Source organism: Xenopus laevis, chromosome 1S, assembly GCF_017654675.1.
Source record: "Xenopus laevis strain J_2021 chromosome 1S, Xenopus_laevis_v10.1, whole genome shotgun sequence".
Lineage (NCBI taxonomy): Eukaryota > Metazoa > Chordata > Amphibia > Anura > Pipidae > Xenopus > Xenopus laevis.
Genome location: NC_054372.1, coordinates 69,085,969 through 69,158,057, shown reverse-complemented (window position 1 = coordinate 69,158,057; position 72,089 = coordinate 69,085,969).

The window sequence follows — 72,089 nt, the reverse complement described above, 5'->3', positions numbered from 1 at the left end:
TCAGGATCAGGCAAGAGTTCACAGGCAGGCAGAATACAAATAAAGTCCAAAGTCCAGGCAAAGGGTCAAGAAACAGATCAGGAACAAGATTTGGCAATAAGGCACACAGGAAACCCAGGATACACTTTAGGGAAAGTATTCCTATTCTTGGGCGCCATTCTGGCGTCTAGTTGGCGCTTTTATTTACAAATTTGGCGCCATTCTGACGTCATTGACGCTCTTGCGCCGACGTCGACGCGCTGACGTCATCGCGCCGGCGCCGCTACCCACGTGGCGGCCATGGGCGCCGCCATTTTGGGAGCGACGCCGGCAAGGAGGGACGCGCCGCCCGGAGCTCCGGGCGGCGATCGTGACACAGGACGAAAGGTGATAATAAAATTAAAACGAGAAAAGAAGAGTGCCCACCTGGCTTGCCGGGGATTGAGGCGCTTGAGGGATTGAATAAATTCAAGGTTCTTGTGGTCGGTAAAGATTGTCACTGGAATGGAAGAACCCTCAAGCAAATGTCTCCATTCTTCCAAGGCCAACTTAACAGCAAGTAGCTCCCGATTGCCTACATCATAGTTCTGCTCTCGGGAAGAAAATTTTTTGGAGAAAAAGGCACAAGGGTGGAGTTTACCATCAGAAGAAGATCTTTGGGAAAGAACTGCTCCAGCTCCTACATCAGAGGCATCGACTTCAATGAAGAAAGGTTGAAGGGGTTCAGGGTGTCTAAGAATTGGAGCAGAAGAAAAGGCTTCCTTGAGGGTCTTGAAAGTTTCGAGAACTGGAGGAGGCCAGTGTTGAGGTTTGTTCCCTTTACGGATCAGGGCAAGGATTGGATGGATCTTGGAAGAAAAGTTTTTGATAAATTGTCTATAATAGTTGGCGAAGCCAATGAATCTCTGAACTCCCTTGACGCTGGTAGGAAGGGGCCAATCCAAAATTGCAGAGACTTTGGCGGGGTCCATCTTAAAACCTTGTGGAGAAATGATGTAGCCAAGAAAAGGAATAGAAGAAACTTCGAAGGTGCATTTTTCCAATTTGGCAAAAAGATTGTTTTTCCTCAACCTGGAAAGAACTTCACGTACTTGGCAACGATGAACAGAAAGGTCTTTGTAAAAAATAAGAATGTCGTCTAAGTACACGACCACACACTGCCCCAAAAGATCACGAAAAATGTCATTGACCAGTTCTTGGAAGACCGCAGGAGCATTGCAAAGCCGAACGGCATGACGAGATACTCGTAATGGCCATCACGAGTATTAAAAGCGGTCTTCCATTCGTCTCCCTCACGTATCCGAATAAGATTATAGGCCCCTCGTAAATCCAGTTTAGTAAAGAAACTAGCCCCCTTGAGCTGATCAAAAAGTTCAGAGATGAGAGGAAGAGGGTATCTGTTCTTTACGGTGATTTTATTTAACCCCCTGTAGTCAATGCAGGGCCGTAGACTACCGTCTTTCTTTTCAACAAAGAAGAACCCTGCTCCGGCAGGGGAGGTAGAAGGACGAATAAAACCTCTCTGAAGATTCTCCTGGATATAGGACTTCATAGCAGAAGTTTCAGAGGGAGAAAGCGGATAGGTGCGGCCACGGGGAGGCATGGAGCCAGGTAAAAGTTCGATGGGACAATCATAGGGACGATGAGGTGGGAGGGTCTCAGCGGACTTCTTATCAAAGACATCGGAAAAGGCTTGGTACTCAGGAGGGAAAGAAGAACTTGAAGAAACTGAAGAAACTTTGACAACAGGAACAGCAGGCAAACAGTTGTGAACACAAAATGGACTCCAACGGGAAATCTGAGAAAATGACCAGTCAATGACCGGATTATGAACACACAGCCAGGGCAATCCCAGGACAACGGGAGTAGAAGGGCAGTCAATAAGAAGAAAAGACAGTCTTTCCAAATGCAAAGTGCCCACCTTGAAGGAGAGTTCCTGAGTAGACTGTGAGATGATGGCAGAAGAAAGGGGACGATCATCAATCGCCAGGACTCGAAGAGGGGTTGCCAAGGGTAGGAGCGGAATGGTATGCTTATCGGCAAAGGCACGATCCATGAAGTTGCCCGCAGCACCAGAATCACGGAAAGCCTGAGAAGATATTTTCTTGGAGCCGAACTGGATTTGAACAGGAAGAAGAAAGCGTTGAGCAGAGGAATGGGGAGGAGAACAAATTCCACCCAGGTAAGTCTCCCCAAGCTTACCTAGGTTTTGGAGTTTCCCGACTTCACTGGGCATTCCTGGGCGAAGTGGGCTTTTCCGCCACAGTAGAGGCATAACCCAGCGGACCTTCTCCGGAGCTTCTCCTGTTCGGAAAGGCGTGCCCGTCCGATCTGCATAGGTTCTTCAGGAGGTAATGAGGAAGTAGCCGGTGCCACAGGAGGAGGAGAAAGAAGGTTGGAAGCCGGACTGGGGAGTAAGGGTCTTTGGAAGCGTGGAGCCAGGGTGGGTTGGAACCTGGAAAACTTCCTAGCACGTTCCCTGTCAAGTTCGACTTGGAACTCCCTCTGTCGGGTGTCGACCTTCACAGCCAGCGCAACAAGGTCCTCCCATCGAGAAGGAATCTCACGAGAAACCAGATCGTTCTTGATGCGCATCGCCAGGCCGTTGTAAAAGGCAGCATGGTATCCGTCATTGTTCCACGAAGTCTCTGCTACGAGAGTTCGGAACTCGATAGCGTATTCAGGAACAGAGCGAGTCCCTTGCTGTAGCTGGAATAAACGAGCCGAGGCAGAAGTAGCCCGACCAGGAGCATCAAAGACTGTGCGAAGATCCCGGATGAAGGCCCTGGCATCATCAATTACCGGATCCTCCTTCTCCCAGAGAGGAGAGGCCCACTCCAGAGCTTTCCCTTGCAGGCGGGTGATAATATAGCCCACCTTTGCTCGCTCCGAGACAAACTGACCTGGAAGCAGGGTGAATTGGATTTCACACTGGTCAATACAGGCGGCAAGGATCAGAATCGATGAAACAAGCAAGAAGTCGGTACACGGTTATCAGAATATCAAGAATCACTCCCAGGAACTATACAAGATAGACCTATAATTGGGCAAAGACAGAAAGGGAACTTGGGAATAAATAGTCCAAAAGTTGGCGCCAAACTTGACGCAGTGATGTCATGACGCCGACGCCGGCGTCCTCACGTTGGCGTCCTGACGCCGGCGCCCATTCTGACGCCGGCGTCCATTCCGTCGCCGGCGACCAATCCTAGGGCGACACGTTTCTGACGCAGTCATACTGCGACCAGGAAGAACCGCATGGTGGAGCAGGAGGTCGCCATCTTGGATGTCCCGTGGGGTAAGTTCACTACTTTCCATTACACTGCTTACCCGTGAGCATTCTAAGACATGTAAGTATGGATTTAGCTACGCTTCTCCCAAAGCACACATTACATTTAAGAGATAAGTGCTTCTGGTGCCAAGAGTAAAGAGGAAGCAATGAATTCCACGTTCATTTATTAATATCTATCAAGACATATTATGCTCATTTAATAACATTGCAGCTTTCTTATATAACAATTGTTATTCTTATATATCTTATAGGTGCGGAAAGAGGATTCTGCATGATGTGTGTAATGCAGAACCATATAACTGAAGTCCTTGGTCATCCTGAAAGAGTTATCAAGCCACTTCCTGTCTACTATGGACTTCATAGTGAGTATATTTCTATGTCCCAAACAAATATAATTCTTTTAAAATTCTTTTAAAATAGTTTATTGTTAAAGGAAATCATTCTAAATTCATTCTACACTCTAAAAAGAATGGTATACATTAGATAACTTTAGTTTTTTTTCTTCTTATTAGACATTGCTGGGCATTTCGTACATGGATGCCAAGAAGATGCCCATGAATTCTTGCGTTATGCCATTGATGCACTGCAACAGGCTTGCCTGAGAGACTATGACAGGTACTGGTAATTGAGTGAATGTTCTGCCTTATTAAAAGGAAAACACAATAGAAATTTAAGCTGTGGCTGTATATTTGCTATTACTGTATCTTAATTTTTTTGTATTTGTTCTTTTAGCCTAGACTTAAGCACAAAAGGCACATCCTTAATTCATCAGTTATTTGGAGGATACTTGCGTTCTCAAGGTAAGCTTTAAAATTTGTTTTTGTAGAGTACGAAATGGAATATTTCAGAAAAGAGCATAGTTCTCAGATGATCATAAATTCCATTGATGTATAGTAGAGTTACTGGAAAATAAATATATTTTATATTTATTAAGATAACTAATGGGAAAACAGGGCTACAGCTCTGGTCTCTTTTTGTCAAAATACAGACAGCAGTATATTTAGATTGAAGTTATACATAATGTATTCTTCAAAAATAAAAATAGATGCACCATCATAATAATTTTTTTTGTACATTTTTGTTTTATGTCCATTTCAAAATATTGATTTAATATTTATTCTCTTGCATTAATGTGTCTCGACTGTTCAGGTGAATCTAACACCTTTGACCAGTTTATGGATTTACAGTTGGACATTAAGGTAAGGCACTTCTAACCATACAAGTTCCAGATATGATTAAATATTCAATATTGTAACTTGTCTGACAGGGTACTAATGTCCTATATTTTTTATAATTTCAGAATTCAAACAGTATTATGGAGGCCATGAAGGAATATGTAAAGCCAGAAGTACTCGAACTGTGCTATTAATGCAGCAAGTACGTTTATTTTTCTTACCATATACTGTATGTGACCCCTATTTTGGATGTCTTTTACACCATTCATAATTGTCTGTCCCATATCAACTTTTGTTTTCCAAATTATTAATGGATATACCAACTTGTATACCTTATTAAAATGTTTAAAATAGTATTGACTGAAAAAGACAGGACACCAATGGCTTTTATTATGAATAACAATTCGTTACAGCTAGCAGTGCCAGATTGTTATTGGAACTACAAGCTGTTAAAAGCCAATGATACAAAAGTTCCAATAATGAAAAAGCATGTCATTTTATAAGTATATGTCCGCATGTCTCCAGAAATGTAAATGTGAATAAACGTATTATATTAGCATCTGATGTCAGTAAATGTTTATACCAATCACATAACACTGTCACTAAATCCTTTTATAGATGCAATGAAACAGTGACGGCTACTAAGACATTTTCAATTCAGCGGCCACCCAATGTGCTGACCTTGCGCCTGAATAGATTTGATGTGTTCAGCGCTAACAAGATTTCTAAGGTAAGTACTAGCACTAGTTATTGCACTCTCAGAGATCAAAAATTGATCTGTCTAATGTTATTGCAGATGTAAATGATATGTAAAGACATACAGTATATACATATTATTGCTGAGGCAGAAACTTTTTGAGGAAAAATTATAAAGTGGCAAGAGGGTTGAAAAGCAGTGAGGGCCTAAAACAGAAGGAAGAAAATCCTTATGGCTTTTGAGATGATGTGTAGCAATATGATGAGAAATAAATGATTTGACTGCCAACATTTTACAACATGCATTACTGTCACTCAATTTTTAGAGTAGTGGTAGATAATACAGATTCTATACAGGTTTTGTTATTCTCGATATTTTATATATGTTGGGTATTCTTCGCTAACAGTTATTACTTTCATGCATAGGTTCATATTTTTACACATACTTCATTACACATATAGTATAGTATAGTATAAAAATGAAAAATGAGTCTGATAAAAAGAATAACTGGTTTTCTCTTATGCTTACATTTTTGCAGATGGTAGCCTATCCAGAGTGTATTGATATTCGGCCTTATACCTCTGAGCCAAATGGAGAGCCAATTACCTACGGTCTATATGCCGTACTTGTTCATGCTGGGACGACTTGCAACAGTGGACATTATTACTGTTATGTGAAGGTAAGATGTCAGATTGTAAATAGTAATGTATCTGTACTCAAATGTCAAATGCCAGCAAGGTGCTAAAACCTGTACAACTTAAATTGTATCTGAAGGATATAAAGATATTTATCTGTATCTGTTACAGGCTCCAAATGGCAAATGGTACAACATGAACGATCAATCTGTGACCCTTGTGGACAAAACAACAGTTTTGAGGCAGCAGGCCTACCTGTTGTTCTATATCAGGTATGTGCATTTTTTCTCTGTTCCCTCTAGAGAGGATATACAGATATGGGACATTTTATCCAGAATGCTTGGGACCTGGGGTTTCTGTTATGTGGATGTTCCTTAAGTCTACTAAAATCATTTAAACATTAATTAAACCCAATAGAATTGTTTTGCCACCAAAATGGATTAATAACATATTAGTCGGGATCACATACAAGGTTTTGTTTTATGATTACATAGAAAAAGAAAATTTTTTTTTAAAATTTGAATTATATAATTACAATGGGAGATGGCCTTTCCTGTTATTCTAAGCTTTCTGAATAAAGGATTCCATAACATTCAATTTTAAAAATTGACAAAAAGACTTTATTTTTATTCTTTGTTGTTTTAAAGATCTAGTAATGACCAGAGAAGAAAAGAACCATCTTTTTCCACACAAGCTACGTTGAATGTACAAAAGCCAATGATAATCAAATCAGCAAGCATTGGGACTGACACTATGTTAAAGGTAATGTTGACTTTTAATTTGAAACAATAACCACTTCCACATATTCAACAATGAGAGCTGGGTAGTGATGGGCGAACCTGTGCCATTTGCGAAACAAAAAATTTGCGAAACGCATTGAAGTTAGTGGGTGTCAAAATAATTTTGACGTGTGACAATTTTGATGTGCGTCAATTTTGCTGGGATCGACAATCACACGTTATACACACGACTATTTGGTCAAAATGCATTAAAGTCAATGGTCGTCTGAATAATTTTGATGCGCTAAGTTTTATAAGTTGTAGACGCACGTCAATTTTTTTTGATACAGCAAATTTTTCGCCAGCGAATTATCACCACAGTTTCACAAATGAATTCCCTTGCGGCGAGACATGGAGATTCACTGCAAATTCGCCCATCACTACAGCTGGGTTTTTGTTTTTAACTGCAAGCTGGGGAAATACAGCAATCTTGGAAACTTGATTATTATCCATTAAATCACTTCATTAAACTATAATAAACACTAATTAAAAAATTAAAAAATACATTCAGAGCTTTATGGACTCATTAATATTTGCATCAAGTTGTTATTGCAAATTGCAGTTTCTGTATCAAGAATATTGCTGGGGAACTAAGGTTAAATGCTGCAACGAACTTTGTTATGTTTAAGTAACTGAAATTTTTTCTATCATAGCAAATTCCCAAAAAAACTGACGTGAAGAGAGAAGAATTAATGGTACAGGACAAAAAAGAAGAATGTGAAAGAAAGGGCCTTAAAAGGCCATTCTCTGAAATTACAACTAGCAAGACACCATCTACTTTCCCCACAACAAGTTCAAGTGCTCAAAAGCCAAATAACAGCCAGCCAGAACCCAAAAAAAGGATTACTTATTAAAGGTAAGTTTGTCAAATAATCAGCACTTACAGTAATTTACTATTACTATTGTATTAGAATGAACTTCAAATGTATTTAAAAGCAATATATACTAATGATCTACAGTAAATAGTGTATCAAATAATTAATATTAATTATTTTGGGAAAGCTCGGTATACAGTATATGTTGCCAACAAATGTTTCTTTTTAATTATTGCAGATACCAAGAATGGACAACAAAGGAGATAATACATTGGTACCAAACAGATCAGGAATGGAAGGAAAAGAAAGAGTCCTAAAACTGTATGATATCACATACAGCAAATTACCATCTTATATTCCTAAAGCAACTTCTAGCTCCCAGCAAACAAATATTATCCAAACAGCAAAGTTTATGATTCAACTTTCCAAACCTGTGTTCCAGGTACTGACTATTTTTAAATCTTATTATAAAATGTATTTATTATATTAATATTTTTTATAACAAATCATCGTTACATTGGATTGTAAAGTTTTGCAACATTAGTAGTTCCTGTTGAACCATTTCTTAAATATTGTATAAATGTATAAAGTCATGACTTATAAATGTTTTTTTATTTATGTAGAATTCAGAAAACACAGATGAAAGATATGAGAAGAAAAAGTGCCTGAAAAGGCCACTGGTTGATGCAGAAGGTGAAGAAACACCAAAGAAGAAAATGTTTCTTACACAGCACTAAGAAAAGCCAAAAATGTTAGCAGCCTATAACAAATACGTGTGAAATGTGCCACAGTAGAAATACTAAGACCTATCGGCTGCTATATTTAATACACATGAGAGAAGGTAAGATATGAAAGATTACTTTTAATATTGTTGATGGAGGTTAGGAATATTTTTGCAAAGCTAATGAAAGTGCACTTTATCCTTTTCAGTTATCTTCTGAAGTCCCAATGTTTGAAATGTTCTATAATTGGACATTGGATGACATTTGTTAAGTGTAGTTAATACCTTTCCGACTAACTGGGCAACTGGTTCCAGACACTGGGCAGACATATATCTAACAGACATTACAGAAATTACAAAAGGCTTGGAATTTATTTTGACTGCCTATGCTGTCCATCTGGGCCATTAAACAATCTTGGATACTTTGGAGAAGCCTTTCATCAAATACAAAGAGAAACAATTTTGAACTTAATTTACCTTAGTTTAACTTAATTGAACTTAATTTAAATATCAGTTTGGAAGTAACCAATATATATTTTTTAGAGATCGTGATGTCCTGTGCCATGAAAGTGCTGATCATGAAATATCGTTGGTAAAAGGAACCAAGATTTGGAAGGAGCTTCTCTCTCTATTCTACAGCAACAGCAACATTTTAATGCTTAACTGTCTAATACATTTGTAATTTGTATATTTCAAATAAATAATTAAATACATTCTGTGTTATCAATCATTAATCATCCACTGTGTATATGCATAGAATAAATCATAGAGACAATTCATTGACCCATTTACAGTTTATATATTAGTTGATTTCAAATCAGAAAGGCTATTTAATTTGACCACAGACCGTAGTGCAATAGCACATGACTATCCAGGGTCTGTCTGCAATCTTTAACTTTCACGTCATTTGTACATGTTTAAGTGTTGTACTCAGGATAACTGATGTGCAATTTAGGTTCTGAGTGTTGGTGAAGGATCTGCTAATATACATTATGTAGTAGAGGATTACAGTTATACAAGCATAAGTGCAGTATTGTTTAAAAGTGTCCAGAGTATTTGTACTACATATATTTCTTAGTTGGCTCACTGTGTATTTTCCTATGGCTACACGACACATATTCATTGTTGTTCTTAACTTTGTCTAGGAAATGGTTGCAATAATAAGTGCAATTAATGGTAAAAGAAAATGGTCTTTCATAAATAGGTGACAGCAATGGTCTATAACAAGGAGATGAGCTGTTAGTGGGATAATATGCATGACACGTGCAATATCTAGCTGTAATTAGACAAATAGGTTATATTTCAGAATTTTACCCTGGAAGACTAAAAACACAACAATCAATATATAAGGGGTCATTCATTTACTGCACCACATTTGCAAATGCAAATTCTTCTGCAATCAGTTGTGTTAAAATCCCATTAAATTAATTACATTTGCATTAAATTTGCATCAGCATGCACTCTTTGCACTTCTGTACAGTTGCAGTCTCTGCTTCTGCCTTGCCCCAGATCAAGCACTGTTGCACTTATTTACATAGGGGAAGCTTGAAGCTAATGCATCCTCTGAACCAGGTCGAATTCCATGGTTCTTACAGTGGCCCGCTCAATAGGAGTAGCGCAAATGCAGTAAAGGAATTGGGGCACATGTCACTCTCACTCTAAACACAGAAATGACATCTACCAGATTTGAAACATTTTCAGCATAATTGCATCCAATTCACTTTAAAATGTGAGAATAATTGTGTCAATTTTGATGCATCAGTCAGATGCGAGTACACTAGTAAAAATGTTGAATTGTGGTAAAAACCACATGATGATTGCATTCAGAAGTGCACTTTGCACACTGTGTATGCAGTTAGTAAATAGGCCTTACTCTACATTCGCACATGGGATCCTCTTTTCAGGAAGGGCACAGCAATGCTCACCAACATTTCTTGGTCTACAAACTGAAACAAGAAAAGAATAACGTAGTTGTCATTTAATAAGTTGAAAACGTTATGATTACTTCAGAGTGCTGTAACATCTAGAGAACTGGAAACTGGGTTCTTCCTCTTTAGTAGCCCTTCCTCTCTCAGTTCCCTTTTACTCTAGGCCGGGTATTATATTCAGTATAGTACTCCAGTGTGTTTACTGCAGAATGTTTTGTAAAGTAAAGCAAGATGTGTCAGTGGTGGAAGCATGTACATAACTGCAGAACATTGCACTGTGATCATCTAAATGAACATCAGTAATCACTATTATCCTAGTATACTGTGACATCTACTGTATGTAGAAAAGACCTCTAGTTTACAAGTGGATTTGAACTGTTGACCAGTAAATAGCAGCCCAGCACTGTCTGCAAAAAAAATTCAATGGATTATGTTTCTTTATAGTTCCCATTATTCAGAATTGAAATATTATAGCTTGGGGAAGGATGTTGTTCAGTTAATACAATACTGTAATGCAAAGAAGTCACAATTTCCATGACAGCCTTTAGTGGCCATTTAAAGTTTGGTACCTCTACTGTATTGGCAACTGTTATACATAAATAATGTGCAAAATAATACTTACTAGAGTGCTGGAAACAGCACATGTGATAAAATACAGGTACAGGATTTATTATCTGATTTATTATCTGGGGTTTTACAGATGTTTCTGTAATTTGTATATCCAAGTCTTCTTAAAAACATGAAATCATACAGAATAATTTTTAAAAATTAGAAATATTTGCTTATAAGAAACTCTGTGGGAGTTAGCCTTCACATAATTTGGGATTTCTAAATGACCAGTTTCCATATAAAGGATACCATTAGCTGTGTACTATGGAATATGTAATGTTTAAACTGTTTTTAATATATACACTTCCCTGTGCAAAAGCACGGTTGATGATTATCAGTGTCACGGGGCCGATTCACAAAAGGTTGTTATTCCTTAACGCACAGTTTTGCACATTAAAAAACGTTGTTTATTTAAGGAAGAATTCATCAAAGTATTTTTGAATGCGTTAATAGACTTATCCCAAGTGTTAAGTCTACATTACTGCAAGGGGGTATTTTAATCGCATTGCAATTCTTATAGAGTAGAATTAATCCTAACGCCTAAATCACAAACATCTTTTAAGCAATAAAAGCATAAAATAGAGAGATAATTTAACACCTCCCAGGAGAAGACGTTACTAAACAACATCAGCTGGATTAATAGAGGAAAATGTATTGAGGAGCTGTAGGGCAGCAATTAAAGGCCTTTATGAGATGCTGCAGAACTACAGCCACTAACACATTTTCACGGTGCCTTGGGCAGGTCCAGAATGCACTAAGTTTTGTGTCGTGGAATTATATCAAGTTTCCCAGGAAACATAATGACTGGAATACTTAAATGGCTTAAAATAACGTACACAATAATGCTATAAAATACCACACAATTCACATAAAATTAACTGGGAAAAAATTCTTCTCAAGTCAGACAAGTGAACTTTAAGTGAATCAATCGTTAATTCTAAAAATATAAGTATGCTATAAACAACACTCACTTTCTCAAACTTTTGTAAATCACCTCCCAGTGTGTTAATAAATATTTTATGACATATTTGTAATGCATATGTATTGTATTCACTAAAAGACAGGCCCAAATTATATTCATTTGATTGGGACTAATACTGTACCAGCAGTGTTATGATTATTATTACTGCTATTATTCACATTATACTACAGTATGGAGATTTCACACTTTCAGCACAATATTCTGTATTTATCCTACCTACTGTATCTTCCCAAACACCTATCCAGTTAAAGGCTCAATGGAGATACCAGACAGATAGGGATGTAGCGAACGTCGGAAAAAATGTTCGCGAACATATTCGTGAACTTGCGTCAAAAATGCGAACGGTTCGCGAACGTCGCGAACCCCATAGACTTCAATGGGAAGGCGAATTTTAAAAGCTAGAAAAGACATTTCTGGCCAGAAAAATGATTTTAAAGTTGTTTAAAGGGTGCAACGACCTGGACAGTGGCATGCCAGAGGGGGATCAAGGGCAAAAATGTATCTGAAAAATACATTGTTGACACAGCGCTGCGTTTTGTGCTGTAAAGGGCAGAAATCACACTACGTCACTCAGGTGATGTTTCTGGACACGGAATGTGAAAAAGCTCACACAGCTAGGTGGCACTTGGTTAAAGACTGGGCAAACAATGCCTGCAAGGGCAACGTATACAGTAGTGGGTACGGAATATATTATTGCTGCTGTAAAAACATCACTCAGGTGATGTTTACGGACACGGAATTATTATTGTTATTTAGACAGAATGTGAAAAAGCTCACACAGCTAGGTGGCACTTGCATACCTCCCAACTGTCCCTCTTTTGACCACTCAACCCCCTGTCCCTCTTTTGTACTGGAAAGTCCCTCTTTTCTCTGAACTGAATAGCCAGAAAAAAACAGTTTCTAACTTAATTAGCTTTTGGCAGAGAGCTCAGAACAGCTAACAGGTGCAAATAAGATACTTTGTAACAATTTTGACTCTGGTTGGTGCTGGTAGTGGTGAACTACTAGGAGGAGCAGCACACCAGTCCCTCTTTTCTCTGAACTGAACAGCCAGAAAAAAAACAGTTTCTAACTTAATTAGCTTTTGGCAGAGAGCTCAGAACAGCTAACAGGTGCAAATAAGATACTTTGTAACAATTTTGACTCTGGTTGGTGCTGGTAGTGGTGAACTACTAGGAGGAGCAGCACACCAGTCCCACTCCCCAACACAGCTAGACTAATAGCACTGGGCTCTTACAGTAGCAAAGTAAAAAAAACAAAAAAGAAAATAAAAGCAGTCCTTACAAGGACTATTGGGTTACAGGCAGCAGTCGGCAGATGAGAGATCAGCAGCAGGACAGCTGCCCACAGCAGCTACATACAGAGCACTGCAGTAGAAGGTAGATTACTAGCCAGCAAAGCTACCTAAACTAAAATGTCCCTCAAATCCCTGCAGAGTTCTGTCCCTACAATACAGAGCAGTATCAAGTAGATTACTAGCCAGCAAAGTTACTATCAACTGTCCCTCAAATCACTAAACAGCTCTCTCCCTACACTAGCTCTTCCAATCATATTTCTACATCAGTAATGCTGCAGCCTTTGACATTCATATAAACAGCAGATGAACAGGATCTACACAACAGCCCTTTCAGGAGATTTCTTTCAGTACACTGGACAACAGATCCTGTACTGGATTTCTAATAAATTATGCTAAATAATGCAATGACACATTTAATGATGTAAGTAGAACTAAACCCTAAAAATGAATATGGTAAAACATGCCATATTTTACATACTGAACTTATGCTACCAGCCTAATTTTTCAACAAAAGCAGCAATGATCCAGGACATCAAACTTGTCACAGGGGGTCACCATCTTGGAAAGTGTCTGTGACACTCACATGCTCAGTGGGCTCTGAGTAGCTGTTGAGAAGTTAAGCTAAGTGGTGTTTGCAAATTAACAAACAGACAATGAGGTTTGTCTGTCATATAAGATGATGCTACAGGGCTGATTATTAAATTCAGGTGCTAACTGCACTGTTTTTGGACCTGATATGTAGTATTTATCTGTATTAAGTACTAATCAGCCTTATGCTGTGACATCTCTATTCTATATATATATATATAGTATATTGTGAGTTGATCCCTAAGCAGCACAGAGCATTTGCAGTGAATCGATAGAAAAGAAGATGGGCATCTTTGCAGTCACAGACTTACACTGCTAAAGGGCTGGGGTTGCCTTGGGCTGGTATAGAAGCACCAAATATAATGTACATCATTTCTAGCCTTCTTTAGTTAGGCTTTAGTTCTTAACTTGGACTCTTATGGATGGTGTTTTTGACTGTGTTCAACCATTACTGATTTCTGCGGGATAAATACGATTAGAAATGAGATGAGTGTAAGCAAAATTTGGTTGTAATGAACAGGATATCAATTGAGCACACTCTGTTTTAGATTTTTCACAAGGTTTTGGGTTTCACAAGGAATCTGCAGATAAAATATAAAGATATTTATTACTTTAAAGCTTTAAAAAATATGATTGATATTGCAGATTTCACAAGGAAGCTGCAGATAAAAATGTGATTAATTCAAAGCTTTAAAAAAAAAATGTGAGTTTACATTTCCATTTACCGATTGGAAATGTTCAACTTTAAAGAGAGAAAACAATAAAGAGTAAAGAAATTAGAAAGTAGCTTAAATTAGCTCAGTCTTCAACGTACTCAACTGAGGTATGGGATACTTTATCCGGAAACCCATTATCTAGATAAAGGGGTCAACAATTGCCATATTTTTTTCCCATAGAATTCTAGCATTTGCTGTACTCACCAGGGAGAGTTTCACATATGAAGCCAATGGTTAGGGACCACGAGTTTACCTTGACGTGGTATAGTGGCTTATCAACTTTATGATCATAACTTTGCAACTAAACTGTGATCCTGAGCATGATGGTATTTTATAAATAATTTATAATAAGTTCTGAAGTCCTAAAATAACAGCCAGCAAAGAGATAGTGACATAGCAGGGGAGAATGCAGAGACTGATTTTTTTTTTGTTCCCTGAAAATGCTATAGGGACACAAGATGGATATTTGAGCTGTAATGCAGATAGACAAAAGCATCAGCTTTCCACATGTCAGTGAGTGTAGCTTCTGTGGTTACTTCTGTTAAGGGGTTATGCTGTCACCTAGTGGCAGACTGTAAACAACTTTAGCACCCACAATGATGCAAAACAGACAGCTGCTGCAAAGTTTTAGGGCTGTTGCTGGGGAATAGTGGTCATACAGAGCAGCCCCAGGGATTCCGGGTCTGAGAGGGAATTTATAAACAAAGCAGAAGGTACAAAGATACACTGTTCTGTCCTCACTACGTGTTACCCTAGGTAGTGTGTAGCTTAACAGGCAGCTAAACTCCTTCCTTCATTAATCCACTGACACAGGTTATTGAGCTTGTTTTATTAACAAGGGGAAGGTGTAAAACTAGGGAAGATAGAAAATGACCGTGCTTAGGAAGGCCGTACAATAAAACATAGCATTGAAAGTACATAAACACTGTGTAGCATATGTAAAACTAAAGGGGTGAGAGGCATCTGTATAATATATAAGACCTAGATACCTGGGCTGGAACTGAAATAGCAGTGCCATGAGGTGACTGTATAGATAACATGCTTATAAACTTGTATAAAGGCACAAAACAAGTACATGTTCTGCCTTTATAGATCAGGCTTGGAGGAGGAGACTTTAAAGGAGAACTAAACCCAAAAAATTAATATGGTTAAAAATGAAATATTTTATATACTGAGCATTTAAATAACTATTGCCCTTTTACATCTCTTGCCTTGAACCACAATTTTGTGATGGTCTGTGTGCTGCCTCAGTGATCACCTGACCAGAAATACAACAACTACAACTGTAACAGGAAGAAATATGGAACAAAAGACAACTCTTTTGTTCATACAAATTAATGCTATGAAGCAGAGAGGTAAAATACAGTTTATACTATGATTATTAAGGTAAACAAGTTAGGGACCACCGTGTGGGGTTTACCTTGACGTGGTATGGTGGCTTATCAATTTTATTCTCATAATTTTGTAACAAAAAAACCCTGTTTGTTTTTAAAATTACATGCACTTGCTTATTTACTTGAATTACTTAGACAGAGCTTTAAATATTTTGAAATATTTTGAAATTTGCCATAGGTGTGCAACCACAATCCCCCCCTTTTTTGTAAAAGACAACTCTGTCTAATTGGCTCATGTGACCTAACAAGTATAGTTTGTTTGGTATGTTTGTGTGCACCTTTAATCATAGGATCCCAGGGGGCTTCCCTTATTTTTTAAAATGGCAGTTTTCTATTTATGATTACCCAATGGCACATACTACTAAAATGTATAGTATTATGAAATGGTTTATTTACATGAAGCAGGGTTTTACATATCAGCAGTTTTATGCAATATATTCTTTTAGAGACCTACATTGTTTGAGGGGTATAGTTTTCCTTTAATCTACCAATAAAATGCCCTCCCCTTTAAACAAACAGGGATTGTTTTTCAAAATATTGCAATATATTTAAACTGGCCAATTAAGTCATCCCCGTTATGGCCAGTCCTACACTCAAATTGCATCTGATTCAGTAAGAATTTTATTGTTTCATTATAAATTTTACACAGTTTTACCTGCAACTAGTGATGGGTGAAGAAATTCGTCTGGCATGAATTTGCGGCAAATTTCAGCGTTTTGCAGCCGGCGAATAAATTAGCAAAAATTCACAGAGTCTGAAAAGTCGCTTGCGTAAAAATCGCTGCATGTCAACACTATTTCGACACCCATTAACTATAACACCGGCATCAAATTTGAAGTGGGCATCAATTTTCGAGTTTCACAAATTTTTCGCCATTTTGCAAATTTCATGGGGAATTTTTCAGCGAAGGGAAACAGGAGAAAGTCACCCATCACTACCTACAACTTATTTGCTGCTTCAAGGTTAAAACTCCCAAACTTGGTTTCCCTTTTATTGACTACCAATGGGATCACCTGACTATAGCTGGAAAGGGTAGGAGCTGCAATATGGAGCTGACTGTTGCTCCTGTATAGACTGTATAGGGAAAGTTGTGCTCACCATTACATTTTAAACCATTGTGGTGGGGGGGGGCAATGAGGCTGTGACCACAACATTCATACACATAAAGACAAGAACTCCTCTGCACTCAACCATCTTGTGCATTAAGTTACTAAAAAATGCCCTCCCTTTAAAACAAAACAGTCTATGGGCGACTTTTTTTGTGGCAGCAACTTTTTTGTTCTGCTTTTGGTCTACCAATAAAACATTTTTCCTTACTTTCAAGTCTTGTTGACTGTGCTGAACAAATCTGTCATATTTTGCATTGGAGTCAATGAGAAGGCAAAGTTACATGCATTTTTTTGCTCACAATACTGCTATACATGTGCCCTATTTTGTTAGAGGACCTCCTATCCACTATGGTACAGCTACTATTTGAATAGAAAAAAGACTCCCATGTTTTCAGTTTCTTTAAAACATCTGTGATTTTTTACATTGCCTCTGGTTGATTGGTAATGGTATCTACTACTACATGTAGGGAGTTATTTACTAAACTCTGTATGCAAAAATCATGAAAAATTTGTGATTTTTTTTTTATATAAAATCTGACTTCTAAAAAATCATGAATTTTTCAGAATTTATTAAACCCTGAGGAAGGAAAAGTCAGAATCTGAAAATCTGCCATCTCAGACCTGTCGAGGTTGCAAATAAGTCAATGGGAGAAGTCCCAAAGATTTTTTGATGTGTGCTGGGTTTCGTGCAATACCCCAAAATTCTGAAAAGAATTGGGAAATTCGTGAAAATCAGATGAAAAAATCAGAAAAAAATCATGAAAATCTGATTTTTTACCACAAAAAGTTTTTGGGAAAATGTAATAATAAATAAGCGTAAAAAACCCGAGTGGATTTGATCGGAGTTTGTAGCAGAAAATATTGAGATCAATTCGGACTGATACATAACCCCCTAAGTAACCATCTATAGTTTATATATTACTGGCTTACAAATACAGACACAACTAACAAATTCAACTACCAACAGATAATAGCTGGATGCTCAAATCCCATTTCTTAATGTGGAAGGAAAGGGGTGCATAATATTATGTGCGATTGACTAATGCGCAACTTTTTTGCTGCACACGACTAAATTTTTGAAAACCATAATGGTGAAAAAATTTGCTCATCACTAATTGCAATATATCCAAGCTTGCTAAGTACACCAAAGTCATCCCTGGTCTGGCCATACCTACACTGACTTTCATCTGATTCATTAAGAATTCAGCTGCTTCATTATACATTTTTTTATAAGGACTAATTTTACCTGCAACTTGGTTGCTCCTTTTATTTGCCACCACTGGGATGACATGGGCTAATATAAATACTTGATGCAGTATTACTTGCAGTTCTTTAAAATTTGAGAACTTGTGTTGCATACTTGTGGTTTCTGATAGAAGGGATGCAACAGTTTACACATAACTATGTCCATAAGGCATCGGTGTATGCCAAGAATTATTTATTTTCATCAAATAAAACCTTAGCAGATATATATTTGAAAACCCCAACAGATGCATCATAGTTTATGTCAACATTTTTTAGTGAACCCTTATTTTTCTCAAATGTTAATTTACGGGCTATTTATAACACCACAACCTAAATTTGCCAAAGAACAGCCATGAAGTGATATGAGTGGATTCACACATGTGACAGTTTGTTAAACAGCACTCCATTCTTTTTGGAAACTCCTAAGAACTACAATACTACAAAGCCATTGAGTTTCAGAAATTATCTGATGCTTTTTATATATTGGTTAGAGCAGAACATGTACATGTGATGAGATCACACGGGTGGGTGATCATCTGCTTATAGGAAAGGTGATTTGTATTATAACTTTCATGCTTCAAATGAATCCATTCTTCTGGAAACTCATAACAACTACAATAATACAAAGCCATTGAGTTTCAGAAGAGGGGGCTATGGGTAACCAGTGGGACACTGCTGCCTGAGGCAAGATTCTTAACTCGCCTGATTGGTGCAGTGCTCCTGTGTGCAAATAACTTACCAAGTTCAATTCCAAGAACAAAAGGAGAACTAAACTAAGAAAAAAATAATCTGGTTATATAAGCTTTATTTTATAGTCAACCAAACCTATACCCCCAACGATGTAGGTCTCTAAATATTGCATAAAAGAGCTCAAAGCCCTGCTTCATATAAATCCATTTTTATAATAATACATGTTTTAGTAGTATGGGCTATTGAGTAATACTAAATAGAAAATTTACATTTTAAGAAATAAGGGCCACCCCTTGGGATCCTACACACAAATCAGCCATAAATGTTAGGTCACATGAACCAATTAACAGACAGAGTTCTGTCTATTGCTTCCACACAGGTGATCTCTGAGGCAGCACAGATAATATAAAAAATTGGGGCTCAAGGGAAAAGATGTAAAAGGGCAATATTTACTGAAATATATATATTCCAGTTTGGTAATATTCTTTAATATGCCATTAACAGGTTTTAATAAGATATAAACTACCTGTTGCTTAATTATTCATTTTGGGGGTATAGTTTTCCTTTAATGTACTGCTCTAAAGGCTTCACAGCTATATAACACTAATGATACAGACTTGTTGTTCACAGCAGCTACCCATCATGGACTTTGTTAGGCCAACTTTTTAAGTGTTAGTGACCTAATACCCTCAGACCGATATGTCACCTGTCTGCAGGTATTAGGGTTCTTGTGGCTTAGATCAGTCAGACCTGGTAAAAGTTTGCAAAACGGCAGTTGGCAGTATACATCGAAACTGCTTTTTAAACTTTTTCCCCCTCATAAAGTAGCAGGAACTGGCAAAATTAATAAAGGTTATTAAAGGTTAATAGGCGTATGGATGGTGCTTCTTTTATCTTTATTTGCACTCTTCTTATATAAAGGGCATATCTAGCAAGTCAATAAATGGTAAGCTATTTTGAGTTTCACCACTCGGATATGATGAAATTATGCAAATGATACAATTCTGCAGATTTCAACATTTCCTAATCTTATTTATCTCTAATCTGCAGTTGGCTGAATCATCTATAATGAACTGAAGTTTCCAAGGACTAAACAAGTAATCAAACATTCTAGAAATCAACGACAGAGTAGGTCAGTCCACCAATGAAATAGAACATTCTGTTTTCCAAAAAGTTACGAAGGGTTTAAGAAAGTCTTTGTTAAAGTTCAGTCAAATATCATGGCAGGCAGTGATCATGGAGAGTTAGGATGAGGGTCTAGTAAAGGGTCTATTAACAAGAAAATATCATGTGCATACGTTTGGCTTAAAATGTTTGAATTTTGCACAACTTTCTTTTTGTGATATCAGCATCTTGCTCCTGGAAGGACACTTAGACAGGTAAGAATGATGACTGTGCCACTGTGTTGTTGAGCAGACACAATAAATTCACTGGAGGAGTGCTTAATGAGGGGGAGATTCAGAAATATGAAGTCAAAAGTGGTAATTTTAGAAGCCCCTTGGAGCAAATGCATCTGCTGAGCACTAGTACCTAGTAGAGAGCTGCTCTTTTCATGAAGTGCCAGATCAAAAATCTGGTGCTTCATGCAAAGAGTAGCACCAGTAGGCACAACCACACTTTTCCTCACCACCTGCCTTAAAGAATACCTTGAGCATCTGAATGATGTGCAAGATACAGGTACAGGCACAATAATGTGACTACCCCCCAGTATTTCCACTAATACAGTGCTGCCTAACACAGTCAGGGCTGCTGTCAGAAAATCACGGGGCCCCATAGGACAAAGTCCCTAGACCCCACACCACAATAAAAAAGCCACATAAACATGGCTGCTAAAACATTAACGCTAAAAACACACTGGTGGTCAGGCTTCAAATGGGTATTTTTGCCTTCCTCTGGATCAACTAGCAGTTAGGCAGGTTATATATAAAGACTTTAAAGGTTGAACTTGATGGACATGAGTCTTTTTTCAACCTATCTTACTATGTAACACCTGTCATTCTTGTTCAAATAGATCTGTGCATTTAATAAGTAAATGTATATGTTTCAACTTACATACAAATTCAACTTAAGGACAAACCTACAGTCTCTATCTCATAAGTCCTGTCTAAGCTCATATATATATATATATATATATATATATATATATATATATATATATATATATATATATATATATATATATATATATATATATATATATATATATATATATATAGCAAAACTTTCCAGACCAGCACTCCCTTTTGGTGAAAAATCAACAATCTTTTATTGTGACATGGTATCTTATTCCAACGTTTCGATCCCAATAGGGATCTTTTTCAAGGAAGATCCACAGTGCTAACAAACAAAATCTTAAATACCCAAGTGCTACACAACAGACCAATCCATATCCTGGTGTCTCTTAATTGGTTAATTGATTAAAATTTAAATCTGTGATAACATTTAAAATCATTTGTATATGTGCAAAACATCATCTTTTAAAACATATATGTGTAATTTACACTTTAATCGTGTGTTTCATATAAATATATAAAAATATAAATATATAAAATCTTACTGTTTAAATCTTTTCGTGTCAGTGTGAATTTTTTATCAACATATAAAACTGTAAAACCTTAGTGTCTCCACAAGGTGTCATCAGTGCATTCTATTAGAGTTCGTGTTACAGTGTCCAAAAGTGTCCATTAGTCATAAATCCTAAAAAGAGAAAAATAAATTTGTAACAATTAAAAACATTACTGTAACTACCACATCGGAATCTAGGCATCATTTTTGTATCCACTGAAAAGGTTTCCAACTGCAATAATGTTATTTTGTAAAGTTTCCATTTGCATTACAACAAACAACTAGGAAAAAACTGCTACCTGATCAAGTCAAAAAACAACTCAAATTCACTTGCCCATTCATGCCATTCGGGGACATACAATTTAATTCATGAATCCAAAATGCTTCCCGTTTTAGAAGCATTTTTTCAGTGTCACCACCCCTAGGGTGTGCTTTAACGTGCTCTATTGGCATGCACCTAAAGGAGGAGGCATCATGTCTGGCCTCAGCCCAATGCTTCGCAACTGGCTGTTGGGCAATATCTTGTTTTCCCTCTCTTGCTATCCTTTCTGGATTCAAAGCTGCCCTAATGCTAGATCGGTGCATGCCAATTCTCTCTTTTAGTTGCCTCACCGTTTTTCCACACTAATGGACACTTTTGGACACTGTAACACGAACTCTAATAGAATGCACTGATGACACCTTGTGGAGACACTAAGGTTTTACAGTTTTATATGTTGATAAAAAATTCACACTGACACGAAAAGATTTAAACAGTAAGATTTTATATATTTATATTTTTATATATTTATATGAAACACACGATTAAAGTGTAAATTACACATATATGTTTTAAAAGATGATGTTTTGCACATATACAAATGATTTTAAATGTTATCACAGATTTAAATTTTAATCAATTAACCAATTAAGAGACACCAGGATATGGATTGGTCTGTTGTGTAGCACTTGGGTATTTAAGATTTTGTTTGTTAGCACTGTGGATCTTCCTTGAAAAAGATCCCTATTGGGATCGAAACGTTGGAATAAGATACCATGTCACAATAAAAGATTGTTGATTTTTCACCAAAAGGGAGTGCTGGTCTGGAAAGTTTTGCTGTATGTTAATATTACCGTGCACCCCTATTTATCCATTGCCTTGGAGTGCGGATACTCATCAAAGAAGTATATATATATATATATGAGCTTAGACAGGATTTAGGAGATAAGACCATCTGTGATATCCTGAAGGCTCTTTGCCTGCTCTTCAGTCACTAACACAACCTAACTAACTAACTTCACTTGTGTTGAAATAATGAGGCAGCGAGAAATCCTGTTATTGCATACTTTCCTGTAAATAGGTTCAAAGGGGGACCATCCATTCAAGAAACACATTAATCATTTAACAGTATAACTATATGTCCAATGCCTTTTAAACCTCACTTTCATTCTCTAGTCCCTATTTATCTGAACATAAAAAAACTGTGTGGGTTTAACAAGAAACAAGATAATTTTGCAGACTTAGCAAAATTATCTTTATTAAATAAATATAACTTGAACCCTGATCATTTGCTTTACTGGAATTGGGTTGGTAAGTGATGAATGCAAATTCCTTTCCTCAACTACTGAAAAGCCACAACAAACATTTCACGTTCAGCTGGAAAGCATGCATATGTAGATATACAAACATTTCACTGTTCTATGTGAGTTTTACTTCGACTTATGGCAGCAACTGTATAAATAGAAACATGTGTTTCTCCTAATCAGATCATAAGTGGCTTTGTCATTCTGGTCATTTGAGGGATTTCATAATGCATTTAAGTTGTTTGGGTTATCCTTCTTCCCATCAGTCTAGGGTTTAAAAAAAAAACAATGTATTTAACAGCTTCTATTTATATTATTGCACTATGATAGAGATTAAAAATGTGTTATGTTTTCTATCACTTGCATGCATGGGTAAAATAGCATATTTTGGCCTGGCAGCACAATCAGCAATATTATATGAATAAGAAAGGCATACAGTTATTTATTTTCAGTAAAAAGATGAGGCTCAGAACTATAGGTGTTCAGCTGTTTATGGCATAAAGATAGCTGTACTTCCAAATACATGTGAGTAAAACTGCCTTTATTTAAGGAATACAGTGGAACCAAATTTTCAATAAAAAAATACCGTATCCCCAAAAAACATTTTGTGCTAACCAATTGGTTGTATTAGAATTTATCTCCATAGACAATTGCTGGGAGGGAGAGCTCTTCTGAAAGACATTAGATTGCAGAGGCTGTTTACAGAAGGAATTAAACAAGAGGCACAAGCTTTTCTTACATGGCATTTTTATATTAACCTTTATACCATCTCTGGCAATGCACCATTAATTGAGCATCTGAATGATAACTTTGTGCCCCCTCCGAATGCCCCTTTTGAATACAGCTCTGTTAAAATTGGACCTCAGCAATCAGTCTTCAGCAATGTGTTTTATAAGAAATACCCCTACCCCTTTTGTTTCTAACCCACAAAAGTTATAGAAATGTCTCCAGCAGTGTAGGCATTGCATTTTTTGAAAATAAAGAAACAAATAAAACTAATTAGTCAATAGTCTCAAAAGTGAGTCTCAAAAACTATATGGAGCATTAAATATATTTAACTTCATCCTCTACACAATACTTACAGTATATTAAAAATATATTAAATTTCACTATTAACAAAATGAACTATAATGTGTGCAGATTCATTTGAGGCCACATGTGAGGGTTTGAAAATCTTTAATTTTGCCAATTGATGCCTTCATTATATCTTGTTAATTTGGCGCATTTGTTGCAAGCCCAAGGTGTTCCGGCCTGGATGTTTAATGACTACATATTTTTTACTTTTATGGGGTTATGCGCAGGTACATGGCAAGCAATCAGTAGGTAGCATTTAATGGTCATTTGTTGAAAACAGGGATTCACAGAATCTGCTATTTTGGGATACAGCCGAAGCAGAACTGCCAGAATTTGCATATGCATATTAGGGTTAGGAAAGGTTACAATTTTTTTTTAACTTCCTTGTTTGTGGACCAGCCCAAAGCCTACGGATTGGGAGGGGTTCGGGGCGACTTCTGCTCCTTGTCCTGAATTGTGGAAAGGCCACCAATGCCCGGGCCTAGGGCGGCAGGATTTTAGGGGGCGGCATGCTGCCCAACCTTACCCACATTGGTTCAAAAACACTGGGGATGCCCTGGAGGTATGATAGTTTTTTAAATTTCCTGTGTGCTAATCCCCATTGCTCCGGTCCCCATGATAAAAATTTGCACAAATAAAGGGGAGGGGACAGGGGCAACAAACAGCAGTGGGCCTAGGGGCACAGTGTCCTCAACCTTCTACTGCTCCACTTCTGCCTCCATGTGCTCCTTTTTATATTCTCAAGTATATAAAGGAGGGGAGCAAGCCTGGTTAGGGTTGGGCATAGGTACAGCCAGATCGGGCTAGGTGTAGGTCCCCATACATCACTGAAGCGAACATCTTATTGGTTGCTATGATCACTTGAGCAATTCTTGTGCCTTTTATTAAACATGGGAGATAATATCGTATTATATTATTTTCAAAAGAGATTAATATGTCTAGTGCTAGCATTGAACTGTAATCTGTGGGAATTTGTAAATGTAATATTATAAAAGTATATAAAAGTCATTAGGCATTTTCTTTGGAAAAACTTGTAAGTTGATCTGCCACTTCTTTTTACATATGCCTTCTTTTATAGGAATACTTCTCTAGCCAATTTGTCTACGAAATACTGTGATGCATGATGCATGTAAGAGCTTTATGCACCTGCATATAAAGTCCTGCATGGAACCAATTTTTAAATACCTAGACCTGACCCGGAACAGCTACCTGCAGCCCACACCCAGACCCGCAACCTGCATTTTTACCCACTTGGACCTGCTACCCGACCCGCAAGTGCCTTATCCACAACCTAGTTGTAATGAACTTACCCTGGTGGTCTAGCGGCAGCGGGGTCCACGCCGCGTCCTCGGCGTGGACGCCCGCTGTGCTGCCTTCTTCCTCCTTGCTGGTTCCTCTAGGGCACGCGCGCCGCGCGTGTGCGTTATTTAAAGGCGCAGTCGCGCTGGCGTGATGACGACAGCGCGCAATTGGCGCGAAATTCAAATGCTTAAAAGGGGAATTTGGCTTTCAGGTAATTGCCCGTTGTTAGGTTCAATTAGTTTGTTCCTGGGTGTTTGCTTTGTGTAATTCCTGATTGATCTACTGTGTCTTGACCCTTGCTTGCCTGCTGACTACTCTGACCTCTCCAATCCTGACCTTGCCTGCTTTCCGACTATTCCACGATCTTTAATCCTGATTCCGGCCTGTCTGACTATTCTAACTGCTTGTGCTGGCCCGGCCTGCCTGTTCCTGGTGGCTTCCTATCTTCCAGTATCCTTGTAAACAGTTGTGCCCCATTGCCTGCCAGAACTTATGCCTTGCACCTCTCGTTAAGTCCAGGTGGCATCTGAGTACGCCCAGGGCTCCTCCCGAGGCCAAAGGCGGTCACTTAACTGGTGAAGTCGAGCCGAGACCAGGGTGCTTGGCATCTGTTCTGGTGTAGGGTGCCGACCGTGACACTAGTCCACTGACCATCATGAAATAGGAAGTGCTGTTGCTGGAAGCTGGAAGTGGCATAATTAGAAGTCGCATGACCAGGAAAAAAGTATAAAAAAAAATGTGTGAAAGCGTAAAACTTGCTATTGATAAGAGACACAACCTGACCCGCAGACCTTCCAACCAGCATCTATACACACACCCGAAAGTTCTACCCACAACCCTCGTTACCCGCTTTTTCAGGGTTACCTGCAGGTTCCTAACCTGCTGCAAGACTGTACATGCATCCTGATGAGTGTTCTAAATGTGTAACATTGTATCTCTCTGCCCCTGCCATAATGTGTTTCTCCAACAAGGACTGAGTGTTCCAGACATGTAACATTTCATGCATCTCTCTGCCTCTTTCATAATGAGTTTCTCCCACAAGGACTAAGTGTTCCAGACATGTATCTTTTTGCCCCGTCTAATGGGCTTCTACCAAGGACTGAGTGTTCCAGACGTAACATTTCATGTATCTTTTTGCTCCTGCCTAATGAGATTTTACCAAGGACTGAGTGTTCCAGACATGTAACATTTCATGTATCTTTTTTCTCCTACCTAATGAGTTTCTCCCCTAAGGACCGAGTATTCCAGACTTGTAAAATGTAATGTATTTTTTTGCCCCTAACTAATGAGTTTCTCCCCCAAGGCCTGAGTATTCCAGACATGTTACATTTCATGTATCTTTCTGCTCCTGCCTAATGGGCTTCTACCAAGGACTGAGTGTTCCAGACATATAACATTTGATGTATTTTTTTGCACCTACTTAATAAACTTCTCCACCAAGGCATAAATACCCCAGACAGATTCATTATTAGTACCTTGCCATTTTTTAAGTGGGCAAACTTATGATTTAACATTTGTGCATTTAATAACAATTGGCTGTAACAGAAAAAAACATTAATTATTATACCACCATTAACATCCCGGAAGGATACATCATAGCTAACAATTCCAGTATCATCCCATCTCCCCAGGCCCGGTGCCTTGGGGTTATCCTAGATTTTGCCCTGTCCTTCACTCCGCATATCCAGTCACTTCTTAAATCATGTCACTTCCACCTAAGGGACATATCCAAAATACGATCATTTATCACCCAAGATGCTGTCAAAATTCTTATTCACTCTCTCGTAATATCACGTCTAGACTACTGTAACTCTCTTTTAATTGGCCTTCCCCTCCAGAAACTGTTACATCTCCAGTCCATAATGAACACTGTTGCAAGGCCCATAAACCTCAGCAACCGCTCCTCCTCTGCCACGCCACTCTGCCAATCCCTACACTGGCTTCTGCTACCTTTCAGAATAAAACTAAAATTAATGACCCTCACATTCAAAGCACTTCATAACTCTGCCCCACCCTACATCTCTGATCTCATCTCTATATATTCACCCAACCGCTTACTACGCTCCTCTACTGACCTGCTACTCAACTCTTCTCTCATTACCTCCTCACATGCTCGCATTCAAGACTTTGCAAGTGCTGCACCCCTCCTCTGGAATTCTCTCCCACGGTCTGTCCGACTTTCTTCCAACCTTTCTGCTTTCAAGAAATCTCTTAAAATGCACTTCTTTAGAGAAGCCTACCCTCACTCTGATTAACTACCAAATGCAATATCACATACAGTACTACATTTCTCACTCACTTAATTCTGATCCCGCACACTTCCATACCTTGTGTCTTATTCCCTTCCCTTTAGATTGTAAGCTCCTTTGCACAGGGCCTTCCTCACCTTTTGTACCGGTATTGGTTGTTATGTATGTAACTCCATATGTTCTATGTATGTAATTAATGTGATTTAGTTGTATAAACACATTTACTTTACAGCGCTGCAAAATATGCTGGCGCTATATAAATGTCAATATAATATTATTATTGTTTTTGATAATAATAACAGTAATAGTAAAAATAATAATAATAATTCAACTGGCCATCATTGTATGTATTCCCAACTGGCTAACCTAGTGTTTTAACCAGAAACTATGTCATGGTGCTTGATGAATCTCTCAAACAAAGAATTAATGTTCCAGAAGATTTCAGAGTGTTTTATGCAGCTGTCTAATGAGTTTCTCCACAAAGGACTGGATGTTTAAGATCAGTAAAATAGACAGTCCACATGGGAGGATACACTGCAGGCTGAGCAGACAAATGTTAATCCACTTGTTTGTGCAAAAAAACAGCTTTATTAGGGTGTAACACAGGGCAAAGAGCAGGCTTAACAGATGTCATTGCAAATAGACACTTCATTAAAGACAAAACAACAAAAAATGCAGCTGCAATACATAAAATAAAAATTTCAACTTCTATAAACTTGTGTTTTGCTTGTGATTTTTATTTGCAAGTAGCTGTAATTATTTTCATTGTATAGTACATGCATAAGGAGTAGTTCCATACTTTGGGTGGTGATTTATAGATGATGCACTAGAACATTGCTTTCTTCATCTATAATATCCTAAATGCTCTTCACCTGGTCACAGTTAGTAACACAATACTATTTCTACTTCCTGACATATGCCTAGAAATACTATTGCATATTTTCCTGTATATACTGTAGGTTAAATGGGGGAACCATCCATTCATGGCCCAAATAAATCATTTAAATTGTGATTAGGGACCTACTTCTGTACCTACCAGGAAGTAAACGCGGAGCGTGTAGATCCTAAAAAAATATATCAATATTGAAAATGGCCCAGATGCGCAGATGTAGATTTACTAAGAGTGACAAACAGAAAATTATTAGATTTCTAAACCTTCAGTCTTTCCCCTCCTGCCGGTCCAGATACAATCTCTTCAATTACCAGTACAAAATGTCCAATGAAATGGCCAGCGCCGCACAGCTAGCAGGAGAGTAAACAACAAAATATAAAGTGCATATAGTGTACTATGTTTTAAAATAATCAAATCACCATTTGTGACAGATCAAATGTGTGTGTGTATTAAAAAGTTTGGGTTAAGTTACCCTTTAACACCTTAAAAGAGGCCAGGGAGGGGCTGTAGTGAGAGGATTTCAATCATGCAATATCATATTTGCCCAAAGCAGACAGCACCAATTCCATCAGCCGAATTTCCTACTCACAAGATTATACTTTTTCAGATGTGCAGATGCATCAATAAATTAACTTGCTTCCTACATGGATCCTTAGCAGCAATCCATCAATAGATTTAAACAGGGGTGCGTCGCCCATAGCGTAAAAAAACTTTTATTATTTAAAAATCTTGAGTTATGCATTTACACTGTGCTTTAAAACACTTACTTCTCAGTCCCAACGTTTAAGCAGTTTTGATGTTCAGTCCATAAGAGATCAGGTAGCCGGCATTCCCTCTCCTTGTGTCTCTGCTCACGCTAAATCTGGAAGTGATGTTATCGCCTGACTAGTTTCGCTGACCAATAGCTTCATCGGAAGCGCAACTCACCAATTGTTGTAGGGTCGGTTGCAAGCTGCTGGTCCCCCTGCCAGGGACCCACGTATAACTCCAAGAAACACACGCTGCAGCACTCCGAAATCTGTGAAAGTGGTTTATTGTGCCAATAAACTAGGCTTATTTGTTGTCACAATAAACCACTTTCACAGGATTCGGAGTGCTGCTGTGTGTTTTTCTTTGAGTCATAATGGGACAACATCACTAAAAGTAGACCACGCGTTAGTCAAGTATGGGTACTCCTGCATTAGAGGATCTCTTGTCTTTATTCAGGTTCCTTGGACATTTGTAATAAAAAGTGGCCACTTCAAGTATTTGCACCAATATCTCTAACAAAGACGTCCATACGACTTTTATGTATCCACCCTATTCAAATTGACCTAAGCGTAAGAGGACTAACAAAGTTTTGCTAGGCAGAAGTAATCGCTAGCATAATTTTGCTTTGAAACGATCAAACTGCCGAAGTCACCAGCATTCAGCGCATGGACGCAACTTTGAATTTTAGTGATTTAGTGTAGTGTAGTAAAGCAGTGTAGTGGTAACTAATCTTCTCCTGTCGAAGTGGCGCAAAGTGTCCCAAAGCGTTTGCTTGAGACATTTTGCCATTTAGTGAATTTGCCCCTCAGTATGTTGTAGAAATGATATTCGGAGACAATCTGCAATTGGTTTTAATTTTTTATCATTTGTGGTTTTTGAGTTTATCTTTTTATTCACCAGCCCTCCTTTTTGCAGTTTCAGGATTTTAATTTCTGAGGTTCAAATTACCCTAGCAACCATGCATTAATTTGAATAAGAGACTCTTCTAAAATATGAATAGAAGGGGAAATGAAAGATGAGTAATAAAAAATAGCAAAAACAATTCATTTGTAGCTTTACAGAGAACTAGGTGTTTTTAAGAGAGGGCCAGTGACCCCTATTTAAAAGTTGGAAAGAATCAGAAGCAGGCAAATAATTTAAAAATTAAAAAAAAAAAATGAAGACCATTTAGTTGCTTAGGATAAGCCATTCCATAACATACTAAAAGTTAACTTAAATGGAAATCATACTGTACCCCCAAAATGAATATTTAAAGGAGAACCAAACCCTAAAAATGAATAGGGCTAAAAATTGCATGTTTTATATGCTGCACTCATTGTACCAGCCTAAAGTTTCAGCTTGTCAATAGCAGCAATGATCCAGGACTTCAAACTTGTCACAGGGGCTCACCATCTTGGAAAGTGCGACACTCACATGCTCAGTGGGCTCTGAGTAGCTGTTGAGAAGTTAAGCTTAGGGGTTGTCACAAATTATCCAGCAGAAAATGATAAGCTGATGCTACAGGGCTGATTATTAAAAAGACAGAACTCTTGTCTGTTAATTGGCTCATGTGACCTAAACTGTAAGGTTTATTTGATTTGTTTGTGTGCACCGTGAATCCTAGGATGCCAGGGTGCAGCCCTTATTTTTTAAAATGGCAATTTTCTATTTATGATTACCCAATGGAACATATTATGTTTTATGCAATATATTTTCTCCTTCTATTTCTTCTATAGAGACCTACAATGTCCAGGGGTATAGTTTTCCTTTAACGGTGAACCACGCGTTTAGTGTCAATTTTTCACTTGGCAAAAGCTAGGAATGCACATGCATGCTTTCTGAACATCATAAGCATGGACCACAGATGACTGTGCAAGCAATCTGGCTACCAGTGAAAAAGTAGGCAGGGAGGAAAAAGACTCCTCTCAAAAGTAAAAAACAGTTGTTTAGTTGAAGTAGGAAGGTACCCATGGCGAAGTGGGGCGAAGTGGGACAAACTGGACAGCAGAATATGGAGGCATCCTGAAAAAAATGGTGTGTCAAATGCACCTCCCCTATTCATTAAACACTGTCTCTTATTGTATATAATGGCCTGCAGTGTCAGTACCCACATCCATTTACTGTGTATGTGCTAGTGGTGCCTATACCCAGGCATTTTGTTGAACAGTTTGCTACAGAAGCTAACTGATCTCATATTGTTAAGTGGTAGGGGGGGTCTTTACACATTTTTCTCAGTGTGCACTAGATCCTATCCAAACCCTACGCTTCAACTACTTCCAGGGTTCATCCTGCATCCCAAAGCTGGTGTTGGACAACACCTCTCAATAATTGAAGCTACCCTGTGTCTGGTCCTTGCACAGTATCTTCCCTCCAATCAATCTTAAACTCTGCTACCAGGATCCGTCTGCTCTCTCCTAAAAGGGAACCTGCTCAACCCCCACTAAAATCCTTAGCGTGGAACATTTGTTCTCTTGTCTCACTGTTCGTTCCTGGTTGCCTTCTCTGCTCCTCTCAGAGCCACCTTCTCTTCACACCATGGACATCCACCTCTCGCCTCAAACCCTTCTATCTTCTGCTCCTTAGCTCTGGTATTCCATCCCTGAATTCCTCCATAAGAAATCCTCTCTCAATCTTGTTATTTTGGGTAGCTGAGGATGAGTAGAGTATACCTTTTGGAGCATTTAGCCTAGTCTTGGGCCTACTGACTATGCCTTACCTTGTGCACTTTTCATCTCTAATTTATGCCTTATGTTAGCCTCCCATCCACTTAGACTGTAAGCTCTACGGAGCAGGGACCTATTGTGATTTGTCTTCCCTGTTTATACCTTTATATATATACTATACTTTTATGCACTGTACAGCGCTGCAGGTCCTTAACAGCTCTTTACAAATAAAGTTATACATACATACAGTAAGATTAAGCACTTCACATATCCATTGTGCTACTAGTGAAAGGCAGTGAAAATCCTTGGTATTTTGTTTATTTTTACTGGGGTACGAACAGATGGTCATTATAAAAACTAGAACAGCTTTTTTTACTCCCCTACCTGCTATAGCTATTACATTCTAGAGAGTTAGCTATCACAGACTGCACAACACAGTAATTGGGCTTTCTTCTATGACATGCCATGTGTTTACAGAACATAAGCAGCCATCCCAAGCACAAAAATCACCCTCTGCCTCTGTTATATTGTGTAACGTGCCTGGGCTATAAATTAACTGTTACATGTAATCACTGAGAAATTATTCTCTAGTACTACCTAGGAGGAAACACGTGGGGCACATTTACTTAGATCGAGTGAAGGAATACTTCGACCATCGAATTGGCTACTTCGACCTTCGACTACGACTTCGACTTCAAATCAAACTATTTGAACTAAAAATCGTTCAAATATTCGACCATTCGATAATCGAAGTACTGTCTCTTTAAAAAAAACTTCGACCCCCTACTTCGCCAAGTAAAACCTACCGAACATCAATGTTAGCCTATGGGGAAGGTCAAATTTCTGGTCGAAGGAAAATCGTTCGATCGATGGATTAAAATCCTTCGAATCGTTCGATTCAAATGAATTGTGGTAAATCCTTCGACTTCGATATTCGAAGTGGAAGGATTTAACTTCGACAGTCGAATATTAAGGGTTAATTAACCCTCGATATTCAACCCTAAGTAAATGTGCCCCTTAGCATGGGAAAAAAACATATAGGGGTGTGATCTTTTTAAATCAATTTCCTAGGATTAACTGAATTATGGAAGTAAATATTCATTGAATGAGAGGCTAACTATTCTAAATTGCCTTGAATTCAATGGGAACCAATATATATAGTAATTAATGTATTTCTTAGTAACTAGCACTATATAGCCTAAGCATTTATCTCAGCATCAGTGGCATTTAGAGATTTACAAAGCGATTCCTACAAGAAAAGATGTTGCAATTATTTTTTTTTAAAAGGTATATTTCTTGCCCCGTTTGATGTGGATTTAAATGTGAGCATGTCAGTCATTTAACAATAAAACAATAAAAAGACTGTTCCTGTTATGATGCCTTCAGTATATACATCTCCTATTGCAGGCATGTGACTGGAATAATAACAGACCAGCCCCTTAACAGTCATTCTTTGTAATACACCATGGTTCTTATTAGCCCCCTCAACCTTACCATGTCAGCTTTACAAATAATGTTTGGGTGAGGCCCTGGATGGCCTTATTAGTATTTTATATACATGTATATTGTACACACAAAAATCATGCTGATGATATTAATAAATAATAACAGTAGATTCCCTAGTTCTTTTTTAAATATCAACAGCACCATCTACTGGCATGCAATTGCAAGGAAGCATACCAATCCCTGCCACGATAGGTCTTAAAGGCCAAATAATGCTTATGATCTTTCTATTTCCTCTCTTGCAGTTTTCTGTTCTTTTGCTTTCTATTTTTAATGCTCTCATAATTTTTTTTCCCCTGTTATATTTCTTCTCCTTCAACTTTTTAATACTAACCACATTTCCCTATTGTTTGCTCTCTGATAAAAGTGCCCAATATCCAACTTACATATTTAGATGGTGATTACTTACATACTAAGTACAGGTATGGGATCCATTATCTGGAAATCTGTCATCCAGAAAGCTCTTAATTACGGAAAGTCTAAATAAATTATCTAAATAATCCAAATTTTTAAAATGTATTTAATTTTCTGTAATAATAAAACAGTAGCTTGTACTGGATCCAAATTAAGATATAAAATCAGCCTATTGGGTTTTGTCTCCAATAAGGAGGTGAGAGCTTACAATCCAAGAGGGAGAGGAAGTCAGACATAAGGTAAGGATAACCAGTGCAATTGTTGGTAAGGATAGTAATGGTACGTGCAGAGTGAGAGATAAGTACTAGTATTTACTTAAATTCATAGTATTTAGTTTGTGTATGAAAAAATATGAAAAAATATTAAGGGGGTTTGGTGGGTGGTCAAGTAACTGAGGGCTTAGGTTATAAGCTTGGTTGAAAAGGTGGGTTTTAAGTGACTGTTTAAAGGCCTGTAGAGACTGTCTAATGGCACAGGGTAGAGTATTCCAGAGGATAGGTGCACCATGTGAAAAGTGCTAGATACAAGAGTAAAAAGAAAGCAATGAGTGAAGAGGAAAGGTTCAGGTCAGGTGTAGACCAAAATTGCATGTGGTGGTTATATATAGTGGTGTGGTACTGGTTAGTGTTTTTTGAGTGAGAACATTAAACGGAATCCAGTATATGACAGGTAACTAGAACAGGGACTGGCAAAGAGGGGCAGCACTTGTGGAGTGGGAGGAGAGGTGTTAGAGTCTAGCGGCAGTGTTCATGATGGATTGGAGTGGGGTCACGAGACAATGGCACAGATCAGTGATCTAAGTGGGATAAGACAAGAACATGAATGAGAAATTTGGTAGTCTCTTGTGTGAGGAAAGGTTGAATGCAAGAGATGATCCTTAGGTGAAAGTGGAATCGTTTAGCGAGTGTTTGAATGTGGTGAAAGAAGGCTATAATTCTTTAAATGGAGGCCCATGAGACATATTGTTCTTGGAGCTAGGTGTTGATGACTGCTAGATAGAGGGGATGGGGTCTCTCTAGTTGGTTGTTTTCAACCCCCTTCCCTTGGCTTAAGGCAGGTATGTGAGGGGATGCAATTAAAGCTTATAAGGTGAGGTAGTGGGGGGAGGGGAACCAGGGAGAGCAGGGCAAAGGGCACTGGGCTCCTCCTTGGTGGATGCTCTTAAAAAAATGACATGTGATGTCAACTGGGCTGCATTTGGTGGAGGGGACTTAATATTCTAAATGTTTAATAAAGCTGTGACCTCTGGTCCCTCTTATTTTCCACAAGTTGTGTTGTTCAGTCTCGATATTGAACTAGTAGGAATCATTGGTTAGATGGAAATAACTGTGTTGCAGTGACAACAGATAGAGGCATTGAACATTTGAGGTTCATAAATAATATGGCAGCATTAAATATACTTAAAGGCAGCACACTTGGGAATCTGGAGTTACAGTATATTGTTTTCTACAGCGACAATGATATCAGGCAAGGAAACAGAGTTGAAATGTGGGAAGATGTCTGAACTTCCCTCTCCCTGATACTTAAGGGGGTATTTATTAAACCTCAAATTTTTCTCATTATTTGAAAAATTCTACCTAACAGAATGAAAATTGTACATGCAGGGAAAATCGCGCCAAATCCTGAAACTTTTTTAAATTGTCGCCTGAAAAACCAAAATTATTTTTGGATTTTCAAGCAAAAACGAGCATCAAACAGCCCAAAACCCTCAAAACTTGTGAAGGCAAAAAACAACTTCCAGTTGTAAAAGGGACTGCTGCCATTGACTTTTACATTAATTCAGCGGGTTTTACCTGGAGTATTTTTAAAATTTCTAGCAGCCTGGGCGTATAATAAATCTCAAAAAAGTCAAGGGTTTTTCCCCCCCAATTTGGATTTTTCCACTTACGTATTTGACCAGAAAAAATTGAGTTTTAATAAATAGGCCCCTTAATGTTTCAGATTTTCAGATTTTTTTGCAAATCCTTTTGTCTTTGTGTCTGAGTTTCTTTACTTAGGACTGAATGTTTCAGACTTGCAATGGTTGTATTTGTTAAAAACTATATATTCACTGGATGGTTTACATGAGTTCTGTTCTCACAACAGCATGCAGCCTGACACCAGTTGAGTGGCTGTACAAGTTCAGAGGTGACTAGACAAAAGAAGGCTGCATAGCGGGTTTACTAACACAGTGTTGAGTTTTAGATAAAAGTGAGATTTGGATGTACAACATATTTCTAACAATGCTATGTGTCCTTATGTATGTAATATTTTACATTCAATGGCAGTTTATCAACTGTCAACCCGTACTAATGAGGTTTTTTAAGTTCATAGCAAGTGATTTATATTTAACGAATTAAATATCCTATTGTGCCAAATTTTTTATTGTGAATTATATTATATGACTGGAGGAGCCCTAATAGGGACACATGAACCAAATAAACTATATGTTTGAATAACAAATCGTGTACAGGTAAGGGAACCTTATCCAGAAGGCTCTAAATTATGGTAAAACTGTCTCCCAGGGATTATTTTATCCAAATAATCCATTTATTAAATTAATTATTATACAATTATTAAACAAATATTAAAAGTGTCTTGTACTTGATCCAAATAATTTATAATTAATCCTTTTTGGGGTCAAAACCAACCTATTGGGATTATTTATGGTTTAAATTATTATCTGAAGATCCAAATTACAGATAGGTCTGGTATCAGGTGAATATTCTTAACTAAGCATGTTTTAAGCCCATGTGACACCCCCAACAACAGAAAAAGAAAGGGGTCATTTAGAAGTAGGGATGCACCAAATCCACTTTTTTGGATTCGGCCGAACCCCCGAATCCTTTGTGAAAGATTCGGCCGAATACCGAACCGAATCCAAACCCTAATTTGCATATGCAAAAAAAATATTTTACTTCCTTGTTTTGTGATGAAAAGTCACATGATTTTAAGGATTCGGAATCGGTTCGGCCAGGCACAAGGATTTGGCCGAATCCAAATCCTGCTGAAAATGCCCGAATCCTGGCCGAATACCGAACAGAATCCTGGATTCGGTGCAACCCTATTTAGAAGTAAGCTTAGTGTAGTCTACCCTTGGGTACACAGGCACAGCATGTAGACAGCAGTCAGAATCTCCCTCTGTCCCACAGCTCTCCCTTTTGTACAGTTCTCAGAGGGGACCGTCCTCCAACCACATTTAGCGCTCTCTTATGATTGGTAGTCACCAGGCCCAAACAGGGTCCTCAGCTCTGTTGCATGCTGGAAAATGTAGTTCTGTTACTGTCTATGCAAACTCTATAGAAATCCTGGCTCCTTGTTGTGGTCAGTTGCTGTTTGTAATTCTTGCTTAAAGGACCAACACATTCTGCACAAGTAAAACAGGTCAATTCACATCCCATTTGTGTCCTCATAAGGACCATTATCCTTTTAATGACAGAAATGGCTTGTGAATTAACATGGTTTACTTATCCAGTGTTTGCTGGACCTGCTTCCATATTTAACAATATGGGTTCACACTAAATATATTTAGCAGTGGGTGTAAACTTACTGCGAAGATCGTCTTGGGGGAAGGGGCACCAGCTGCCAAACTTTCCTATGGTGCTAGAACACTTAATTCTTATACTTGGAGTGTGGGCCCCCAGGGTAACAATCCTGGTGGGCCCGAACACCCTAGTCCAACACTAGTTACACTTAGGGCAGGGGCGATCGTGGCCCCTCCACCGCCTGAGGCAGCAGCAGTTGCTGCTGGTCCCTCCCCCGGAAATTCGCTCGTAAAGTACCAGGAGCAGCATTTTTGCTGCCCCTGGTACCTAGTGGGGCGCTGCTGCCTGAGGCGACAGCCTCAACTCACCTCATTGGCGAAGCACCCCTGACTTAGGGGCATATTTAATAAACTCGAGTGAAGGATTAGAATGAAAAAAACATCGAATTTTGAAGGTTTTTTTTGGCTACTTCGACCTTTGACTATGACTTCGACATCGAATAGAACGATTCGAACTAAAAATCGCTTGACTATTCGACCATTCGATAGTCGAAGTACTGTCTCGTTAAAAAAAACTTTGACTACCTACTTCGCCACCTAAAACCTACCGAGCACCAATGTTAGCCTATGGGGACCTTCCCCATAAGCTTTCTAAGCAATTTCTGATCAAAGAAAAATCGTTCGATCGATGGATTTAATTGTTAGATAGAACGATTTTTCCTTCGATCGTTCGATCTAAGTAAATGCGATAAATCCTTCGACTTCGATATTCGAAGTCGAATGATTTTACTTCAATGCTCAATATTCGACCCTTAGTAAATGTTTCCCTTAGTGTTCACCTAAGAAGCACTTTTCCATCCACCCACCTGACCTGCGACCTTACAATGCCCACTCCTGCCTCCAGGTGACAATATTTATAGCCTAGTGCCTACATGCTCTGCCCCTGACAGGTGCAGCGTCGAGTCTGTACCCCTCCCCTTCTGATCAAAACCCCATACCTGTTGCCCAATGAAACACACACACCACTGGTTTGGAAAGAGATGGCCGCAGTTGTTTATTTAACAAAGTAATACCATACTTAACATGTATAACATATTCAACTTAACAAGCAGTTTGTATAACAAACCATTTTGCCTCAACTGGTAAGATTGGTTCCTCCTCCATATTCGGGGCCCTAAACCGGGCTGCCTAACTTTCCCATGAGGACCCAGGCCTACCAGGCTACATCCGATCGCTGTGAAATACCCCATTTTAACTCCCCTTGGGGGTCCTTGTAAAGGTACCCTCCGCCAACTGCGACAGCAAACACACCTAATTACAGGGAGGGGGGCGGGATGCTGCGTCCTGCTGCTTCCACGTCCCGGCGCCGACTGTGAGTATCTTGTGCGGCTCTGCCTCCTCTGCCGATCCCGGGAACTCAACAGCCAATCCCAGCACCCCATACAAAAAAGGGGGCGGGGAGTGGCCCTCTCCTATCCCCGTCAGGCCCTGCTTCCCCTATTGGCTCATTGGGTCCCATGACAGGTGCAGCGTCGAGTCTGTACCCCTCCCCTTCTGATCAAAACCCCATACCTGTTGCCCAATGAAACACACACACCACTGGTTTGGAAAGAGATGGCCGCAGTTTTTTATTTAACAAAGTAAAACCATACTTAACATGTATAACATATTCAACTTAACAAGCAGTTTGTATAACAAACCATTTTGCCTCAACTGGTAAGATTGGTTCCTCCTCCATTTTCAGGGCCATAAACCGGGCTGCCTAACTTTCCCATGAGGACCCAGGCCTACCAGGCTACATCCGATCGCTGTGAAATACCCCATTTTAACTCCCCTTGGGGGTCCTTGTAAAGGTACCCTCCGCCACTGGCACGGCCGCTTGACACCTTAAGCGCGGCATGACCCGCCACTCAAAAGGCCGAGGGCCCGTTCAATACCCTTCATAAGGGCCAAGGTGAAAAAGGAATTCCCCAACTCTGACAGGTGAACTCCGTCCTGACTGTAGTAAACTGGCATTTTATCATCCAGATTAGAATGACTTATTACAATGCAGCCAAATTTTGAAATGAGACCATCAGCTTGTTCACCTTGACCCTACTCCTGTCCATTTTTCCCCCACTCCTGGCATATCTCCAAACTAAACGCGGTACCATCTCAGACCAAACCAGAATCAAATCCGGGAACAAGTGTCGAATTTTGTCCAAGTCCTGTTTCATAATCAACACCAACTCCCGTTGAGACCGAAGCCCCATGTCATTGCCGCCAGCGTGAATCAGTAACACATCTGGACGCCGACTGGACCTTACATTACGCAACAATGTAGGCCAGACTCCTGGCCACCTCAAACCTGGAACACCAAACCAGTGTATGTTCACCTGGCCTTCCGGAAAGCCCAGCTGCGGACCAGATTTCTTAACTGCGGCTCGCCTTCTGGCCCAGGAGATGTAGGAATGGCCCAGTAACCACACAGAAATTGTACCACCTGGTAAAACAAAACACAATAAGTACACATGCAAATAACCCAAGCAGACACAAGAAAAATTGAGAGCATTGCAATGAACATTTATTAACCTCGTTACACAACAAATCATGCACATAAGCATAGTGAGATGAATAGTGAAGAACCGCAGCAGAAAACAAGGAATTTTTTATTTTTTTTTGTTACTGTTATTGTAGTGTCGTCATCGTCTGTTATCGGAATATAAAATGAAACTTATATTGTATGTCCAACTAGCAAACCTGGTCGGATATAACCCAAAACCGTTTAGATTCCCATCTCCCGATCCTTTTCACGATGGTATCGCCTAAACGTAACCGCGCCGCTTCGGCCGCCGCTCCTATACGGAAGGAATGCGTACCAAAGTCGGTCGGCTGCACCCCAATGACTTGTAAACCTTTTCGTAGAATGCTCAAGAATTGAAATCCAGTCCAGTCTATACAGGACCACGTCCACTCCTTTCCCCCACACATCCGTTTTTGATTTACGAAGCCGAACCTGGACCGAAGAGTCGTTGACGCTGAGGTCCGTTATCCCTAGTCCTCCTGGCACTTTCTTGCTGCTGCTGACCAATTCACCTACTCGAAATGCCCCAAAAAAGGCAAGCACAAATGCTGCTTGGAACAGCAATGTTTCAAAAACCGAAGTGCAGCAACGTGAAATCACCCCCTGAAGCTGGACTAGCAAATCAAAGGAAATTGGTCGCCTAGAGTCCCTGGAAGCCTGATTCTTTTTAAGGCCTCGAATAGCCTGCCTAATCAGAAAGTCTTTGGTGGGATCTCCCGATCCTGTTAAATTAAAAAGGAATGCCAAAGCCACCATGCGTTTCTGAATTACTGACACAGATTTGTCCGTCTCGGCCAACCAAGTCACGTACCAAATCAGAGCAGCCCTCCTATCCTGAATGTCTTTGAAGCCACCTGACCATTCCTCCAACTGTTGCCATTCAGCCCGCACTTTACTATACGCCGCCCATGTAGATTTTGCCATCGACTTCTCAACCAACTCCATCAATTTTCGTTCCCGAGTTTCCAAAGATGATCAGGGAAATGTGAGCCCACCTTTTCCGCATCCGGCGCCACCTGCCAAAAACGCTCCCACTGAAAGTGAGAATTTGCGTCAGCAATGACGTTTCTTTCCCCTGCTACATGACGAGCTCTGCAACGAATATCCAGTTTCAAACAACGCAACACCAGAACCCGAAGCAGCTTAAGGACCGGTGGTGAGGACGCCAACCAACTGTTGATCCCGTGAACAACACTCATGTTGTCTGAAAAAAAAACTATACTCCGGTCCCGCAACTCAGCTTCCCAGACAAACAAAGCCACCACGATCGGGAATAACTCGAGGAATGCCAAGTTCCGGATCAAGTTCGAATCGCACCACTCCCTGGGCCATGCTTTCGCGCACCACTGCCCGGCTAGATACGCCCCAAAACCGACGCTCGTGGCCGCGTCGGTAAAAAGTTGCAGTTCCTGCGCCGTGGTTTCAGGCGCCTGGAACAAGACTGTACCATTGAAGTCTCTCAAAAACGCATCCCACACCTCCAAATCCGCCCGTATATCTTTGTTTAGCCGCACGTGATGGTGTGGTGCGGTAGCGCCTGATGTCGCTTGTGCCAACCTTCTACTGAAAACCCTGCCCACTGGTATAACTCGAGAGGCAAAATTTAACTTCCCTAGCAAAGACTGTATTTGGCGCAACGTTGGTTTAGCAATCAGTCTAATCTTACTGACCTCAACTCTGAGGTCCCGAACCTTGCTGAATGGGAGGCGGCATTCCCCCGCCACCGAATCCACCTCCAGGCCCAGGAACTGCATGGTGGTTGCTGGACCCTCAGTTTTCTCAGGGGCCAAAGGTACCCCAAAAATTCCGTAACCTCCTGCAACGTTTTTAGGATGTGGAAGCAATTATCAGACATGGCTGGGCCCACACACAGAAAGTCATCTAAATAATGGACGACCGTGTTTAGCCCTGATTGCTTCCGAACAACCCATTCTAAAAACGTGCTAAACGCCTCAAAATAGGCGCAGGAAATAGAACACCCCATTGGCAAACACAAATCTACAAAAAAGGCTCCTTCGAACCAACAACCTAATAAATGGTGGCAATCAGGGTGTATGGGCAATAGGCGGAAGGCCGCCTCGATGTCAGCTCTGGCCATAAGGGCCCCACGTCCTGCCCCCCGAACTAATGCAATGGCGTGGTCAAAGGAAGTATATGAAACTGAACACAAGTCCCTGTCTATATCATCATTCACCGAGCCTCCTTTGGGAAATGACAGGTGGTGGATCAACCTGAATTTCCCGGGGTATTTTTTGGGGACTACTCCAAGCTGGGAAACTCTCAAATTAGTAAAGGGGGGGTTGGGAAACGGGCCAGCCACTCGACCCAGCTGAACTTCTTTATACAACTTATTCCGCACAACTGACGGGAATTCCTGCGCTGACTTCAAATTCCTTAAAACAAGCTCACCCCTTTTTTCTCGGAATAGGATCCTAAACCCGTCCCTAAACCCCCGTTCCAATAATATGGCCTCCTTGCGTTTACCGTACTGGGCGAGCCATGGCCGCATCGCGTCTAGCCTCACCGGTGTTTTCCCCTTTGGAAGCATCACTTGTTTTGGGGATTCCTTTTCCCTTCTTGAAGCAGCGGACATAAGAGTGCGCCCCACCACAACCCGAACACTCATGTTTGTACTTGCATGAGTTGCCGAACTTACAGTGGCTGTCGTTAAACAGCCAGCAGTAGCCTGGCTTAGTAGGGGCCGAGGAGGCGGAATATTGCCCCCCCCGGCCCCCCGCTGAAAGGGGGATGCTTTCTGAGCCATCATGAGTTTGAGCCAGAGGGTAATGTCCATCTGTTCCCACCTCATGGAAGGGTTAGCTGCCAGACCCTGCCGGAACTGTTCGTCGTAACGCCACCATGCGAGCCCTCTATACACCTTAAATGCGTCCCAAATACCGTCAACATAGCAAAAAAGGGAGAAGCATTTTTCAGGGTGTTTTTCCCCTATAATACTGGCCAAAATGCAAAAAGACCGTAACCAGTTACCAAAGGTTTTTGGCAATTTGGAGAATTTTTTCTTTTTTTCTTCCTCCTCTTTTTTGCTATCTTTTTTATCATCCTCCTTTAATTCTATTGTCTCATCCAAGGGGAGGAGGGAAAACAATTCCACAAACTCGCCCTTCCAAATCTTTTCCTTCACATCCTGCTTCACATGAACTCCCAACGGGCCAGCGAATGACACATAGGCATTCTGCCTGGCTGCTTCCGTTATGCCGCTTAAAGCCAGCCGCCCTCTCAGATTCCCGTTTTTCAATGTCAGTTTTTTCACTCGGGGCCTGATCCTTACCCAAACTTACCACTGCTGTGTCACTTACCTCTGCCACTACCTGTGGCGCCACCAATTCGGTAACTGCTGATGTTGTACCTGGTCCCCCAACCCAAACCTGAGATGGCCCCCCCGCTGCGCCGGGTCTCTGGCCCTCCCAGCCTGCTAAAAACTGCTTCAACCCATTTAAAAGTGAAATAGAATTCTCCCCTTGCCCCATGCCTTGCATTAAACCCTGTAGCTCACCTCCTGGTCCTGCAACAGTAGAAACCTCGGGGACTGTCACCAAACTTGCCAGTGGTGTGGATACTCCTTGTGCGGTTCCTGGCCCGTGTGAAGCCATTTGTCTGCTCACGGTATGTGGCCTGCTGGATGACTTGCGAGCATCGCCTCTAACGGTGCCTGAACGGCTCCTAGATACCATCGTTCTCCTAGACGGTGCCTGAACGGCAACTAGATACCATCGTTCTCCTAGACGAGGATCGACTTCTGCTGGCCCGTCTCTGGCCGATAGATGAACGGCACCTGTGAGATCTTGCAACCCGTTCCGTGGAATTGCTTCTAGTGGTCCGTCTGCCCCTTGCTATGCCAGACATGTCCCGGTCCCCATCGGATTCCCTGGAACCATACCTGTAAGACATGCAAGAGCAAGAGTGTTTCCTCCTCCCCCCCTGTCCCTCTCCCTGGGGGGGGGGGTTCTGTTCACGATAGCCCTTCCCTTATCCAATCTGGCCCCACGGTGGGCCGTGTCATTCCCCTGAGATCTGTCGTGGGTGCGGGACCTACTCCTAGACCTTGATGAAGGACACCTATTTCTCCCTGATCCTCTGCTAGGGGACCTGCTGCGCCGTCTGGTATTCCCATAATACCGTGGCCTTGTTACTTCTGCCCTTCTTCTGTGGTCCCCACCAATATCCCGAGCAGAGTTGCCCGCCCATCTCTGGGGATAGCCGGTTTGGGTGTAAGAGGTGGCTGAAGTACCTGGCCTTTCATCTTGGGCCATATCCTGTCTTAGGGGCTCCTTGCCCGACACATGCGCCGTGGCCGTAACTACATTGGCATGGACCCCCCCGAGCTGATCCTGGGTACCCTTCTTGGAGACCCGTGAAGCTGGCTGTTTACCCTTTGTGGAGGCATTGGGGGCCTTGCTAGCATTGCGCCTGGATGGAGGGAAAGGGCCATCTGTTCCCTTGCCCACCCGTGGACTATAATTGATGGATGACCTTCTGCGGCCCTTAGTGCTGGCTGACTGCTGGGCAGGAAGCGGTGAGGGTGCTGAGGCCCCCTTACCCCCCCCGTGGAGTGGAAATCCTGGGCCCCTGTGTCCTGATGTCCCCAGGTGAATGAGGCCCACGTGTAGTGGTTCTAACTGCCATGGTGGTGGGTGTGGGGGGAGGAGCGGAACCTATGGCTCCTTGAGCCCCCCGTGGATTTATGCTCCGGGGCCGTCCCTGGGACCCACTGGGTCCAGGCGAACTAGGCCCGTGCTTATTTATGGCCCCTGTAGTGGAGCGAGAAGTGGGGTGGGTCGTTGGGGGAGGGGAGGGGCGTGCGGGTCCCCTGCCTCCCCGTATGCTGCTGCTCAGTAGGCCCCCAGGGGGTGATATGGCCCCAAGCAAGAAGTCCTCGGCTTCAGATTCCCCCCCCCCCGTGGCAATGTGTGACCCTGGGGAAGGTGCGTGAATGGGAGGGGCCTCTTCCGCCTGTGGCGTGCTGCTGGTAGGCCCCAATGGAGTGGTGGTGCTGCCCCTGGGGTCTGGACTTACCAACAATACTTCCCTGCTCTGGTCTGCCTACTCCTCTTCTTCCTGCTGAACCAACAGCCGTCTTCGTCCTCTGCCGACCGGACCCGACGTGGTGCTCCTCTCCTGCGACGACCTGCTGCCGATGAAAAATCACGCTGGAATCCTGGACTCAACCTCTGCGGTGGACGTGTTCTTCTCGCTGGACGACTCCTCACCGTCTGTTCCTTGACGCCGTGAAGAAGATCTCGGAGCTGGTCCTGGAGCCACGAAGATCCGTAATGTTTCGCCGCCTCCCGGAAGTCTCTCACCACACGGTCCACGCTCGTCTCCATGCTGCGTCCTGCTGCTTCCACGTCCTGGCGCCGACTGTGAGTATCTTGTGAGGCTCTGCCTCCCGATTCCGGGAACTCAACAGCCAATCCCAGCGCCCCATACAAAAAAGGGGGCGGGGAGTGGCCCTCTCCTATCCCCGTCAGGCCCTGCTTCCCCTATTGGCTCATTGGGTCCCATTCTGTGACATCAGAGAAAGATAGGACAGGCGCAGGTTTAGAAAAACTGAACTTTGGAGGGCTAGTTAGGTGGTGGGTTAGGGTCATGTGCAAATCAACTTTTTCTCCTGGCCACTACAGAAGTGTATTCTTTGGTCTCACACAAACATAAATAAAGAAATATAATTTAGTCATATACTAAAGAATGAGCTTTACCATATAGTATTCTGATGTAATATATTTTATTCTTATTATTATTATTAAACAGTATTACAATGGCCATTTCAGGCAGATCATTGTATTCATTTTAACTGCTGTTTTCAATGAAAATGCATACATTTCTTATAAATGTGTTTTATGAGTTATCTTAAAAGCAGAGTAATACTGTAACCCTTTGAATGCTAGAAACATTGCAGCAAAGAAACATTTCACAGTATGTGAGTATTTATTTTTACCCCAAGCACAAACAAGAAACTGACCACATTTTTCCCGTATTACTTTACAGTGTAAAACTGTAGGTTACATTGTTTTATTTTATTTTTTTTAAAAATCGACTTTTTATTCCTTTCTGGGGGGTTTTGGGGTGGGGGCGAGTGGCTATGGGGATGATATTACCTAATACTATGACAAATCCCACTTTAAATCAAACTTTCTGAGTTTAGTGTTTCTGGGTTTAGGTACAGGAAAGTTTTGCATAACAATGTATAAAGCAGTCAAATAAAAAGCTCAATAAAAAAAATACACGTAGGTATGAAGATCCAATTTACGGAAAGATCCCTGGACACCTGACTTGAACTTTTTTTTTTTGCATCTTTCAACTGGATGTATTGCCCAGCTTGTGGAACAGTGTGGGGATCACACTATGTTAATGATTACTCATCTATTATGCTGTGTTTTTATTGACACTTAATAACCATGTAATTTCTATATGAGACTACTGATTGCATGTGGGCAACATTATTTTATTTTTATTCTATTTTTATTGTATGTTCAGGCTTTATTTTTCTTTTTCTTTGTGCTGTATACTCTTTTCCAAGCCCCTTGACACCTGATGACGTCATCACGTTTGTTTTCCCGCCACTGTGGTATTCACTGTGTGTTGCACTTTGAGAAATGCTATAGGATTAGCTGAAACGTCAGTTATTTATTTTCAATAAATTTCACCGATTTTCTTTCATCTTCAGACTTGTGAGTGCTCGCCTTTTTCCAGGATATCTTACTCACTTTGCTGATAGCACCCAGGCACCAAACATGGACGCTATATATATATATATATATATATATATATATATATATATATATATATATATATATATATATATATATATATGGGACCCGTTATCCAGAAAGCTCTGAATTACGGAAATGCTCTCTCCCATAGACTCCATTTTATCCAAATATTACAAATTTTTTAAAATTATTTTCTTTTTCTCTGTAATAATAAACCAGTACCTTATACTTGAACCAAACTAAGATGTAATGAATCCTTGTTGCAAACAAAAACAACCTATTGAGTTTATTTAATTTTTAAATTATTTACTAGTGGACTTAAGGCATGAAGATCCAAATTACAGAAAGATCTGTTATCCGGAAAACCACAGTTCCCGAGCATTCTCTATAATAGATACCATACCTGTATGTGTATATATATATATATATATATATATATATATATATATATATATATATATATATATATATATATATATATATATATATATATATATATATATAAATCCCATACAACTGGTGCACTCTAAACTGTCCTCAAATGCCTGGGTGCCGGTCAACACATTAGTATAACAGAAAACAAACAAACAGCACTCCAAGGTCTTCGTGTCTCAAAAGCCAAGTGAAGGTTTATTGTTGCTCAACGTTTCGGCGCTCCAACTGAGGCCGTCTTCAGGAAGGTCAACTGAAGAAGGCCTCAGTTGGAGCGCCGAAACGTTGAGCAACAATAAACCTTCACTTGGCTTTTGAGACACGAAGACCTTGGAGTGCGGTTTGTTTGTTTTATATATATATATATATATATATATATATATATATATATATATATATATATATATATATATATATATATATATATATATATATACACATTCAAAAAAAACCTCACGTACTTGTGTCCAATGTTCTGGGTGAGCCTTTGGCGAGTGATCTGCCTGAGGTAAAGGTATTGAAGGATCCCAGTTTCCTCTGTGTGGATAGGTTGTGCTTGATAACCTGCTATGCTGGAGCTACTGCTGCTATCCAAAGGAGAGGTATATGGGTCAGGTAGTGCTACCTGGGAAAAGAAAAGAATGTAACCCGTGCAATGACCGGCGGGTTTGGGGTGAGGCAAATATGCAACCATTGCATTTTAGTATCTGCATTGAGCCGCGATATAGGCCTATATGAGCTGCACTGTTCAGGGTTCAGAGGAATATAATTGTTGCTATGAAGGATGGAAGTATGGTTAGGGTTTAAGTTGCTATTTACAGGATGATAAAAAGTAGTTGGTTGAAAAGGCATTTGTACCAGTTGGATGGAAGACCGTCTGGTCTTGGGGTCTTCCTGGAGGCTAGTGAGTTGATAGCTTGGTCTAGCTCCTGGTTTGTTATGGGTGCATCCTGGGGTATATATTTGAGTACATATCACCCACGCAAGATATATTGGTTTTGACTGGAACTTAGGGTTCCATTTATGTAACACTGGATTTGTGAACACATTTAATTTTTACAATTCACATCTAATTTAATTAACATAATTAAATTCGATTTTTCACATAACTATTCTATATATTTGAACTACATAAATATGGATGAATTTTTGGATTGCAGCACAAGGGTGGATAAAGCTAATCTAATATTTTGCTCCAGCACAACTACCTCCCAAGATAGTATGAATATAACAAGAATGTTCAGAGACTTGAAACGTCTCTTGATAAAAGAACTCTATACTTGGTGGGACTTAGCTTCTCTAGAAAAATATGTAGAGAGCCAAATGATCCCACGAGGCTTACGAATAAAAAAATGTCCTTCTTATGTGGAAAAAGATGAGGTATGTTACAAGCTGGAACAAAATATAACAAAAAAAAACAAATTTAATAGGGATACAACAGATTATGGTAGAGATCAGGTCTGCACTTGGGCACAAATAAGGAAAGAAATAAGACATACACAAGGAATTAGACATACTCAAAGATCAATTTTGAAACACACTAGTACCCCAAAAAAGGTCAGTTTCTCAAGTATGGAGAGTGATGGTCTTTCAGAAGGCTCTTTTGCTGGCTCTTCTCCTGTCTCTTCACAGGTTAATAGGAATGAAAAAGCCCAAAGAGTTTTTTTAGGAACAGAGGACGTATCAGGAACAGAAAACAGACAATGGACACAGAAAAAGACAAACAGATCCCTATGGAAAACCAAGAACTTTATAGAAGAACAGGAAACATCAAGAGAGAAAGACCGAGAAAGCTATGCACTGAGGAAGAAGACACCAAGAAAGTACTGAATCTTTCATCAAAAAGTTTGTCAACTATTCATTTAAAAGCACTAGCAAAAGGTCTATCATTCTCCCCTAGCAGAAACTTTGATATTTATGAGGCAATGCTTGATGTTAACCACTTTATTAGGAAAATTTTTTGAAGAAATATTTTGCACAAAGGGAAAGAAATGAGAAAGATTTAGGTGTAATTAATCCTCCAGAAACAATTGATACCTCTAGATTCAAAAATTGCAGGGAATTCTATCCCATTCAACTTAGAGGACCCTTAGCGGATTTGTATCAGACGAAAGTAGAAGAAGCACTCTGGCAGTTATACTCTGAAAGTAACAAGACCCAGCAGTCCTCTAATTTGGTGGGTGAAGAAGGAATTGCCTTAAAAGAACTACAGGATGACGATTCCATTGTAATAAAAAATGCAGATAAGGGTGGATTAGTAGTAGTTTTAGATTCCGAAATGTACAAAATTGAAGCCGTTAGGCAACTTAATGATAGTGAAGCTTATTTACCATTGGAAAGGAATCCCACAGAAAACTTCTTGCAGAAACTAGTGACATTGGTTATTATTATTTTATTAACATGTATTTATATAGCGCCAACATATTGCGTAGCACTGTAAAGTAAATGTGATCATACAACTACATCACATGAATTACATACATAGAATATATGGAGTAACAAACATCACAATCAATACAGGTACAAAAAGGTGAGGAAGGCCCTATGCATAGGCATACAGTCTGAAGGGAAGGGAGTAATACACAAGGTGTGGGAGTGGGCAAGATCGAATTAAGTGAGTGAGAAATGTGGTATTGTATGTGGTGTTGCGTTTGGTAGTTAAGCAGAGTGAGGGTAGGCTTCTCGAAAGAAGTGCGTTTTCAGAGATTTCTTGAGAGCAGAAAGGTTGGGAGAAAGTCAGACAGACCGTAGGAGAACGTTCCAGAGGAGGGGTGCAGCCCTTGCAAAGTCTTCAATGCGAGCATGTGAGGAGGTAATGAGAGAAGAGTTGAGTAGTAGGTCAGTAGAGGAGCGTAGTAAGCGAGTGGGTGAGTATATAGAGAAGAGTTCAGAGATGTAGGGTGGGGCAGAGTTATGAAGTGCTTTGAAAGTCAGTGTCATTAATTTGAATTTGATTCTGAAAGGTAATGGAAGCCAGTGCAGGGATTGACAGAATGGCGAGGCAGAGGAGGAGCTGTTGCTGAGGTGTATGAGCCTCGCAGCAGTGTTCATTATGGACTGGAGAGGTGACAGTCTCTGGAGGGGGAGGCCAATTAAAAGAGAGTTACAGTAGTAGTAGTCTAGACGCGATATGATGAGAGAGTGAATAAGAATTTTGGCAGCGTCTTGGGTGATAAATGATCGTATTTTGGATATGTTCCTTAGGTGGAAGTGACATGATTTAATAAGTGACTGGATATGAGGAGTGAATGACAGGGCAGAATCTAGGATAACCCCAAGGCACCGGGCCTGGGGAGAGGGGGTGATAGTGGAATTGTTAACTATGATGGATACTTCGGGGATGCTACTGGTGTTATTTGGAGGAAAGAGAACCATTTCAGTTTTAGAGAGGTTTAATTTAAGGTAGCGTTGCAACATCCAGGTAGAGATATCGGACAGGCAGGAGGAGACGCGAGTTAGTAGTTCTGGGTTGAGATCAGGAGATGAGAGATAGATCTGAGTATCGTCAGCATAGAGGTGGTAGTGGAAACCATACGAATTTATTAATTTGCCAAGGGAGGAAGTATAGAGGGAGAATAGTAATGGTTCCAGGACAGAGCCTTGAGGAACTCCAACAGAAAGAGGTAGGGGAGAAGATGATACTCCATTGTAGGAGACTCTGAAGGAACGATTGGTGATGTAAGAAGAGAACCAGGACAGGGCTGTGTCACGAAGGCCTAGTGACTGGAGGGACTGGAGGAGGAGAGGGTGATCTACAGTGTCAAATGCGGCTGAGAGATCAAGCAGTATTAGTAGTGAGAAATGATTGTTGGCTTTAGCGGTTAAAAGGTCATTAGTTAGTCGAGTCAGGGCAGTTTCCGTGGAGTGTTGTGGCTTAAAACCAGATTGTAGGGGGTCCAGCAGGTTATTGTCAGAGAGGAATGAGGTTATTCGGTTGTAGACTAGGCGCTCAAGTAGTTTAGAGATGAAAGGTAGCAGAGAGATAGGTCGGAGGTTGTCAAGATTGGAGGGATCAAAAGGGGGTTTTTTCAGAATGGGGGTGACAAGAGCATGTTTTAGTTGAGACGGAAACAGTCCAGTTGAGAGCGAAAGATTAAATAGGTGAGTTAAGGCTTTGATTAGACAAGGATTGGTATTGCGGAGAAGTTTTGAGGGAATTGGATCAAGCGGGCAGGTGGTAAGGGGAGAAGAGGCCAGAAGCTTTGAGACTTCCTCATCAGTGACAGGGGTGAAGGAGCACAGGAGAGACTGGGGAGTGTGGAGGGAGGGTGGTGGAAGTCTAGGGGGGTTGAGTAGTGTAATGTCCCTTCTGGGAGTTAATGAGTGAAGTAAAGTATGTTTGTTTGTCTTGGAAGAGGCTGGTGTTAAAGGAGCGCAGGGCAGATTTATAGCTCCAAAAGTCTGATTCTGAACGGGATTTGTACCAGCGACGCTCAAGTGCACGTGAGTGTCTTTGGAGTGCTTTTGTATGAGCAGTATGCCAAGGTTGAAGTGGTTAATTAGATCTTTTGAGTTAGCTTACTCAAAAGATCTAATTAATGATATAGTAAAAGATTATCTTATACTTAAATCTCCAGTTACACCTACCTTTTATCACTTACCAAAAGTACATAAAGCACAGAGGCCACCGATTGGAAGGCCAATTATATCCGGAATAGGCTCACTGAATGAGCACCTGTCCGAATGGATAGATGCACATTTACAACCACTAGTACTACGGATTGACAGCTATGTAAGGAACACTGCAGATGTACTGGGTAAATTGGAGCATATCATGTGGCATGAGGAAAACAGCTGGGCCACACTTGATGTGGCCTCGCTTTATTCATCTATTCCACACGATAGAGGAGTGGAGGCCATTAGATATCATTTGGACAAAAACAGTGATTACACAGAGGATCTAAAGAAATTTCTTCTTCAGGCTATACGATTTCTTTTAGAACACAATTACTTTCTGTTCAATGAACGATATTTATTATCTGCAGCGATGTGGGACTGCCATGGGAGTGAAGTTCGCTCCTTCCTTTGCCAACCTATATATGGGTTGGTGGGAGGAGACCCACATGGCTGCAGATAAAATCAACACCTGAAGTTATATATTCGTTATATTGATGATCTATTATGCATTTGGACAGGGGAAGAAATGAACCCGCTGTGCGTCGCTGACGAAGGATTCACAAGAGACGTGTCTTGCTCAATATTCATGCGGCTTTATTGTGCACATCTAGTGAACATTTGGCAATGGGTTGGTGAGGAAACCTACACGTTTCGTGCCTTAACTCTCCTGGCACTTCATCAGGGTCTAGTGTTTGTTATGTGCTCTGGGCTTTAAATAGACTAATTGATTGGTGTCAATCAAAACACACTAAATACATTGTGAAAAGATAATCATTATGAAATATTATTGCAATCCAAAATAAAACATTGTACGCTGCTTAACATGTGATTCAATAAATATTTAAAATTGCACAATTTTAAATATTTATTGTTTTGATTGACTCCAATCAATTAGTAGGTAGATATAGTAGGCAATATAAGAGAATAGTCAAAGTAATTAAAAAGTTTTTGCCGATTCTATATGCGGACAGGGATTTTTTTGATGCCTTAGGTCCGGGGATTAATGATGTGGCAAGACGGGCCTACACTCTTGGTGACCTGCTGTCCCCGAGCCTGTATAGGGAAAGAAAATATAAGAAACAAGATGACTTTTTGAGACATAGTGGTTGCTTTAAGTGCGGGCATAACCGCTGGATTACATGCAAGCACTTAAAGACCTCAAAAGAATTCAGTTCAACGGTGACTAAAAATACATACAGGATCAAACAATATATCAATTGCTGCAGTAAGGGAATTATTTACCTTATTACATGCATTAAATGTGGTAAACAATATGTGGGATGCACCACTAGATCACTTAAAGAACGTATTAGAGAACACATCAATCAAGTGAGCAATATCAAACTAAGCAACAAAACCAATGACACTAGACATTTCAATGAATGTAATGGTAGTAACCTAAAGCATTTCTCTATACAAGGAATAGAACAAATTAAGACAGGTATCAGAGGAGGAGATTGTTAAATATGAGTTAAAGTAATTGTGCCTGTTGAATCTGCTGATGCTGTTCTAGTACTAGAGTCTTATGTATAAGGCTTCCTGTTGAATCTGCTGTTATGTTTTCTATGCTACTTTTATCTTACTGAGTTATGGAGTTTCCTTCCTGTTAAGCATTACACAATTACTCCAGCAGCTACTTGTCTGTGTGTTTCACTATATTCCATGGACACAACAGATTGGCGACAAGGATGAGATTTTAGGAAGATCTGCTAAATGTGAGACACCAAAAGCTGCAGCAAAAAAAAAAAAAAAAAAAGACACAGAACAGTGGTAAGTCCCTGCAGAGAGTTGTATGCTATCTGGAAATATGGCTGGACATATTGGGAAAGTGGAAGCATTTGACTCAATAGAGGACTGGGCTACATATATAGAGAGACTGGAACAGTATTTGGAAGTAAATGACATACCCCTAGAGAAACATGTGGCAGCATTACTCAGTGTAATAGGGGGCAAAACGTACAGCCTTGTGCGCAACTTAACAGCACTAGAAAAACCATCTTCTAAAAGCTTTAAAGAAATAGTGCAAATTGTTCAGGAACACATGTCACCTAAGCCCCTGGTTATAGCAAAAAGATTCAGATTTCACAAAAGGAACCAGCAGGAGGGTGAGACAGTTTGTGTGTTTGCAGCAGAGTTAAGGAAACTGGCAGAACACTGTGATTTTAAGGATGGACTGAATGATGCATTAAGGGACAGATTTGTATGTGGTTTATGCAGTGAAAACATACAGAAAATGCTGCTAACAGAGGATAACATCACATTTAAACGAGCAATAGAAATTGCAGTAGCAATGGAGACCGCTGCTAAGGACACATTAGAATTACAGAACAGAGGCAAAGCAGAAACACTAGAGAAAGCAGCAACTGATGTGCATAGAGTGGTGGCAGGTCAAAATAAAAGATATTCTAATCAGAATTCTGGATCTTGCTACAGGTGTGGGAAAGGATTCCATAATGCAGCAACCTGCAAATTCAAGAATGCTTACTGCAGAAAATGTAATAAAAAGGGCCATATCCAAGCAGTATGCCTAAGTGACAAAATGAGCTTCCCTGTTTCAAAACAGCCTTTTACAAATTCACATGATGTTCATAATGCTTGTTTAGCTGATAGCACTGATTCTGAACTTGGAAGTATTGATGTGTATCATGCAGATACCGGTGACCGATCTGTCATCTGGCTAACACCAAAAATAGCTGGTATTCCAGTTAAGATGGAATTAGACACAGGTTCTGCTGTTTCAATAATAACACACCCGGAATATAAAAAAATATTTAAAGACACACCTCTTCAGAAAACAAAACTGCTACTAAAAACATATACTGGACAGAAGATAGTGCCACTTGGAGTTTTAAATGCTGAGGTAGAGTACAACAATTTTAAATGCCAGCTGGACTTATATGTGGTGGAGACAGGTGGTCCTGCATTATGGGGCCGGGAGTGGTTACACAAAATACCCATTGACTGGAAACATTAAAAACATTAAAATGTTACATTCAGTGTCTGCTGATAAAACCAAACCAGTGGAACAATTAAAGGCCATTTTAGCTCAAGCCTCAGAAGTATTTAAAGAAGGCATGGGTACTTTAAAACACATCAAGGCTAATATATGCCTTGAGGAAAATGCACAGCCCAAATTTCACAAAGCTCGTCTAGTGCCTTATAGTATTCGTCCAAAAGTGGAAGCAGAATTGGATCGTCTAGAACAAGATGGAGTAATTTCAAAAGTCTCTTGGAGTGACTGGGGCACACCTATTGTGCCTATTATAAAAAGGGATGGTTCAGTTAGAATATGTGGAGATTTTAAAGTTTCCATTAACCCAGTTCTACAGTCTGATAAGTATCCCTTACCTTTGATTGAGGATATATTTGCCTCTCTTGCGGGTGGACTAAAATTCAGCAAAATTGATCTTGCTCAAGCCTACTTACAAATGGAGGTAGTGGAAAATGCCAAACACTACCTTACAATCAACACGCCAAAAGGACTATACCGATACAACAGATTAGTATTTGGCGTGGCCTCGGCACCTGCCATATGGCAAAGAGCCATGGATCAAGTTCTACAAGGCATTCCACATACTAAATGTTATCTGGATGACATAATTGTGACAGGCACAGATGATACAGAACATTTGGAAAACCTAAAGAGGGTTCTAACACGGCTGGAAGAATATGGGCTAAGAGCCAACAAAGACAAATGTGCCTTCTTTAAGGACTCTATACAATATTGTGGACATATTATAGATGCCAATGGCTTGCACAAGTCTCCAGAGAAAATCCAAGCAGTGTTACAAGCACCACTGCCCAAGGATGTAACACAGCTCAGATCGTTTTTGGGATTTATTAATTATTACAGCCGGTTTGTTCCAAATCTTGCAACTGTGCTATACCCATTAAATCAATTGCTGCAGAAAGGTCAAAAATGGGAGTGGACTGTACAGTGTGACAAAGCCTTCAAGGAAGCAAAGACATTGGTCACGTCTGATGATGTCCTTGTGCATTTCAATGCTTCCTTGCCATTAAAACTGGCATGTGATGCTTCCTCATATGGCATTGGAGCTGTGATATCTCATGTTCTCCCAGACAAAAGTGAAAGGCCGATAGCATTTGCTTCAAGATCACTCACAAGTGTAGAACGCAACTATGCACAGATAGACAAGGAAGCACTAAGCCTTATCTGGGGAGTGAAAAGATTTAATCAATTCTTATATGGCCGGAAGTTTACACTCATAACAGACCATCAGCCATTGGTTGCAATAATTCACCCAAAGAAAGGAGTTTCTGCAACAGCTGCTGCGCGCATGCAGCGCTGGTGTCACGGCCGGCACCCAATACCAGAACTAGAGCCAAGCACCGTGGTCAGAGCTCTCTTCACCAGTATGTGTGACCACTTTTGGGCTTCGGGAAGGCCCTCCGCCTACTGGGGTGCCACCTGGACTTATTAGTGGTCAAGGCTAGAGTTCTGGCAGGCAATGGGGCACGGCAAGTATCTAGAGTCTTTTGGGCCGAGGATCACGGTTACAGGCAAGGATGAGGCAGAGAGGATAGTCAGACAGGCTGGGTCGAGGCAGGCAGATAGCAAGGATCGTCAGGCAGGCAAGGGTCAAAACCGGGTATCAAGCAGAAGGGGTTCAGGCAATAGAGTAGTCGGGTATCAGGCACAGGTCAGGATTCAGATGGGAGCGTCGTCAGGAAACAGGCAGAGGTCAAAACCCGGATAACTAGCAGAATAAACACGAACAAACAGCACAAGGCTTCAGGCAAAACCACAGGATAAATCCTATCACGGGCAACCAGCAGTACCAATGAATGGGCTTAAATACCGTTTGAAATTCGCGCCATTGCGCGCTGACGTCATTACGCCAGTGCGCCTGCGCCTTTAAATAATGCGCCGCGCGCGCACTAGGACCTGGAAGCCGACGGAGAAGGAGCGCGGCGGCGTGGCGGCCGTCCACGCCGCCGCGACTCAGGTAATTTTCTTACATTACCCCCCTCTCTAGGGGGGCCACTGGACCCCCAGGCTTCCCAGGAAACTTAATGTGAAATTGCCTCCTGAGGCGGTCAGCCTTGATGTCATCAACTGAGACCCAGGAGTTCTCCTCAGGACCAAATCCCTTCCATCTAGTGAGGTACTGGAGTTTGTTACGTACCAAACGGGAATCAAGGAACTCCTGGATCTCAAATTCAGGCTGACCGTCAACTTGCACTGGAGGAGGAACAGAAACAAGGCGGGTGTTAGAAGCAGGTTTTAGTAGCGAGACATGAAAGGAATCAGAAATTTTGAAATTAACAGGTAATTTAAGACGAACAGAAGAAGGGTTGATAACAGAATTGATGGGATATGGACCAATGAAACGGGGACCCAATTTTAGGGAAGGAACTTTCAATTTAATGTTCTTGGTGGAGAGCCACACCAAGTCTCCCACCTTATATTGGGGTGCCTCCCTGCGTTTCCTATCGGCAGCCCTCTTCTGAGAGGATGTAGCCATCTTAAGAGAGTTGTGAACTTGTGACCAGACTTTAGAAAACTGTTCGACAGAGGAGTTGGCAGATGGAACAGAGGAACCAGACCCTGAAAAAGAAAATGCCTTGGGGTGCAACCCATTAACAACAAAAAACGGAGACTCCCCAGTGGAGGAGTGAGAAGCATTATTGTAGGCAAATTCTGCCCAGGGTAACAATTCTGCCCAAGAAGACTGATTCTCAGAGACATAACACCTTAGAAATTGTTCTAAGGTCTGATTTACCCTTTCAGTTTGCCCGTTGGTTTGTGGGTGATAAGCAGTAGAAAAAGAAAGATTAATCCCCACTAAAGAGCAAAATGCTCGCCAAAACTTGGAGACAAACTGAACCCCTCTGTCAGAAACAATATTAACAGTAAAACCATGTAACTTGAATATGTGCTGAATAAAAAGCTCAGATAAGGTTTTAGCGGAAGGAAGATGTGGAAGTGCGATAAAATGACCCATTTTGCTAAATCTGTCCACGACCACCCAAATTACTGTTTTCCCCTGGGACGATGGTAAGTCCACTATAAAATCCATCGAAAGATGGGTCCACGGTCTCTCAGGAATAGGCAGGGGAATGAGTAATCCCTGGGACAAATTTTTAGAAGATTTAGAGCGTTGGCAAACAGGGCAAGAGTCTACAAACGATTTTACATCTTGCTTGAAAGTTGGCCACCACACACTTCTGGACAACAAAGATGTAGTTTTACTTACATCGGGGTGTCCTGCCATTTTGGAATCATGAACCTCTCTTAACACCTGTTCTCTGAGATTTTCAGGAACAAAAAGCCTCCCCTCAGTAGTGTTGGAGGGAGCATCAGTTTGAACAGAGGACAATAAGGAAGAGAGGTCAGATTCCAATGTGGCTACAATACATTCACTCGGGATAATAGAAGGATTATCATCTGAGTCAGAACAGATTGAGTCGAAGCTCCTAGAGAGAGCATCTGCCTTGATGTTCTTTGTACCAGGTCTAAAGGTTAAAGAAAAATCAAACCTGGTGAAGAACAGAGCCCACCTAGCCTGTCTAGGGTTTAATCGCTTAGCTGACTCAATATAGAGCAAATTCTTATGGTCAGTATAGACCGTAATCTGGTGTTTAGCCCCCTCCAGTAGGTGCCGCCATTCCTCAAAGGCCCACTTGACCGCCAACAATTCACGATTCCCTATATCATAGTTTACCTCAGCAGGCAGGAACTTCCTAGAGAAGAACGCACAGGGATGCAATTTGTTGGTAGTCGGGTGCCTTTGGGAAAGAACCGCCCCTGCTCCTACCTCAGAAGCATCTACCTTCACAATGAAAGGTAAAGCAGTATCAGGATGGCGTAGAATTGGCGGAACTGAATTCCCTCTTGAGGGTTTCAAAAGCTTGAATAGCTTCAGGGGGCCACATGCTGGGATCAGCACCTTTTTTGGTTAAATTAGTGATGGGCGCCACTATGACAGAAAAGTTTTTGATGAATTGCCTGTAATAATTTGCGAACCCCAAGAATCTCTGGGTTGCACGCAGTGAAAGGGGTTGAGTCCAATCCAGGACAGCTCTCACCTTGCCCGGATCCATTTCAAGACCCTTAAAAGAAATGTTGAACCCCAGAAATTGGACAGAGGTTACCTCGAATGTGCATTTCTCTAGCTTAGCATACAGAAAATTCACCCTTAACCTACGTAATACCTCACAGACATGAATGCGATGTTCGCAAAGGTTTGCAGAAAAAAATAGTATGTCGTCAAGATAAACCACAACATATACCCCCAACAGGTCCCGGAAGATGTCATTGACAAATTCCTGAAACACTGCTGGGGCGTTACATAGACCAAAGGGCATTACGAGGTACTCATAGTGGCCATCCCTGGTATTGAAAGCAGTTTTCCACTCGTCCCCCTCCCTGATCCGTATGAGATTGTAAGCTCCCCTCAGGTCTAATTTGGAGAAGATTTTAGCATCCTTGACCTGGTCAAACAATTCAGAGATAAGGGGTAAGGGATAGCGGTTTTTCACAGTGATCTTATTCAAGCCCCTATAATCAATACAGGGGCGTAAACCACCGTCTTTCTTGCCTACAAAGAAAAACTTGGAAGGCCTAATAAACCCTCTAGCAAGGTTCTCTTGAATATACTCTCTCATTGCCTGGGCCTCAGGCAATGAAAGGGGAAAGGTTCTGCCTCGAGGGGGAGATGATCCCGGAAGCAGATCAATAGGGCAGTCATACTGCGGATGTGGGGGTAGTGTCTCAGCTGCCTTTTTGGAAAATACGTCAGAATAGGCAGTGTAGGCAGATGGTAACCCCTCAAGGATGGTATTACCCACTACAGATGGAGTACACACTCCACTACAACCAGAACCCCACTGAATAACCTCCCTAGAAACCCAATCTATCAGAGGGTTATGCCTCTGGAGCCAGGGTAAACCCAGAATGAGAGGACAGGAAGCTCCCTCAATGAGGTACAGAGCTATTTCTTCAGAATGCAGATTACTTATACACAAGGACAGGTTGATGGTCTTTTGGGAAACCACCCCAGACCCCAAGGGTCTTTTGTCTACAGCAAGGATTCTCATGGGCGGATTAAGGGCAACCAGTGGAATTTTGAATTTTGCAGCAAAAGCCGCGTCCAAGAAATTACCCTCTGCCCCAGAATCAACGAAAGCCAACACTTTGATAGTGCCCGTAGGCCAGGTCAATTTAACTGGTAATAGAACCTTGGAGGCAGATTGGGGAGAGGAAACGCCTGCACCCAAATGGAGCTCCCCTTCTCCATTTAGGCTTGGGCGTTTCCCGGCCTCTTGGTGCATTGATTGAGAAAGTGACCCTTCTCCCCACAATAAATACACAGCCCAAGGGACCGCCTGCGTGCCTTTTCCTCAGGAGTAAGGTGTGAGATGCCTAGCTGCATAGGCTCCTCCTGAGGTTGAGACACAGAGGGGTTTGAAAACTTAGCACTATGCACATGTTTAAACCCAACAGAAGTATCCTGTTCATCCCTATTCTCCCTTTGTCTCCTATCTATCTGGATGGCCAAAGACATAAGGTCATCCAGACTGGAAGATAGGGGATAGTTAACAAGGCTGTCTTTGACAGATTTGGCCAGACCAATGCGAAACTGACTCCGTAGAGCCGTATCATTCCACCCCGTTTCCACCGCCCACCTACGAAACTCAGTACAATAAGTTTCCACCTCCCGTTTACCTTGGCGTAATTTACGAATCGCGGAGTCGGCCAAAGAGGCGCGATCCGGGTCATCGTATAGAATAGCCATAGAACGGAAGAACTGGTCTAAAGAAAAACGGGCAGGATCGGTGGCTGGCAGTCTAAGTGCCCAGATTTGGGGGTCACCCACTAATAGGGTCATAACGAATCTGACCTTTTCCTCATCAGAGGGAAAAGAATGGGGGAAAAAGCTGAGGTACAGCTTGCAGGCTTCTTGAAAAACAAAAAACTGGGTTCTGTCCCCACCGAACTTGGCAGGAAATGCGATCTTGGGTTCCTGGGGTCTGGATGTAGAACCCCTATCTGGCGGGGAACCCACAGAGGATGTAGGAACAGAACTAGCTGACTGCTGCGAGGGTCCCAGCTGGCGGGTTAGATTATGGAACCCCTGGAGCAGATAATTTTGCTTTTGCTCCTGGTCCTCCATTCGTTGCAGCAAAGTAGTAAGCAACAGATCAGTGGATGTTGGGAGAGGAGCAGCAGCAGCAGCAGCTTCAATGTGATCGTCGTCCTCCATGGCCCGTGATAATGTCACGGCCGGCACCCAATACCAGAACTAGAGCCAAGCACCGTGGTCAGAGCTCTCTTCACCAGTATGTGTGACCACTATTGGGCTTCGGGAAGGCCCTCCGCCTACTGGGGTGCCACCTGGACTTATGAGTGGGCAAGGCTAGAGTTCTGGCAGGCAATGGGGCACGGCAAGTATCTAGAGTCTTTTGGGCCGAGGATCACGGTTACAGGCAAGGATGAGGCAGAGAGGATAGTCAGACAGGCTGGGTCGAGGCAGGCAGATAGCAAGGATCGTCAGGCAGGCAAGGGTCAAAACCGGGTATCAAGCAGAAGGGGTTCAGGCAATAGAGTAGTCGGGTATCAGGCACAGGTCAGGATTCAGATGGGAGCGTCGTCAGGAAACAGGCAGAGGTCAAAAACCGGATAACTAGCAGAATAAACACGAACAAACAGCACAAGGCTTCAGGCAAAACCACAGGATAAATCCTATCACGGGCAACCAGCAGTACCAATGAATGGGCTTAAATACCGTTTGAAATTCGCGCCATTGCGCGCTGACGTCATTACGCCAGCGCGCCTGCGCCTTTAAAACATGCGCGCCGCGCGCGCACTAGGACCCGGAAGCCCGGAAGGCCCATATGTTCCCTTGCTCTTTCCTTCAATTTTCTAGTTGTACAACCCACATATTGTATTTGACATTTAAGGCACGTGATCAGATATATCACATAAGTAGTATTGCAATTTATATATCCTTTAATGTCAAATTCCCTCCCTGTCACTGTTGATTTGAATCTTTTTGATACTTTCATATGCCTACACGTTATACATCTGTGGCTCCCACATCTATAGTTACCAATTGATGTGAGTGGCCCCAAATCTCGTCTTTGGCCTTCCTTTTTGAAATGACTCGGTGATAGCATGTCTTTCAGGGTATGGGCCCGCTTAGGAATGACATTGATTCCTTGGCTCAATACTCTGAAAAAGTGCTCATCACCATAAAGAATGGGCAGAAATTTTTTTACGATCCTAGAAATTTCATAGAATTGTTTGCTATATCTGGTAGTGAGTGCCACTCTATCTGACCAGTTTTGACTTTTGTTTTTCTTAGCACTAGTCCTCAGTAAATCCTCTCTATCACTCCCTTTTGCCCTCTGTAAGGCTTTCTGTATAGTTCTTTGCTTATATCCTCTCTCCAAAAACCTCAACTGCATGTCCTGTGCCTGGTTCCCAAAATCCTCACTTGTGGAGCAGTTTCTTCGAAGCCTCAAGAACTGTCCCACCGGTATTCCTTCTATTAGTTTTTTTGGGTGACAGGAAGAGGCATGCAGGAGAGTATTGCCACTACAAGGTTTACGAAAAATACTCGTGTTTATTGCCTGGTCTTCTGTGTTTATTGCCTGGTCTTCTACTGATAACATCACATCCAAAAATTCTATTTTATTTGGACTATATTGGCTAGTAAATCCCAAATTCAAATCATTTTTGTTAATATCCTTCACAAAATTACCGAATTCTTCCTGGGTCCCTTGCCATATACACAGAAGGTCGTCTATATAGCGCATGTATATTTTTAGATGGTCTCTCTGTTTTGCAGTAATATGGGTTTCCTCCCACCACCCCATATACAGATTGGCAAACGAGGGGGCGAATTTCGCACCCATCGCTGTCCCCCGTTTTTGTAAGTAGAAATTGGCATCAAAGGAGAAATAGTTATGTTCCAAAAGGAACCCAACAGCATCCAACAGGAACTGTATAAGTTTCTCCGAATAGTCACTGTATTTGGTTAAGTGATACCGGATCGCCTGTATGCCTTTATCGTGTGGTATCGAGGAATACAGGGAGACCACATCCAGTGTTCCCCATGCATTATTCTCAGCCCATCCGGCATCACTTAAACGTTGTAATACATGTGTGGTATCTCTAGTATAACTCTCTAATCGAACCACCATTGGTTGAAGATATGCATCAACCCACTCTGAGAGATGTTCATTTAGGGAGCCAATACCAGATATTATTGGTCTCCCCAAAGGAGGCCTCTCCTTCTTATGAACTTTAGGGAGATGGTAAAAAGTGGGAATAGTTATTGATTGTGGGACAAAATAATCCCGCAAAACCACATCAATAACATTCCCTTCCAATCCCTTTTTTACCAGGCCTTCCAATACTGTCTGAAACTGTCTCGTGGGATTTCCTTTTAATCTAACATATGCTTCCTGATCACTGAGTTGCCTAAGCGCTTCCGCTCTATACACTGTAGTATCTTGTATTACCACCATGCCTCCTTTATCTGCATTTTTGATAATTATGCTCCGATCTCCTTTTAGAGCCCTTAGTGCCTGTTTCTCTTTCCTACTTAAATTAGTTAACTTGCTGTCCCGTTCCTTTACTTTTTCGGTAAGTTTGGAATAGAGAGCTTAGGTGACCGATGCCCTAGGATATTTTTGAAGTTGTAACTGATTTTGGTGGAATTAAAATAAGCGCCAATTACTGATCAATTGACCATTTGAGTGGCTGTGGTTGGTTGTTTGAATAACTGAATTATATCAGTGTAGGTATACAGTACTTCTCCCCTAAAAAGGGGGTCTCTAATTAGTCACTCTCCAATAATAAACTATAAAAAAAAAAAGAAAAAAAAAATATATACATTTTTTTTATAAATTAATTAATAGTAATTGTCTACACAATGAATGAATTTTGGGACACAGATGCACGTATTCAGAAGGCAAACTCTGTTTTTAATACAGATGTAGATACCTCCAGTGATTTTTCAAGTGTATCTAGAATTTTTCGAGAGTTTGAACACAAGTTAACTAAAGAATTACACATTTGGTGGGAAATTGCTTCACTGGAAAAATATGTCACCTCACAAATGATACCACGTGGTTTATGTATCAAAAAATTCCCATCCTACATGCATAGAGATGAGGTCTTTATGATCAGTTGGAACAAGATTTTGTCGGACTGTTCATTTAGACTTATGGAATTAATGATTGAGCACAAAACAAAAGTACACAGGGATGTGAAAATTGAACTTAAAATGATTGAAAAAGATATAGAACAATATAAAACACAGACACGGTTTGACAATATATATGAATCTATCAAAAATAATATTAAGAAATTGGAGAGTGACATAATGGAGAGTAAAAAGAAGAAATACAACAGGGATAGCCTGGATTACATGAAGGACCAGGTGTATAATTGGGCAAGCAATAGACGAGATAACAAGAGGGAATACAATAGTCAGCGCTCGATTTTGAAAAATACTAGTACTCCAAAAAAGGTCAGTTTTTCTAGTGTGGATAGAGATTCTCTCGATGGTTCCCTTGCTGGCTCTTCCCCTATCTCTTCACAGAGTAACAGAAGTGAAAAAGCAAAGGATGTCTTTGTGGGGGAGCAACATTTTTTAAAGAAAAGCCATACAGGTGCTGGACAATGGACACAGAAAAATGCGAACAGGGAACTGTGGAAACGGCAACCGGAAGAGCTATCCAGGGAACAGGACGACAAGAACCGATATGTTCTACGGAAGAAAAATCCGAAAAAGTACTGAACTTATCATCAAGGGAGCTGACATCACTAGAAGTGCAAGTGTTAAACAAAGGACTTTCTTTTTCACCAGATAGAAACTTTACTATTTTTGATACGATAGTTGATGTGAATAATTTTGTACATAGAGTTGTACTTAAAAAATACTTCTTACAAATAAGACAGGAAAATAACCCATTAATACCGGGGGAGACTAGTGTCCAACAGGACAATGATATAGACAGGAGATTTAAAAACAAAAGCGATTTCTATCCAATACAGTTGCGGGGTCCTCTAGTGGAACAATTTCAGAGAAAAGTTGAGGAGAGTTTATGGGAACTTACCGAAAAAGTAAAGGAACGGGACAGCAAGTTAACTAATTTAAGTAGGAAAGAGAAACAGGCACTAAGGGCTCTAAAAGGAGATCGGAGCATAATTATCAAAAATGCAGATAAAGGAGGCATGGTGGTAATACAAGATACTACAGTGTATAGAGCGGAAGCGCTTAGGCAACTCAGTGATCAGGAAGCATATGTTAGATTAAAAGGAAATCCCACGAGACAGTTTCAGACAGTATTGGAAGGCCTGGTAAAAAAGGGATTGGAAGGGAATGTTATTGATGTGGTTTTGCGGGATTATTTTGTCCCTAAATCAATAACTATTCCCACTTTTTACCATCTCCCTAAAGTTCATAAGAAGGAGAGGCCTCCTTTGGGGAGACCAATAATATCTGGTATTGGCTCCCTAAATGAACATCTCTCAGAGTGGGTTGATGCATATCTTCAACCAATGGTGGTTCGATTAGAGAGTTATACTAGAGATACCACACATGTATTACAACGTTTAAGTGATGCCGGATGGGCGGAGAATAATGCATGGGGAACACTGGATGTGGTCTCCCTGTATTCCTCGATACCACACGATAAAGGCATACAGGCGATCCGGTATCACTTAACCAAATACAGTGACTATTCGGAGAAACTTATACAGTTCCTGTTGGATGCTGTTGGGTTCCTTTTGGAACATAACTATTTCTCCTTTGATGCCAATTTCTACTTACAAAAACGGGGGACAGCGATGGGTGCGAAATTCGCCCCCTCGTTTGCCAATCTGTATATGGGGTGGTGGGAGGAAACCCATATTACTGCAAAACAGAGAGACCATCTAAAAATATACATGCGCTATATAGACGACCTTCTGTGTATATGGCAAGGGACCCAGGAAGAATTCGGTAATTTTGTGAAGGATATTAACAAAAATGATTTGAATTTGGGATTTACTAGCCAATATAGTCCAAATAAAATAGAATTTTTGGATGTGATGTTATCAGTAGAAGACCAGGCAATAAACACGAGTATTTTTCGTAAACCTTGTAGTGGCAATACTCTCCTGCATGCCTCTTCCTGTCACCCAAAAAAACTAATAGAAGGAATACCGGTGGGACAGTTCATGAGGCTTCGAAGAAACTGCTCCACAAGTGAGGATTTTGGGAACCAGGCACAGGACATGCAGTTGAGGTTTTTGGAGAGAGGATATAAGCAAAGAACTATACAGAAAGCCTTACAGAGGGCAAAAGGGAGTGATAGAGAGGATTTACTGAGGACTAGTGCTAAGAAAAACAAAAGTCAAAACTGGTCAGATAGAGTGGCACTCACTACCAGATATAGCAAACAATTCTATGAAATTTCTAGGATCGTAAAAAAATTTCTGCCCATTCTTTATGGTGATGAGCACTTTTTCAGAGTATTGAGCCAAGGAATCAATGTCATTCCTAAGCGGGCCCATACCCTGAAAGACATGCTATCACCGAGTCATTTCAAAAAGGAAGGCCAAAGACGAGATTTGGGGCCACTCACATCAATTGGTAACTATAGATGTGGGAGCCACAGATGTATAACGTGTAGGCATATGAAAGTATCAAAAAGATTCAAATCAACAGTGACAGGGAGGGAATTTGACATTAAAGGATATATAAATTGCAATACTACTTATGTGATATATCTGATCACGTGCCTTAAATGTCAAATACAATATGTGGGTTGTACAACTAGAAAATTGAAGGAAAGAGCAAGGGAACATATGGGCCAGATAAAAAACCCACGAATGGCGGAGAAGAGTAATATTACCAGTAGGGATGTAGCGAACTGTTCTGCTGCGAACTAGTTCGCGCGAACTTCGACCGTTCGCGTCCGCCGAATGTTCGCGAACGTTTGGGAACGTTCGCATTTTGAGTACGCGTTCGATTCGAATACAAATCGTTCGACCATTCGACCATTCGAATTCCTTCGACCGCTAAAAATCGAACGATTTCCATTCGTTCGAACGATTGTAAGCATTCGATCGAATGAAAAGCATTCGATCGAATGGCTTCGATCGTTCGATTCGAATGAAAATCCTTCGATCGAATGATTAAAATCCTTCGAACGTTCGAATCGAACGATTTTAGCGGGTGTTCAAAGTTCGCGAACTGTCCGCGAACGTTCGCATTTTTTGCCGGTGTTCGCGAACGGCGTTCGCGAACACCAAATCGGCAGTTCGCTACATCCCTAATTACCAGACACTTTACTGCCTGTAATGGGGGGACTTGCAATCTTTCAGTATTCAAGGCATAGAGAGAGTCAGATTGGGAGAGAGAGGAGGTGACCAGTTGAGCCTTTTAGAAAGGAGAGAAGTATTCTGGATTTTTCATTTGGGCACACGTTTGCCCCTAGGCCTCAACCATGAGTTTGATGTTACCTGCTATACCTGAAGAGGTTAAAAATGTCTAGGGTTTTGGGGTTGTGGAGTCTAGAACAAAGAGAGAGCTAACGACGGTTTTTAAATAATAAGTGCAAAAAAAGTGAGTGCAATTTATATATTTTTTGGAATTATACTGTCTTAAAGTGATATATGATGTATGTATTCTATGGTTATTGTTAAATTCAAAATAATATCTGAATCTACAAACAATGTTATATGTAAAAGAATACAAACACCCCACACAGGTGAATTAACAAAGTAGGGTTAATCCCTCACAGAATTTGATTGGTTTTAAAGAAAATGGGAGGGATTGACAGGGTATAAATCCCGCAGAGGACATGCTGTTCACAGATACACCTATGACTAAGCGCCGGAGGGTGCGAAACGCGTAAGGTGGGCCTGGTGGGGTTGTTTGTAATTGATTTTTAATGCTAATTTAATAAAACAATATTTTTATGAAAACAAAAGCCTTGGGACAGCTATCTTTGGATAAAGGACTTTTTAATAGTAAAAATGAAGTCACTTGCAAGGAGTTTTGTGTGGTGGCCAGGAATTGATCAACAAATAGAGCAACTAGCAAACAAGTGCATTGGATGTCAAGAGGTGCAGTCTATGCCACAACCAGCTCCAGTTCATCTGTGGGAATGGCCCTCTGCTCCTTGGCAACGTATACACATTGATTTTGCTGGACCATTTCTGGGACTGATGTTTTTCATTATTGTGGATGCTCATTCTAAATGGCCAGAGGTTTTCTGCATGAAGTCTACTAGTACCTCATATACTATTGATATATTGAGAACCTTGTTTGCAAGAACTGGAATACCTGAACAGATTGTTAGTGATAATGGTCCTCAATTCATTTCTGAAGAATTTCAATTGTTTATGAAACGCAATGGAATTAAACATTCTACTTCAAATCCATACCATCCTGCAACAAATGGTTTAGCTGAAAGATTTGTACAAACTATGAAACAGTCACTGCGGTCAATGGCACATGACAGTGGATCCCTGCAGCATAAACTGGCAAGGTTTTTGTTATCCTATCGGAATTCAATTCATACAACTACAAGCTGTACACCTGCAATGTTATTTATGGGCCGCAATCTTAGGTCTCGGTTAGACTTGCTGAAACCAGATCTCAATCGTCATGTGAGAAACCACCAGTTTAAAATCAGGGGAGGAGAGAGGAGAACCTTGCGGCAGCTTAGTGTTGGGCAAACCGTCTTGGCAAGGAACTACAGAGGGCATAATAAATGGCTACCAGCAATTATCACTGCTCAAAGAGGTCCATGCAGTTACACGGTAAAAGTGGCAGGCAATCTATATTGGCGTCGTCATATTGACCAGCTACGTAATATTGCAGTTACCACTGAGCAAAACCAGACACAAAGCCTTGTTGGAATTCCCTATACTAATGGGGTACCCCTTGAGCCCCAGATTGTGACATCACCAGAGGTAACAACCCCTGCAAGTCCAACCGAAATGGAGAGTACACACTCTGAAGCATCGGTGGTACCTGATTGTTCCGAGCACCAGTTTCCTTCCATAGAAGAGGGCAACATTTCTAGGCGTTACCCACAAAGAGAGCATCGACCTCCTGATAGACTTAACTTATAACTTGTGACTTTTATTAACCATTTATTTTACAGGTGTTACCACCATGAATCTTGATGGGGGAGAGAACTGTTAAATATGAGTTAAAGTAATTGTGCCTGTTGAATCTGCTGATGCTGTTCTAGTACTAGAGTCTTATGTATAAGGCTTCCTGTTGAATCTGCTGTTATGTTTTCTATGCTACTTTTATCTTACTGAGTTATGGAGTTTCCTTCCTGTTAAGCATTACACAATTACTCCAGCAGCTACTTGTCTGTGTGTTTCACTATATTGCATGGACACAACAGAGATCTTTTGACAAAACTATGAAAAAGGGAGGTTTACTGGATTTTTCATCTACAAACCAGGCTGCCACTCGGACTGAATTACACCTTCGATGTAACTTGCTATATTTAATAGTATTTAAATATTTATTACATTTTTATATTGTGTAAATTATATTTATTTATAATGCCCCGAAACATGGATTATTTAAAGCCTAGTTCATTTAGAGGTTACTAAAGCCATTAGCCCTGTGCATAATGTATGTCATATTTAACACATGTGTAAGATTGTGATTTGTTTTATTGTGGGGAGGGTCTATGAGAGCTAGTATTTAAAGTAAAAAGGAACTGATTTGTTAGACACTGCCTATGGTGCTAGGTAAGCATGAAACGAGTTAGGCGCTATAAGCGGATTATTTGATGTTTTTTTAAAGATGTAATAAACTAAATTTTTTACTAACAAGCATGCTTTGGAAAATTACTTGGAATTGGAAAAGTTTATATGGCTATACCTCTGTTTGGTCACTAGAGGACTCCAGCATGCTATCTTAATGTTTACTAGACTCTATTTCCAAGCTTATCAAAATAGTTTCCAAAGTTCAATGATCTTTTGCACAGCAGTTTTGTCTTGGACACAATAGTCTTGGCATGAACTGTTTTATGTAGTACGCTACCCCACTTCATCTGTGAAGAAGCTGTTCATTTACCAGGGAAGTTTAGTGCTTCGTGTTGGTACCAGTCTTGCCTGGGAAATGGTCTGTGGCTCTCCGGGCTCCTGATGTGTATTCCCTTGGTTTCCAGCCACGTAATGGCCTCCAGCAGGTGTTGAGAAAGCAGATGCAGTCTCCTTCTTGGACTCTTGAGTTTTGCCAGGTACATCATGCTGTTTGGGATGCTTGCTTCTCCTAGCACTCGTTTCAAAGAGTGAAGGATGCCCTTATCTTTTGGAGCACAGGTGAGTAGTCCAGGTATATGCTGATGGTGACCCCATTTGCCAGCAGTAGTCTGGGTTGGGCTCCAGGAGGCAGCAGTCCACTCTATAGTGAAGAAGGGAGAGAAAGTCTCTGGGCCTAGTGCTGAGGTGAGCCAGGTTTCCACCCACTTTTCAGGTTTCATGCCCTATGCTTTCTCTGGCAGCCCTACTATTCGTATATTGGACCTTCGCAGGTGGTTTTCCCATGTCATCTCTTTTGGCCAGGATTTGCATTACCTGCTGTTTTATTGTAGAGGCTACAGGGAGTTTTGGCATAAGAGACTCTCCTCTCAAGGGTACTGGTCTGCTCCTGTATGTTTTGGGTCAGGACTTGGCGTAACAGTGAGAGGTCAAAGCGCAGCATCTCATTCTGTGCTGTGAGGGCTGCCAGTGTCTCCTGTATTGCTCCCAGGACATTGCCTATCAAAGATAGGTCACATTCTTGCTGTAGTATTAGTCAGCTAATAGCACAAAGGGTGGTTCCTCTGCTGGGAAACAGTAACTAACCTAAACTGCACCTGCTGCCTCCTATTGACTACAATGGGAACTAGCTAAAAGCCTGTTCTTGTTAGGGCAGAGTTATCAAAAATCTTGATTGCCTTTTTTTCTCAATTTGTGGGAAACAATCGGCAAAAAAAATGAACGCAAATATTCTCAAGAGTATTTTCTGAAACCTCAAATATTTGGATTTATTTAAGAAAATAAAATAGAAAAAAAAGTCATTTGTGTTTTGTCCTTTTTTTTTCACAGTCACTTTTCCCCCTCAAACTCATATTTTGATACATCTACCCTGGCAGTCCCCAACATTGGAAATAATTGTCTGCTGATACAAATCATGGAAAACACAAGAGATGTGGAGAGAAGTAACATAGCAAAAGCATAAATCTTTAGAGATGGTTTGACATGATCCTCAAGTGCCATGCACAGACATTATTTAAATGAGTGCTTGTGTAAGTAAGAGACTGGAACAATGGTAAAAATGCAACACACTATTTAAGACCCTTAAATTATTTTGTACAGAGGCCATCTACTGTGTGCTTACCCTGTGCTAAGTGGAAGTAGTATTCACTTGTGACTCTGGAAAGTATGAGACAAGGTAGGGTTATGTTTGATCAGCACAAATGATTTTTGCAGTACTTTTACATATAGCCTGCAGAGGTCACCAAAGGCCAAAATATTATTTTCTGAATAGGTGATTGCAATCCCAATGATGCAATTAGGAAATATGACATGGTATTATCAGCTAATCACACTGAAGTATATATTACTCATCATACCTCCCAACATTTTGGAAGTAAAAAGAGGGACAAAAAATATTTTCAAACGTAGAACAGCGAATTTGTTTGACCACACCCCTTTATGTGGCCACACCCCCTAATTACCATGTTAATTTTACAAAATTTGGCAGGTTATGAAAGTTTGAAAATATTTCTCCTTATCTAAACAGTTTTTTGTGTCTCAAAATTGTTACAAAAGTATCTTATTTGCACCTGTTAGCTGTTCTGGGTTCTCTGCTAAAAGCCAATTAAGTGAGAAACTTTTTTTCTTTTTCTGGCTGTTCAGTGCAGAGAAAATAAGGACTTTCCAGTACAAATGAGGGACAGCAGGTTGAGCTGTCAAAAGAGGGACTGTCCCTCCGAAAAAGGGACAGTTGGGAGGTATGCTCGCTGAACGCCATTTAACACAGATTTCTGTTCTATTTGTTCGATTCATATTTAGCTCCACTAGAGAGCACCCTCACCTCATTAGAAAAGCACATTGTTGCACAAAAAGTGCCTAATTTGCTATATTATATCTGCGATAACAGGGCCTCTGTAAGTCTTCACTGGCTAAAATCAACCGTAACTTTTCTGCCTGTTAACAATAATATTTGTTATAGGTTTAAAAGCTTAAAGGAGTCATATACAAAATGCAGGGCAGGTTGCAAAGTGCAAAAACATGGGTGGAATTTACTATGTTTTTTTGTACACTTGCCCATCTCAAATAAGCAGAGAAGCCTATGTGCGCCTCATGAATACTGTGCATCCTGCGTTAGGCAGCGGTCTACACATGAGTTTGGCTGGGGTTATGCACATAGGGATCCCCCCCCACTCTTTCAGATGTGCAAGTTAGGAAGTGTAAGCCAGACCCCAGATACAAAGTGCTTTTTGAATGACCACTCACATGCTTTTATACACCTTGGTAGGAGAACTAAACCCTAAAAATGAATAGGGATAAAAATTACATGTTTTATATACTGAACTTATTGCACCAGCCTAAAGTTTCAGCTTCTCAATAGTAGCAATGATCCAGGACTTTAAACTTGTCACAGGGGGTCGCCATCTTGAAAAGTGTCTGCAACACT